At 42.0% G+C, this 60,948-nt stretch overlaps 1 protein-coding gene across 1 annotated transcript; it reads right to left on the reverse strand.

The window, feature by feature from the left end:
• Window positions 1–17,832: 17,832 nt before the first annotated feature.
• On the reverse strand, window positions 17,833–58,132 carry LOC122542277 (WW domain-binding protein 2-like). Its single transcript, XM_043679851.2, has 8 exons — window positions 58,030–58,132; window positions 38,443–38,551; window positions 37,188–37,323; window positions 28,042–28,134; window positions 26,136–26,324; window positions 25,105–25,203; window positions 24,295–24,371; window positions 17,833–22,218 (listed from the first exon to the last, which is right to left on the reverse strand). Exons 1-8 carry the CDS (start codon window positions 58,086–58,088, stop codon window positions 22,171–22,173), a joined length of 810 nt encoding a protein of 269 aa, XP_043535786.1. The 5' UTR covers window positions 58,089–58,132; the 3' UTR covers window positions 17,833–22,170.
• Between the last annotated feature and the right edge of the window lie 2,816 nt (window positions 58,133–60,948).

Below are 60,948 nucleotides of genomic sequence, written 5' to 3' on the forward strand. Positions count from 1 at the left end.
CAGTCTCCACCCTGGCTTTTTCTGTCGTTGTCATGAGTCCAAGTGGTTTGCAGCAATTCCCCTATGTCTAAGCTTTGACCAGTCCACGGCCATTGTTCCGACATATGCGGCCCCCCACAGACCCAGCAATTGCTAACATTTAAAACAGTGGCTATTCTAGAGGTGAGATCAATAAACAGGTTTTGTGTAACATCAGGGAGTTCAATTTTTCCTTCTACCTCTGCGTATACAGATGGCACTTTAGGGAGCACGACCGTTCCCTGACGGTCTTGCTCTTTCCCCAACCCCCGATCAGTGATCTGTATCTTGGTCTCCTTGACTCTGTCAACCTGCTCCCTGAGCAACACGGAGGATAGGTCCCACCTCCCAGTTTTGCTAATACACACCCAGCGGTCATTTATAGGGCATCCATGGATTTTGCCACCGTATCCTTTATTATATACCTGATAATAGGGTCTCCCATCCTCCCAACATTCATGGCGTGCACTCACATCGTAACACCTATCGTCCACATAGGAATGGGACACAAATGATCCCGAATAGATTCGAATCCCAAGTCTTACTGTAGTTCGACATTTGTCACATCTCCCCTCACCCTCCCCCACATACAGGAGTAAACTGATCAATATCCCCACCAATACAGTCCAAGTAGAGTTCATTATTGCTGTCTTTTCAGTTTTACCGACAACGGCTTGTCCCCTTGCTCGCATGTCCAGGTGCTTTCTTCTTCAGGCGGAACAGGCCCCTTTATCCTTGAAGCGTGGACCCACCCTTTTTCTTTCGTCCGAACAGCTGCTTCAGTTGTTAACAGAACCAGGAACGGTCCTTCCCACCGCGGCTGGAGCTTTTCGGCCTTCCAGGTCTTAACAAGTATCCAATCTCCGGGCTCCACCTTATGCAGGAGGAAGTCAAGCGGCGGAGTCTGAGCCAGGAGACCTTTCCTCCGGAGTTCTGCAAAAGAACGGGATAAGGCCAGTAAATAGGTTCGGATAAATACATCCCCCCCTTGTAGAGTGGGACATCCATCAACCTTACTCCAATACGGTAATCCGAACAGCATTTCATAGGGGGAAACCCCGACATCTCGGCGAGGTGCCGTACGTATCCTCATTAGGGCAATGGGCAGGCACTTTGGCCAGGGTAACTTAGTTTCTAACATCAGCTTAGTCAATTGGGTCTTGAGCGTGCCATTCATTCTCTCAACTCGACCCGAACTCTGAGGATGCCAGGGTGCGTGAAATTTCCATTGGATACCCAGGGCAGTACAGATCAAATGGTGTAGCTTAGAAATAAAATGCGTCCCGCAGTCGGAGTCGATAGATTCCATTATGCCATATCTCGGGATTATGTTCTCTAACAACAGTCGGGCCACGGTTGGTGCATCGTCTTTGGCAGTTGGGAAAGCCTCTACCCAGTGAGTGAAATGGTCTACTATTACTAGCAGATATTTCCATCTCTGTACTGGGGGTAATTCTGTAAAGTTGACTTGGATCCTCTGAAATGGCCTAATCGCTAGGGGCTGACCACCAGCTGGCATAGAACGCATGGCTTTCTGATTAATACGTCGGCAAGTGGGGCATCCGACTACCTCTTGTTGGGCTAATGTGTATATCCCCCTGCATACATAGTCTCTCAGGATTGTATCACACATGGCTTGCACCCCCCAGTGGGTCTGATGGTGTAATCGGTGCAGAATACCTCGGGTGATCTGTTTGTTCAGTACTTGTCTCCCATCAGGAACCGTCCACTTCCCATTAGTATCTAGCCGGGCACCCAATTGATCCATTTTATCAATCTCCCCCTGGGTGAAGACGGGTTGTTTAGCGAGCCCTTCCCTCAACGGTATTAACGTTAACAATTGGACGGATTTTTCGACCGCTGCCCGCTTGGCTTCCTCGTCTGCCAGCCGCTTTCCCACCGCTTCCGGTGTCGACCCCTTCTGGTGACCGGGTACATGGACTACTGCAAGTTCCGTAGGTAACGCCAGGGCTTCCAACGTTAGGCTGATCATTTGTTCGTGAGCTAATTCTTTTCCCCAGGAAGTTATCAATCCTCGCTCTTTCCAGATTTTCCCGAAAGTATGAACGACTCCGTATGCATACTTTGAGTCAGTATATATGGTTCCCACTTTCCCTTCCAACAACTTCAGGGCCCTCTGGAGGGCGTACAACTCACAGGATTGGGCTGACCACTTCCCGGGCAGTCGTCCGGACTCAATCGCCCGTTTCATTGCACCATCTATGACAGCATAGCCACTGTATCGTACTCCACTGATGCACCGGGAGGACCCGTCGATATACAGTTCCTGTCCCTCACCCAGCGGGGCTTCTTGCAGGTCCTCTCGGCTCTTGGTCTGCAAGTCCACAAATTCCACACAATCATGCTCCTGTTCCCTGTCTGCAGGACGTCCGTACAGAAACTGGGCTGGGTTGCAACTGAGATCTTTTGCAAAATTGAGATCGTTCCCGGTCATCAAAATCGTCTCATACTTCAGGATGCGAGAGTCTGTTAACCAGCGGTGAGCCTTTTGAGCCAGTATGGTACTAACCGAATGTGGGGAGTATACTGTGATCCTTCCTCCAAAGGTAAGTTTTCGGGCCTCTTCTACTAACATTGCCGTAGCTGCAACTGCCTGTATACAGGTCGGCCATCCACATGACACAGGGTCTAACATTTTTGACAAAAATGCAACCGGCTGACTTTTCCCTGCCCGCAGCTGAGTAAGCACACCCTGGGCAATTCCGTCGGCGCTATTAACATATAACTGGAACGGTTCCTTCAGGGTGGGTAAAGCCAATACCGGAGCTCGAATCAGTTTATTTTTAATAATATTAAATCGCTGCTCCTCCTCATCTGACCAGTCCACCTTTTGTCCTTCTTGTCCCAGTTTGTCGTACAAAAATTTTACTAAAGTGGTGTAACTTTCAATCCATATCCAGCAATACCCTACTAGTCCCAGGAATTGTCTGACTTCCTTCTTCGTCCTGGGTATTGGCATACCCGTAATCCCTGATATTCGTTCTGGCGTGATACGGCGGTGCCCCTTACTGACTTGATGGCCCAGATATCTTACTTCTCGCTCCACAAACTGGAGTTTTGTCCTGGAGACGCGTAGACCCTGTTTCCCCAGGAAGTTCAGCAGGGCAACGGTGTCTGCTCGTACCTCCTCTTCTCTTGGTCCTGAGAGTAAGAGATCATCGACATATTGGAGCAATTGATTCTCTGCGTTACACCGAAATCCTCCTAAGATCTGCTCCAGTATTTGTCCAAACAAATTGGGTGACTCCGTGAATCCCTGCGGCAAGACCGTCCATCTTAACTGTCGCTTTCGTCCTGTGAAGGGATTCTCCCATTCAAAGGCAAAAAGGTTCCGACTTTCTTCGTCAAGGGGGCAACTCCAGAAAGCATCCTTCAGATCTATTACGCTGAACCATTCATGTTCGGGGGGAATTTTACTCATTAACGTGTAGGGATTAGGTACCACCGGGTATCTAGCCTGGACTACTTCATTCAACCCCCGCAAGTCTTGCACCAGCCTATATGTCCCGTCCGGCTTCCTCACAGGGAGTATTGGAGTATTGAAAGGGGACATGCATTCCTCCAGTAGTCCATCTGTGATTAATCTTTCTATCACATGTTGTAACCCCTCCCGTCCTTCCATAGCAATCGGGTATTGTTTCCTTCTTACCGGGCCTCTTCCTGGTAACATGGTGATTTGGAGAGGTTTGATGTTTAGACCCCCTCTGTTCCCCTCTCGGTACCATACTTCCGGGTCTATTTGTTGATCATCTTCTTCGGTGAGGGCGAACAACCTTACCACCATTTCCCCGTTATTTGGTACCGTTCCGATCCCTAGTTTGACCTGCAAGTCTCTTCCTAACAAATTAAACCCCGCCGATGGCAGTAGAAGGAGGTCTCGTTTAGTAGTTCTGTTTTCATACCCAATTTCCACGTCCTCCACCACTGGGACTTGTAATTTCTGTCCTCCAATTCCAGATACCCCCATAACTTTTCCTCCTGCTCGGGTGCCGGGGGGTATTTGGATTATACTTGATCTTTCGGCTCCCGAGTCCACCATAAATGTGATCTCCGATCCTTGGGGCCCTACTTTCAAGTTTACCAGGGGTTCCTGTCGATAGTCCTTTTGCCCCAAGGGTAGGAACCCCCGACCTCCCTAATCTTCCTCCATCAGGGCGTACGACCACATCTCCTGCTTGTAGCAGGAGCATTCCCGTTTAAAATGTCCCTCTTCATTACAATAGTAACATCTGAGTGTCCTCTTCGTTTCCCTGTCGCGGTCTCGCGTTCCTCCACTCTTCCTTTGTTCCGGCCATGGTTCTCTTTTCCTCTGCTCTTGCCACGACTCTCCCCTTTCCTGTTTCTGCCACGGCTCTCCCTTTTCCCTCCTTCCAGCTGTCATTTGTTGCACCGTTTGCATCATTATCTTTGTCGCCTTCCTTTGCTTCTCATCGTCCCTTCTCACAAACACCTTTTGCGCCTCCCGTAGTAGTTCACTTAAAGATTTACTATCCCAATCATCCATTTTCTCTAACTTCTTTCGTATGTCCGGCCAGGCTTTTGATACAAACTCTACCCGTATGAGTTGTTGCCCCACGTCCGTCTCAGGGTCCACCCCAGCAAACTGCTGCAAATTCTTCCTAATCCTGTCTAGGAAGTCCGTAGGGGTTTCCTCCGGGTTTTGATGATTACCAAAGGCCTTGGTAAAATTGTGCCCCTTCGGGGCTGCGTGTCTTATTCCTTTTATCCAATATTCCCGCATGTCTCTCATGTTGCGCTGTCCTTCCTCCGTGTTCTTATCCCACTCGGGGTCGGTGAGGGGAAACTTCTGCTCCCCTCCTCCTCCTCTCTCTCTCTCCCAGACCAAGAGCGCAGCTTGTCGTATCATCTGACGCTCCTGGCTAGAGAACAATGTTTTCATGATGGAACACATCTCTTCCCACGTGTAAGTATTCGGACCCAGGAACTGATCCAATTGTTCAGCAAGTCCCATGGGGTCCTCTAGTAGACCCTTCATTTCCCTACTCGTCAAGGGAACGTTCACATATCCCGTCCTTCCCTCCTCACCCCCCTTGGGCACTTCCCGGAGTGGATTCATTCTTGCAATCGAGACAGGGTTTTGTCTGTGACCCCTTCCAGCTTGAGATCTGGTCTGTACCCCTGAGGTAGTTTGTGATTCCTCCCCATTTTCTTCCCCTTCCCCTGAATCGTCGTCACCCGAAGGAACATTTTGTGGGGCAGACGGGGTCACGTAGGGCGGCGGTAAGTGATCTAAAGGGTCCCATTCTTTCTGCCCTTTCGAGTCTTTATTAGTTACCTGCATTTGGCAAGATATCGTAACCGGTAGCCAACAAAGGGCATAATCACTTTCTTCCAGATTAACATCAGGTTTTGAATTGACATATAAAATGAGGGCTTGCCGGACCCAGTCTTCGTCAGTACCGAATCTAGGCCACCACACTGAGTCGCCCTGAATAGGTTTCTGGGACCACTTTCGACAGTATTTTACCATCTTCCTTTTAGATTTTCCCTTTCTTCCACCCTGATCCCAATTATTTAGCATTCTCCCTAACGGACTATCGTCAGGTACCCCGGGGTATGTGTCATTGTCCCTGTTTAAGCCTACCTTTCCCTTAATCGCCTTAGATCCCTTATTTCCCATTTCCGAGGACTTCGTATTTTTCCCGTGATAATCTATCACAATGTAGCCAATTCCCGGACCTTCAGTCCCGTGATCGCCCAGGTTCCTTTGCAGGCACCCCCGGTCTTTGGATTCCTGTGTCCTACGTCTCTGTGACACAAATCACAGGCACCCCGTAGGTACACGTTCCTCCTCAAACACGGTCTTTGCAAAATCCCTCACAGGCGAGCCCCGGTCTCTAGATTCCTGAGTCCCACGTCTCTGTAGAAAAAAAAATCCACAGGCACCCCGTAGGTCCCCAGTCCTCCGGAAACACGGTCCCCGCAAGTTTTTTCTTACTTGGGTTCGGTGCACCGAAATTACTCGATCGTTAACCGTCCCCACTGCCTCGGATACACCCCTCCTTTGTTTTCCTGAGCCTCCCAGATATCACTCGCTCAAGCCGCGCGGGGCGACAAGCAAGGAATCATGGACTGCCGAACTAGGCAGGGTGCACCTTCTCCGATATCCTTCCTCAACTCCCCTTGCGGCCGGAGTGTTGATCCCGGACGAGCCCCCAAGTTGTTAGAAACGAAAATCGCTTCTCAATAATCGCTCTAGACAAATTCAGGAAAACAAAGTTTTATTAACAAGTCAAGTCTGCAGAGTTGGGCACCCTTGAAGAAAAGGCGCGCTGAGGCTTACAAAGTCTCCCATTATATATAGTACAAGTCCCTCCTCTCCTTGGCTCTAACAAGCCATGAGGTTCACATTCTTAAAAACATCATTATTCTTATCACAAAGTCTGCAACAATTGTCTCCAGAGTCTCTAAAGTTGTTGTTTTTCTCACCCTGTAGTCTTATCAGTCAAAGACTTATTCTTAGCAGATGTCTCTCGAGTCGTTTCCCTATCCTGGAGTCTTATCAGTCAAGGACTCATCCTTCCCTGCCTGTGTTAATGGTTTCATCAATCAAGGGCCTGTTTGTTTTTACTCTGCTCACAAATTGTCAGCATTCTGCACAATTTAAACTAGCCTGTTTGTTTTTACTCTGCTCACAAATTGTCAGCATTCTGCACAATTTAAACTATTCTACTTTTGATTATATAAAATGTAAACAAAAGTTTTGTCTTTTATTATAGATCAGTCTGTGGTCCAGGCACATCTTAAAGTTTAAACCGAAATTACCTCTCACACACAATGAACAACAAGAGACAATAGCAAGATGTTCTTTTGTTAGAGATAGTCATTACCTGGCAACTGTGTTGCATGAATGTTAATTCCTGATGAAGAGCTTATGTTGAAATGTCGATTCTCTTACTTTTCGGATGCTGCCTGACTGTCTGCACTTTTCCAGCGCCACACTCTTACGACTCTGATCTCCAACATCTGCAGTGCTCACGTTTGCCCTGTTAATTGCCACTTGTCAGCCCAAACCTTGATGTTGTCCAGATCTTGTTGCATTTGAAAATGGACTGCTTCTGTATCTGAGAAATTGTGATGACAATGAACATTTAGCAGTCATCAGCAAAGATCCCACTTCCAATGGAGGGAAGGTCATTGAAGGAACAATTGAAGACGGTTGTGCTTTGGACACTACCCTGAGGAGTTCCTGCAGAGATGTCATAGAATTATAGAATCCCTACAGTGTGGAAACAGGCCCCTTGGCCCAACAAGTCCACACCAACTCTCCGAAGAGTAACCCACCCAGACCCGTTCCTAATACATTTACCTCTGACTAATGCACCTAATCCTGAACACTATGGGCAATTTAGCATGGCCAATTCGCTTAACCTGCACATCTTTGGCCTTTGGGAGGGAACCAGAGCACCCACAGGAAACCCAGGCAGACACGGGGAGAATGGACAAACTCCACACAAACAGTTGCCTCAGGCTGGGACCAAACCCAGGTCCCTGGCACCGTGAGGCAGCAGTGCTAACCACTGAGCCACCATGCTACCAGTACTGAGCTTTCAGAACCAGCAGGATAATACTAGACAGGAACACCTGAAATATTGAGTGGAGGGGTTCTACTACACAGAGATAGGCCCAAACTGGTCCATGCCAATGAAAATGTCCATTAATGCTAGTCCCATTTCCCCGCACTTCGCCCATATCCTTCTAGACCTTTCCTATCCATTTATTTGTCCAAATGCCTTTCAAGTATTGTTAATGTACCCATTTCAAACACTTCCACTGGCAGCTCATTCCATATGCGTACTACCCTAAAAAAGTTGCCTCTCAGGTTCCCTTGTATTATTTCCCCTCTAACCTTCAACTGGGCAAGTTGTTGGAAGGAATCCTGAGGGACAGGATGTACATATATTTGGAAAGGCAAGGACTGATTCGGGATAGTCAACATGGCTTTGTGCGTGGGAAATTACGTCTCACAAACTTGATTGAGTTTTTTGAAGAAGTAACAAAGAGGATTGATGAGGGCAGAATAGTAGACATGACCTGTATGGACTTCAGTAAGGCATTCGACAAGGGTCCCCATGGGAGACTGGTTAGCAAGATTAGATCCCACGGAATACGGGGAGAACTGGCTCAAAGGTAGAAGACAGAGGGTGGTGGTGGAGGGTTGTTTTTCAGACTGGAGGCCTGTGACCATTGGTGTGCCACAAGGATTGGTGCTGGGTCCACTACTTTTCATCATTCATATAAATGATTTGGATATGAGCATAAGAGGTGTAGTTAGTAAGTTTGCAGATGACACCAAAATTGCAGGTGTAGTGGACAGCGAAGAAGGTTATCTCAGATTATAACGGGATCTTGACCAGATGGGCCAATGGGCTGAGAAGTGGCAGATGGAGTTTAATTCAGATAAATGCGAGGTGCTGCATTTTGGGAAAGCAAATCTTAGCAGAACTTATACGTTTAATGGTAAGGTCCTAGAGAGTGTTACTGAACAAACAGACCTTAGAGTGCAGGTTCATAGCTCCTTGAGAGTGGAGTCGCAGGTAGATAGGATAGCGAAGAAGGCGTTTGGTATGCTTTCCTTTATTGGTCAGAGTATTGAGTACAGGCTTTGGGAGGTCATGGTGAGGCTGTACAGAACATTGGTTTGGCCACTGTTGGAATATTGCGTGCAATTCTGGTCTCCTTCCTATCGGAAAGATGCTGTGAAACTTGAAAGGGTTCAGAAAAGATTTACAAGGATGTTGCCAGGGTTGGAGGATTTGAGCTATAGGCAGAGGCTGAATAGGCTGGGGCTGTTTTCCCTGGAGCGTCGGAGGCTGAGCGGTGACCTTATAGAGGTTTACAAAATTATGAGGGGCATGGATATGATAGACAAAATCTTTTCCCTGGGGTGTGGGAGTCCAGATCTACAGGGCATAGGTTTAGTGTGAGAGGGAAAAGGTATAAAAGAGACTTAAGGGGCAACTTTTTCACACAGAGGGTGGTATGTGTATAGAATGAGCTGCCAGAGGAAGTGGTGGAGGCTGGTACAGTTGCAACATTTAAAAGGCATCTGGGTGGGTACATGAATAGGAAGGGTTTGGAGGGATATGAGCCAGGTGCTGGCAGGTGGGACTAGATTGGCTTGGGATATCTGGTCGGCATGGACGGGTTGGACCGAAGGGTCTGTTTCTATGCTGTACATCTCTATGACTGTGACTCTATGATACCCTCCAGTCCTTCATTCTTCAATTCTGGGAAAAAGACTGAGTGCATTCATCCTATCCATGCCTCTCATGATGTTACACACTTATCTCAGATCCACCCCTCAGTCTCCAATGCTCGAAAGAAAATATGTCCTAGCTTGCCCAATGTCTCCCCATTACACAGACTGTTGAGTCCTGGCAACATCCTTGTAAATTTCTTCTGCACTCTTTCCAGTTCAATAACATCCTTCCTATAGCAAGGTGACCAAAACTGAACACAGTACTCCAAGTGCGGCCTCACCAACGTCCTCTATAACTACAACATAACTTGCCAACATCTTTACTCAAATTCCCTGACTGATGAAGGCCAGTGTGCCAAAAGCCTTCTTCACCGCCTGTCTACCTGTGATTCCACTTTCAGAGAACCGTGTACCTGAACTCTAAGGTCCCTCTGTTCCACTACACTCCTTAAGGCCCTACCATTCACCATGAAACTCCTACCTTGATCTGACTTTCCAAAATGCAAGCCCTCACATTTATTTATATTAAACTCCATTTGCCATTTCTTGGCCCACTTCCCCAGCTGATCAAGGTCCTGCTGCAATTTCTGAAAACCTTCCTCACTGTCCACAATACCTCCTATTCTAATGTCATCAGCAAATTTACTAATCATGCCTTGTACATTCTTATCCAAATCATTGATATAGATAACAAACAGCAATGGGCCCAGCACTGACCCCTGAGACACTCCACTAGTCACAGGCCTCCAGTACGACAAACATCCTTCCACTATTACCCTCTGCTTCCTCCCATCAAGCCAATTGTGTATCCAATTTGCCAGATCCCCCTGGTTTCCATGGCCTACTTCTAGCCTACCATGTGGAACCTTATCAAAGGCCTTACTGAAATCTATAAAGACTATGTCTACCAGCCTGCCCTCATCAACCTTCCTGGGTCACTTCATCAAAGAACTCGAACAAATTTGTGAGGCATTATCTCCCACGCAACAAAACCATGCTGACTATTCCTAATCAAACCCTGTCTTTCCAAATGCATGTATAGCTTATCTCAGAATCATCTCAAGTAACGTAAGTCTATAGTTCCCAGGTTTTTCTTTGCAGCCCTTCTTGAATAAGGGCACAACATTCACTACCCTCCAGTCTTCCAGGACCTCACCCATGGCTAACGATGATACAAAAATATCAGCCAGAACCCCTGTAATTTCTTCTCTAGCCTCTTGCAATGATATATCTGGTCAGGACCAGGAGAATAATCCACCTTCATATAATCTAATATATCCAACACCTCCTCTACTGTCCTGCAGCTGAAACATAAACCCAGATCTGTTCCTTGGAGAAGCTGGGATTTGTTTTCCTTACAATAGAGTAAGTTCAGTGGAGGTGCTCAAAATCAGGAGCACGATTGTGAGAATCAATAAGGAGAAGCTGTTTCCGGTGGCAAGAGGTAAATGGAGGTCACAGATTTGCAAAGGAACTACTGGTGACACAAGAAAACAGGTCAAAGTCTGGGAATTCTGCATGTGAGGAACTCATCTCCTGACTCTGCAAAGCCTGTCTGTCATCCACAAGGCACAAATCAGGACTGTGAGAGAATTCTCCCAACTCACCTGTATGAATGGAAGGTCCAACAACTGGGCGGCACGGTGGCACAGTGGTTAGCACTGCTGCCTCACAACGCCAGAGACCCGGGTTCAATTCCCGCCTCAGGCAACTGACTGTGTGGAGTTTGCACATTCTCCCTGTGTCTGCGTGGTTTCCTCCGGGAGCTCCAGTTTCCTCCCATAGTCACAAAGATGTGCACGTCAGGTGAATTGGCCATGCTAAATTGCCCGTAGTGTTAGGTAAGGGGTAAATGTAGGGGTATGGGTGGGTTGTGCTTTGGCGGGTCGGTGTGGACTTGTTGGGCCGAAGGGCCTGTTTCCACACTGTAATGTAATCTAATCTAAACTGCTAATATGCTTGACATTGCTCCTTGAAGGTAACAGGACAGTTCATTAAGGTGTTAGAGACATATGGGATACTTGCCTTTATTAGTTGAGGCATTTAACACAAGAGTAAGGACGTTATGATGGAGGTATACATAACGTTAATTAGGCCACAACTGAAGTACAATGTGCAGTTCTGGTTGCCACATGTCAGGAAGGATATGATTACACTGGAGAGGAGGTAAGGGAGATTCACCTGGATGCTGCCCGGGCTGGAGTGGTTCAGCTTTGAAGAGAGACTGGATAGACTGGGGTTGTTTTCTTAGACAAGGAAGGCTGAGGGGAGACCTGACTGAGGTATACAAAGTTATGAGGGACATAGGTAGGGCAGATATGAAGAAACATTTCCTTTTAGTAGAGAGGTCAATATCCAGGGTACAAAAGATATAAGATAAAGGTAAGAGGTTTGGAGGAGATTTAAGGAAGAACTTTTATCACCAGAGGTTTGTAAGTATCTACAACTCATTGCCTCAAAACGTATTAGAGATGGGAACCACCCATCATTTGAAAAATACATAGATCAGTATTTGAAACTCCACAGCACACAAAGCAGCCAGTCAAATGGGAAAATGGGACGAGAGTAGATAGGTATCTGATCACCAACGAGGGCACAATCATCTGCAAGGCCTCTTTCCAATGTTATAAAACTCTACGACTCTAAGACAATCCTGGACAAAGCAGCCTTCTTGATTGGCACCCCATCTACCATGTTCAACAGTCATTGCCTTCACCATCAACACAGTCACGGCAATGTGTACCATCCACAAGATGTACAGCAACAATTCAGTCAGGTTCCTTCGACGGTACCTTAGAAACTGGTCATCTCTCCAACTTAGAACAGCAAAGCCAGCAGATACATCAGAACACCACTACCTGCAAGTTCCCATCCAAGCCACACATCACCATAACTTAGAACTATTCCTTCACTGTTGCTAGATTAAAATTCTGGATCTTCTTTCCCTAGAATACTGTGGGTGTATCTAACCTTCCAAGGATGGCAGTGGCTAAATAAGGCAGCTCACTATCTTGTTCGCAAGGCCAATTAGGGATGGTCAATAAATACTGGCTCAAACAACGGTGTCCACATCCAATTAGAGTCATAGTCATAGGGTTGTACAGCATGGAAATAGACCCTTTGGTCCAACTCCCCACTGACCAGGTACATTAATACATTTTTGGGAAAGTTAGTGGTCAGGCCTTCTGTTTTTAGGTTTTAAATTCTCCTACCGTAAATACTACTTAAAACCTGCCTCTTCAACTAGCTTTTCTTTATTTATCTCCCTGTGTGACTTGTTGTCACACTTTGCCTCATTCACTCAGGTGGAGCGCCTAGGGAAGTTTCATTTCGTCAAAGGCACTACATAAATGCAATTTGTCATAGAATAACAAATCTGGGTGACTGCTCAGCGCAGCATGCAAAATAATACTAAAAGCAGTACCTATTTATAAACTCTACAGGCACTTTTGAAGGAAGAATTGAATGATTTTCTCTAAAACTTACACATTCTGAGATTCATGTCTTAGGTTACCACAAGAGGGTGTTGTGTTATGCGACATGTCACTCTTAATTTGTCTAGAAGGTGTATCACTCCCAATCAGTGAAGATTATTTTACATCATTAGAACCATTGTACCTTAACCTTAATAGTAACTTAAAACAAACATTTTGGGTTCAGCTGGAGGCAGGATACAATGGCCTCTGGAAAGCCCATAAAATAAAGGTTTCCCTGCATTCTCTTGAATCAAAAAGGGCTTGCCTCAGGGATTGGATGCCTAGGAGCTGATCACAGCTTTCAGGGGTAGAAGCACCAAGAGTGGTGGTGGTGAGAAGGGCTCTGCCTGTGAGATCCTTTATGCACGCCCGGACTCTCAGCCGCACCGCACGCTGCCCTCGAAGCGGCTGCGGGGGGGACGAGACTGTCATACACCTCCTTCTGGAATGTGCCTACGCAGAAGAAGTCTGGAGAGGAATGCAGTGGTGTTTGTCGAGGTTCGTCCCAAGCAGCGCCGTGACACGGGACTCCGTGCTCTACGGTCTGTTCCCCGGGACGCACACCAAGACGAACATCAACTGTGCCTGGAGGATCATCAACTCGATGAAAGAGGCTCTCTGGGCGGTCTGAAACCTGATGATCTTCCAGCTGAAGGAGTTGACCCTGACTGAGTGTTGCGGTCTGGCACATTCCAAGGTCCAGGACTACGTGTTGAGGGACGCGCTGAAGCTTGGGGCAGCTTCCGCCAAGGCGAGGTGGGGAAAGACCACCGTCTAACATCTGCCTGCCTAAGAACAGGGGGCCCACGCAGTAAGGGGGCTCCGCTGACGCCTCAGCTAAATATACGCATAGTAAACATACAGACCTGTATATATGAATGATTAATTCCGATCTCTGTGTGCAAAGAAATAGAATGTAAACGTATGTATGGCATGACCAATTGTACAGATCATCAAAATATTTTATGAATAAAGTATATTTTTGAAATAAAAAAACAACCTTGGCAGGAGTTCTCAGGAGATCAGAAATGCCACAGCCAGAGGTGTGAAGCGCATCTAATCACAGGAGTGACATTTACATCCCTGTAGCTGTTGGGTTTTCCAAAGCTTGCATTGGCTGTATCCCCCAACTGCTGTCCATCTCTGATAAAACCTAATGAAGAGGCAACACCCCAAAAACTAGTGCTTGCCAATAAACCTGTTGGACGATAACCTGGTGTTGTGTGATTTTTCAACTTTGTCCACCCCAGTACCTCCAAATCTGTTCAAACCAGAAGTGAGCACTGTTGTGTATTCACTCACTGTTTTGTTGCATAGTTTATATCAGATTTAACTACAGTCGCTCAGTGGTTAGCACTGGTGCTTCACAGTGCCAGGGACCTGGGTTCAATTCCAGCCTCGGGTGAATGTCTGTGTGGAGTTTGTGTGTTCTGCCTGTGTCTGTGTGGGTTTCCTCTGGGTGTTCTGGTTTCCTCCTACAATCTAAGGATGTGAATTGGCTATGCTAAATTGCCCATAGTAGTTGGGGTGTGTAGGTTAAGGGAATGGGAATGGGTCTGGGTGACATACTCTTTGGAGGGTTAGTGTGGACTTGTAGGGCCAAGCAGCCTGTTTCCACACTGTAGGGATTCCACGTTCATTGGACTAGATTTATTTTCACATACACAAAAATTTTACAAGTCGTCATTTACAGTACCATCTTAGGTAAAAATGTACCTTGGTACAGAATCATACACAGTGCTTTAAAACATCTCTACAATTTCAGAATTTCAACACAACTACTCCCAGTTTAAACTTCTCAGGTCTTTCTGAAAGTTTCTGTTCACTTTCGTTCTCAGAGGTTGTAAATAGCTTTAATTAATCAAGAACAGTGAGCATAGATCAGTCCACAGACTAATATAGGCAAATTCAGATTAATTAAACAATTGAACACTCCAAAGCCATTGGAGTAAGGATTCAAATTTTTATAACTTTTACCTACCAATTGAACCAAGCCCACCCATATTTCTGAATTAAAATGATTCCTTTTGTATCCAAACTAGTCACAGTATTTTTTTTTACATTAACACTTTGATGTTTTAATTTGTCTGGAAGCTGACAACACAGGTTGCTTACCTTTGATCTAACCAATTGAAATGTCCTAATCTAAAGCAAATGTAGAAATTGCAAAGGCACTCGTCATAATTTTGAAGTCTTCCTTGGACTTGGGGGTGGTGCCAGAGAAGTGAAGAATTGCAGAGGTGCTGTAAAAATGAGTACTGCATCTATAGATATGTCAGTTTCACCTCAGAGGTGGAAAAGCTTCCAGGAATGGTAATTCAGGACAAGATGAAATTGTCACTTGGTCAAATGCATGTAAATTAAGAATCAGCATGGATTGGTTAAGGGTCAATAAACAGAGAAAATAAGTGCAGGAGTAGGCTATTCAGCCCTTCAAGCCAACACCACCATTCAATATGATCATGGTTGATCATAGGAGTTTCAGTATCCCACTCTTGTTTTCTCGCCATACCCCTTGATCCCTTTAGTTGCAAGGGCCTACTTCCAAAAGGTTTGTGTTGAAGTGTTACACAACAGATTTGAGAGCTAATTCATGGAATAAAAGGGACAGTCCCAGAATGGAAATATAATGGGTTGAGTGACATGAATGTAGTGGTCAACATGTTTTTGATACTGGAGGAAGGCTTAAAGTGGAGTTCCCCAGTTATTGTTATTACTCCCTTTGCTTTTCCTGAAATATATTTATCTTGGACTTTCATGCACATGGCACAATTCCAAAATTTCTACCATGAAGGATAAATGTAGAACTCCAAAGGGAAATAAACAGATTGATGGGATGGATAATTCACACATGAAATTTAATACAGAGAAGTGTGAAATGATTTATTTTGGTAGAAAGAATGCAAAGAGAATATTAAAGGATACAGTTCTGAAGAGGTAGAGGAGAACAGGGACCTGGGTGAATATGCACATCATTTAAGGTAGCAAGAAAGAAATTAAGTGCAGTTAATTAAGCGTACAGGATTCTTGGCTTTATCAATAGGGAACTTCCTTGCTCTTGTCGTATTATGTTAGACTACTACAGAATACTGTTCTGGCCTCAACTGGGATATTGTCTCTATGGCGAAGCACCACATTTCAGGAAAGATGTAAAGGAATTAGAGAGTGTTGACAAGATTCACGAAGTCAAGGTGAAGATGCTCAGTTACAAAAGATTGATTGGAGAATTTGGTATAGTTGTCTTTGAAGAAATCTTTGATAGAGCTACTCAAAATCATGAAGGTAGGTCCAGTCAAGAAGAAAAGGGTGTCGTTTTAAAGCATTAGGCAAAAGAATCAAAGGAGAAACGAAGAAAAGCATTTCATATGTCAAATGGTTAGGTTTGGCATTCTGAGGGTGTGTTGAAGGTAGGTTAAATGGAGTCATTTAAGAGAGAATTGGATTATTATGTGAAAAAGAAGAATATTACAGGGGGCAAAATGGCCTCCTTCAACATTGGAACCTTTGTATGTAATGAGAAAATTCCAAAGATTCACAACCTCAAGTGAATACATTTGCTTGGTCTCTTTCCTGAACTTATAACCCTTTAACCCGACATACATACAATGGTTATGGGCAGCACAGTGGCTCAGTCATTAGTTCTGCTGCCTCACAGTGTCAGGGATCCAGGTTCGATTCCATCCTTCAGCAGTGGTGTGTAGAGTTTGCACATTCGCCAGATGTCTGCGTGGGCTTCCATCCACAATCCAAAGATGTGCAGGTTAGGTGATTAGCTAAAGGAAGTGTAGTGGGACAAGGATTGGGGTTGGTAGGGTGGGTCAGTCAGTGTGGACTCAATGGACAAACTATAGGGATTTTATGAACACTGAAGGAGGCCATTTGGGCTTGTGCACTGGTGTTTACTCTCTTAAAAAGTAACAAAGTCACCTAATGCTACTCTTCTCTCCACTCCTATAACATTCTTCCTTTCCAGATAATAATCCGACTCCCTCTCAAATGAATCCATTTAACATACACCCTCAGGATGCCAATCCCAATCACTTGTTGACGCGAGAAAATGCTTTCCCTCACGTCTCTTATTCTGGATGACTTGAACATGGTTGTTGAATAGACTCATTATCAAGATTGGCAGACTCTTGAATAATTACTGAATCACAGATAGGATATTAGTGTGGGTTAAACATAGCCATGAACTTGACTTATGCAGCAAGCTCAAGAGACCACGTGGCCTACATTTTAAAAACGTTTGTTGGCTTCCATCACAGAAAGCAATCCCATAAAGTTACTGTTACCTTCCTAGACGTTCTTGGATCTAATTGGCCACCCCATATCATCATTGGGTGGTGGTATGGAAGTCAACATTTTAATTGTAACCCTTTAGGGCAACCGAAATGCTGATTTCTCCATCTCCTGATGCTGCCTGGCTTGCTGTGCTCTTCCAGCCTCCCTATGGTCCACCTTGGATTCCAACATCTGCAGTTCTTTTTGTCTCTAACCCATATAATCATGGCACCCTGGTTTATGTTTTTACCCATTATCCATTTATACAATGAGAAGCTACCAGGGAAGTGTATGAGAACCAGAAAGCCAACATTCTGAAATACAGTCAAGGAGTTCTCCTGAAAGTGATGGGCCAGATATAGATGCACTAATCTGACACTAATCCTTTCCTGCTACAAGTGAAAAGGTACAGCTGACTCTTCATTAGCTTGTCCCTTACATTTTGTTATTACAAGAGGTCAGTTCTTCAGTTAATATGCTGCATATCTTTGGAATTACCTGCCTGAACCATCTTGCATCACAAAACCTCCTCACTTTCTAAAAAACTTCCTTTAGTCACTTACTATTTCAATCTCTTTCTTCCCAGGGTTATCACTTGTCTGCATAATATTTCTGAAGATTTTAGTCAGTCAGTGAGGAATACCATCAAATCAACATTGGTGTTGGTTAAATTTTAATAGGGCACCAGTCTCAGATCAAAACCAGAAAAACAGTAATTACAGAACAGATTGTGTTGCATTTCCAGTTAACAGGGATGAGCCACTTATTTAAACAACTCAGCCAGTCATTTCCCACAAAAAGAAATTGCACAAATTCATTACACAAGTGCCTTTATTTAGGTGCATTTATTAACAAGTTGTAAAGCTTTACTGAAGCATACATACAGACTTGTACACAATTAACACATTCATTTTAGAAATCTAGTAGTTATAATTCTTCAGTTAAAAAAGTATAGGGTTAAACAAAAAAATGCAGTTTATTATGCTACCAGAAACTAATTTAATTGGCCCATTTTTAATCCAGTTCAAATAAGTAAGTTTGTTTTACAACTGCGCTCGATTTGTTTCAATCACAACTTGCACTTAATGCAAGGGGGTGTATATAAACATCTGTCTTTCCATTCTAAATAATTAGAGCCAATTAATTTTGTTCTCATCAGCCCCAAAATTAATTCCTGTAAACACAGTTTTGTTAAAGACTCAAATCAGCAGGATGAAAAATAGATCAGCTTTTCCACCAAAGCAGCTGTCTACAGAAATTCAGTACTTCAAAAAAAAAGTACAGAGAAGGGAGAGTACAGAATATTGTACAAATTTATTTCTCATTTGCAAACATTATTGAATTTTCTAATTCTTTTTCCTATAGCTAAGGATTATTAACTATTTTACATTATATTTTACACCTCCATTTTAACATTCTCAAATAATGTTTCTTCTACAGTTGATAAAATATCATGAGTGATGCAAGTTTGCTCATCCTAACCCTAGCTGTGCAAACCTCCACCCACCCTCCCTCCCCACTGGAACAAAATGTAGAAAACCAAGTGTACTGTGGGATAAATAGATTATTGGCAGCAATCAACTTCTAGAAGAGCTACTGGAATTTCCCCCCACTCCAATCTTTCAAGGGCAGTTTATTTTGTTTACACACTGAGAATTTTAAATAGTCCCCCAGAAAGCCCCATTTCGTGCTGAAGTGGCAACAAACAGTCGAAACAAGTCTTCATTGAAGAGATACATTTCTTTTCTGTTGGCAAGGTTGGGGAGGGGGGGAAAGCAGGGAAGAAGGAGGGGGTGGGTCTGTCCTTAAATTTGCAGGATTAGTGTTCCTCTTCCATTGAGGCTTCAGCTTGGAGGACAGACCTCAGTATTGTGTTAGCAATCAGAAAAATAAGCTCAAAAGCCAGTGTATATAAGACACAAAGCAAAGCATTTTCAACATGCATTATCCAAATTTCCTGTTATACTGTTACTTGCAATGCATACAAGAGAAATCAGTGAAATACAAAATTTAAAGCATTTCTCTCTTTAATGGGATGAACGTCACTGAAGTCTACAAACTTGTGAACACATCAAACTCCTCAAATTCACACACTTAAGACAATGTGTAACCTTTCATTCTTAATTGCCTTAATTAATTGCTATGGCTGAAAATAAAGCAGAGTCCTTCTACAAGTCCTGCTTAAAGAACTGCACATGCACATGCCGGAATTCGCTAAATAGTCCAACTAGCTGAATTTACACATCATTAATGCCTCTCACTATTACAATGGGAATTTTGGAAAAATAAGATTTATTCTATCCATGGAAATGCTTTACACATCCACATTAGTTAAGAGGATGCAGTCACGGAAGGTTGGTATGTGTTCTGGTGTGAAGGGTAAGAAGAGCTATCATCTTCATACAGGAGACATCTGATCATTTTAATAAAACAAAAAAAAACATTAAAACACCAAAGCAAAACGTCACTACTAAAAAAGGATCCCTCATTAAATGTTTAAATACAGGGAGAGACCAAAAGAAAACCAACCAATATAAAACCAATGTTCTCAGCACCTGACTTTTGACAATCAGTGCATCAGATACTCTCTCAACATTATAGGTGTTTATCCAACAAACTTTTAAACACATCGAATTGCTTTTTCACAAATGACATTAGTATCATACAGTGCATGCTATACACAACAGTCGAGTAGCCCATGGAATGAATGCAATATAGAGTCAGACTTCGCTCCACTGACTCAGTGCTTTGTCAGTGAAATAGATTTGATTAATTTTAATGATCTGAAAGTATTTACATTTATGATTTCCCTCCAGTATCCGATTTTTCAAAACAGATGCAATGAAGAAACATTTAGCAAGTTATCAGCATTTGCAGCTCAGTAAAAGCCTTGTGCAAGGGCCATTTGTTTTACAGCTACAACCTGTTACATAATTTATTGTAGTGAAAGATAAAAGTTGCAATAAAATTAATTGCCTTTAATCACATTGTGGCACAGTGACAATCATCCCAAGAGCATATTTTAATTCAATAAATCCTCCATTAATTTCACTGGCTTCCTTTCTTATAGTGCATGAACGACTGGCAGTCTATAGAAATCCAAAAAAAAAAAAGGCATTTGGCTACAAAGTAGGATTCTGTGAAGTGGAATTAAACATAGCTGGAAAATGAGTGAAGAATCAAAGATGGCTAGCTAAATGGAATAGCAGTTGATTTGTTGCCATTTCTGGCCTGTAACTGGCCAATGTCAACAAACTAGATTTCTCCTATCATTTGGAGGCCTCATTATTAAGTAAGTTAAACAAAATCTTTTTTTGCTCAAACTGATAAACCAAGGAGTGATGCTCAGGCAGCCCTACAATCTGAAGGAGTTAAGCATTCGAGTGATTATCAGCTTGTACTCTTAAACAGTCTTAACTTCCACAGTCCAGTCAACTGTTGCGAAAGAGAATCGTAAAAGGTTGAAGCAGAAGAAAAGCTTAGGTTACCGAGTAGAGCAGATAAGACAGAATGAAACAAAAAAGGTAGCAACTGCATCACTCCTGGATCGGACTCAGCACGGGAGTTAATTTATTCACCACATCATGGTTGCCCTGGTTCAGTGGAACTGGAATATCAATAAGTGTACACATATTTCTTTTAGAACAAGTTATATTGTTGTACAGTTGACACATTTGATGCCAATAAGTAGGAGAAACTACAAGTTAGGGTTTAGATTGCTCCTAAAAATGGGCAAATGCTCTTTCTAGCTCTTTGCAAGTCACAGTATGTTCTGAACAATCCAAACAATCACAGCATCCTCAAAAAAACACACAAATAAAAAGAAGCCACTACATGCCAAAGAGCTTTTAAAAAGATGAATACAAGGTCCAGTCAATGAAAGAGCATGTTCCCAGCAACCAAAGGAGAAGCTTAATACTTGGGAGTATAAATGAAACACCAGTCTTCAAATTATAAATCACAGGAACTGTGGCAAAACATCAGCAACAACATTTTTAGATTGTGATTTCATATCTTGTGGTTGAAGGCAGCATTTAGAACTGTTTTTAAAACACTGAGTAGAGGATTAATGATTAAAAAATTCAAAGTGGGTTGTGCTGGAGGTCATCCAAAAAGAGTCAAACAGCATAGTGTATTGGTTTAAGTATATTTACAGTGCATCATTCTTTAGCTAAATAACCAAATCACAATACTATAACTCTAATACGTAGGTTTCAAATGCTTATGATCAAATATCTTTGATCTTGCAACAACATTTGTATTGCACAGCTTCAGGCCAAAGTCGTATCAAGTTAATACAAAACCCATTGTAGTGGATCAAGCCCAGATCAGATTACTGTGTCTAGAAACATGTGTATCTGAATTTTTCCCCATCCCCTTTAAATAATATTTTTAAAAAAGGTGACCTCAAGTAGCTCATTCAAATGATAAAGGGGATGAACTTTGTCTAACCACCAAACCTACAAAGCATTCCTCAGCAACATTCCTAAAAAGGTTAGTCTAAGTTATTTTCTTATAGAAGAGATATTTTGTATAGAGATTAAAAACAGATTCTAATCATTCCAACCTTTCCATACCAAAAAATTCTAAAGACTAGAAATGCTGCTGCCTGATTACATGTCAAACAGCATCATAACAAAATGACTATTTTTACAGTGGTATTTAAAATAGCAAAATGATTTTGCAGGAATCGGTTCATTCACTTGCATCACAAAGTAATTCCTTTAATTAAACTTAGTATATTTTCAATACTATACTGTCATTACAAGTTGCATTTTTACACTGTTTAAAGAATGAAATTCATCAACACTTGCTAACTGCTGGCTTTAGATAGCCACAGAACACCAGCAATATCCCAAAACTGCAAACTGGTCACGTTAGGTGAATATTTTTGCTTTTAAAAGGCAACAGGAATTCTAAGTTTTCCCAGTGAAAAGGATCCTGTAGGACTTCATGCAAAATCATTCCCAATGCCTGTCTAAGAACAAAGATATCAAAAGGGAACGCGCAGTCCAAGGTGCAATCTGCTGCTGGATGGTGGAATGAGGCGAGGAAACAGCTTGTTTAGAATAGAAATGCAGCTTCTAACAACAGAGTTTAAGAAAGTGTACATTTCACAAACAATTGGAAGAATCAGCACTTTGAACAGATTCAATTGTTCTTCTTCCCCTCTGCTGGGGTGTATGGTGGGGGCTGATCCTACAACAGAAAACACTTGTTTTATATTGGAATTTGAATATATAAGCAAAACACAGGCAATGTTCTTGGATTGATAAAGTAGCAATATCTGGTAAAAAGATTTTAAAGTGACAATAGTTAGTGTCAAGCCAGTAATTCCCAATGTTCGATACTTTTTTTTTGGGGGGGGGGGGGGGGTTGTGCAGATTGGTGGGTGGTGGTGGAACTGCAGAGACAAGTGAAGAAAAACATGTTCTAATTTTAAAAAAAAAAGGCAAGGGTCCTATTCCAGGAATAAATATCATTCCAACACTGAGCTTGAGAGTTAAACGAAAAAAAGGGAAGATGTGTGCATGGGCTCCTTATGGCTCCAGGTACATACAAACATAATTGTCTGAGGTCTACTAGGAATCAAGTTGTCCATGTCCATGTCAAAAGTCACACTTATGATTGCACTCACATTTGGTAAGATTGTGGCATTTGGCTCAGGAACTGAAACAGCCTGTGCTTTGCTCCTAACTTGTATATTTAGATTATGTATATGAACAGACAGTACAGTATCTGCACTTTCAAATGTTTAAAGTACACATTGGCTCCTGAGAGGGCAAGATTGGGAAATTAACAATTGTAACAAAGGAAATGGCAGACACTTTGAACTAACACTTTTTAAATTGGTCTTCATTCTAGAAGACAAAAAGCATCCCAAGAACAATAGAAAATCAGGAGGAAGAATGTGGAAACAAAAAAAAAGTTGCTATATAAACTCAGGGTCAAAAGTCCACAGGGTCTGAAAGCTAGCATTCCAAGATCTTAAAAAGGAAGTGACTGCAGAGATTGTGGATTTACTGGTTGTAATCATGCAAAATGCTCCTCATTCTCAAAGTTTTACAAAACAAGAATATTTTTGATAGGGGGAAGCGAGTAAATTAGAAAAAAAAGTGATTTGGTTGAAAATCTAGGGATCTGATTAGTAGATGACAAAAACTGGAGTTGGGAATAGTGAGGAAGGTTGTCAAAGGATACAGGAGGGAAAAGTGAGGACTGCAGATGCTAGAGATCAACAGTGTGGTGCTGGAAATGCACAGGTCAGGCAACATCTGAGGAGCAGGAAAATCAAAGTTTACACATAAGCTATATCAAAGGATACAGCAGGACAAAAATCAGTTGGAAAATTATGCTGTAAAATAGCAGATAGAATTTAAACTGGACAAGTATGAGGTGATGCAATTTGGGAGGTCAAATGCAGAGGCAAGGGTACAATGAATGACAGGGGATTTAGCAGCATTGATTTACAAAGCGACCTTGAGGTGCAAGTCCATATTTCTCTGAAAGTAGGAGCACAAGCAGATAGGTGGTAAAGGAGAAGTCTGGCACACTTGCATTCATTGGTCAGGACACAGAGTATAAAAGTTAGCAAGTCATGGTGCAGCTGTATAAAACTTTAGTTGGGCCACATTTGGCTTAGTGTGGGCAACTCTGGTTGCCACATGATAGGAAGGTTGTGGAGTTTTGGAGGGGGTGCAAAGAGGTTTACCAAGGTGTTCCCTGGATTGGAGTGTATTAACTATAAGGGGAGGTTGGACAAACCTTAATTGCTTTCACTAGTGTGGGAGACAGCAGGACAACCTGAAAATAGTCTATAAAATTATGTCAGGCATGGACTGGGTGGATAATCGAAGGTGCATTTTTCCCAGGGTGGTAAAATAAATTCTCGAGAGAAGAAAGGGAAAGTTTAAAAAAGGAGATGTGCATTGGAAGTAGGTGCCTGGAAACTTTTGAAGTGCTAGAAGCAGATGGGATAGTAATGTTTAAGAGGCTTTAGATGGACACAAACGTGCAGAGAATAGAGGGACATGGATCATGTGCAGGCAGATGGGATTAGTTTAGATTAGCACCGTAGTTGGCACAGACATTTAGGGACAAAAGGGCCTGTTCCTGTGCAGTGTTCTATGTTCTTCATGAATGCAACAAGGGCAGATAAACAGGGAGCTAGAAGATGTAGAGTATTTGGATTTCCCAAAGTTGTTAAATGGAGACTCAAAAGAACCAAGTCATAGAAATGAGTCAACCTTTAAAATAGCGGCAGTGAACTCTCACCATTGGCATGTAGACACTGTGAGGATTGGACGGATTGTAGTAAGCACTAGAAGCTGCTTCTGCTGCTTTAGCTCCACCTGAAAATGCCACAAAGTTTAAACCAACATTTTGCTTCAAACATTCCCATACCAGCCATTCAATCCTATTCTTCCCCTCTACCTAAAGAAACATTCCTAAATTCTCTCTTCCCAAAATATCATTCCTGACCTTTTTCCCTCAAATACTACAATCTGAATCTGCAGCATTTAAGTGATTAGTTCATGGCTTATGGCAGGCAGCAGATACAATAATTTCCATAAAATGGAAGATTGATAGCAATGAAACTGATGGAAGAATCAGAACACTCCAGACACCAAGTTGTTTACATTCACCTCAACGGTCACACACCCAGGCTTTCGACATATATCACCTTGCACTTCAACAGCAAGATTACACAGAATTCACTATTGATTTCTTCAACATCACCTTCAGAACACTGATTTTTTTATCACCTTAAAAGAACCCAATTAGCTTAAATCAGGTTGCGTACATTTAGCTTTCCTGTCAATTAACCTATGTTATTCACTTCAATTACTCAGTGGTAAAAAGTCCCACATTCTCACCACAGAGAGGCGGCTTCGGAGTGTTCTGCTACTTTTCTTGGGTGACTTTCTTATATTTTTGTATCTTACTTTTTGGATTGTGCCAAAGAAAATATAGGCCCTGAAAATATAGAAACTCCCTGAGCTTCAGTAGTAGTTAATAATGCACATTACGTAAATAAACTACAGACCTTGTTCTGAAAAGATCTGATATATGCAACGTACATACCAGGCAATCCAGGGTCAACCACACTGACTGGAGGTGGTCCAGGATAGGGAGGTGGTGGTGGCATATACATGTCCATTGCAGGAGCAGATGGATAGGCACCTGAAAATGCACAACAGATATACAGATGACAAATCCATTTTTATTTCACTTGACTGGTTTCTATGGCAGCAACTGTTATTAATACAAAGTGGGTAAAAAGTTTATTTGAATAGATTATGCTGGCATCAGCTGGAATGCCTGGGGAGACCATGCAATAAAACTGACACCATGCAGCGGAGGTCACTGCTTGCATTTTTGCTTTATCCATTTTCCTCAAATTGATTCAGCAATTCCTAAACCGAACCTCATTATCAATGTATTACAAGAATAGAGCTAGAAACATTTCGGTAAAAGAATGTTAAGACAGTTAGTGAAAATCCATTGCCAATGCAATCCCATTACTTAGATATAAATTTTAGAAATAAACAATTTTCTGGAGGCCAGAACTTTAAGACAGTGTGGTTTGGAATGTTAGGTGGTTGCAGAACTGGCTTTGGAGGGAGACAGTATAAACAGATAATGTAGATTCACCAGATGGAAGTTAGATCTTTTCTTTCAGAATATAACATTTTGGGTTAATGTAGGGGTAACTTGAGACATGACAAGGAAGTTGTCATATTCCTGGGAGAAATGTCATTTTAAACCTATAGTTTCCCAAAGTTCTCCATTCATGGCTTTCCTTAGCCCACAACACAATGATAATTAGAGATGGGCAAGAGTAACATCCACTTCCCATGAAAGACCAAATAAAAGGACTAGTTCTGTTGTTGACTAACTGACAGATTAACTCCCATATTCAACTCCTCCAATATGGAGGTAATATGCAACATCAGAATGGGAATTGGCCCCCTGGTATTTTACATATCACGACTCCTATGCTCCTCTGTCAATTATTTGTCACTGCTCCTGCTTCTAGAACTGAATAGGAAGCTCATTATATCTTAGTGTTTACCACCACAGTTTATTACAAGTTAGGAACTTCCTTTCTTTACCTGGTGGAGGACCATACTGGTATCCCATTGGTGCAGGTGGAGGCCCATAGCCCCCATTCATAGGAGGTGGCTGATAGGGGTATGGACCATTTGCTGGGTATGGGCCATTTGCAGGGGCAAATCCAAAAGCCATATCAGCCATTGGTGCATATCCATAAGCAGCATTCCGTACTGGAGTACCTCTGGAAGCTAACGGGAAAGAATAAGGCAGAATTAGATTTTGCAATGACAACCCGCATGTTAGACGTAATGTAAAGTAACTACTGGGATCTGAACAGCAAGGGTATGACTTGTAAAAACAGGTTATCAGTGTATTACAATACTGATATGTATACACAATGGAAAATCTCTTATGCAGAGAGCATTTTCAAAACTGATCAGTTGAACGAAGAATACTGCTTGCAGTTCCTTTATATTGAATGATTGGACTGAAGACTCACTTCCTAACATTTCACCACTGCTATCAGTAGTACATCTGTACCAATATATTATGGGAACGTTAGACCCAAAGGCTAAGTTTCGTGTGAGGTTTGTATTAAATTCATTACACCAGCACAGTTTAAAATACTCTACTGACAACCTACATGCATAAGGGCAAAATCTGTAATTGCACTACCATGCATCTCGGTTCAGGTCAATGTAGCGTGAAAATTGCACAGATTCAGTTAAGGCGACAACTGCACTGCATATCGAGCTTGAGGTTAAATAAGCAGAGTTCTTAAGCACAATTGAGAACATTAGACTTGGGAGCAAGAAGCAGCTATACCACCCTCAAACCAATTCCACCATTCATTACAATCATTTTAGATCTTCCTACCTCAACTTTTCTACCTGAAACACATATCTGAAGACTCCCTTAGGATGCAAGTACCTAGCCACCTCAGTCCTGAATACACTACAACTAAACATCCACAGTCCTCTGCAGTAGAGAATTCCAGACATTAACAAATCTTTCAGCAAACAAAAAAAAAGGTTTTGTTTTACTTCAGTCCCAAAATGCTGACCATTTAATCCTCAGTCAGGGGAAATAGTCTCTCAAACATCCTGTCAAATTCTAATAAATTCTAGGCATTTCAAGATGATCATTTCTCATTATTTCTAACTCCAGAGAACACAGGCCCATTTTACTTAATCGTGCCCAAGCCTCTTAAAGGAATCAATCTTGTGGACTTGCATTATATCAGCTTCAAGGGAAGTATATCCTTCCTTGGACCTGGAGAAACAAAAGATAAATAGTTTTCTTTTTCATCTCTTGGGAATCAAGGGGTTTTGGGACAGGGCAGGAGTAGAGTTGGAGTAGAAGATCAACCATGATCATATTAAAAAGAGCAAAGCCAGATCGACAGGGTTACACTTGGGTGCACTTATAATACTTCCATGCAAAGGAGAATGCCACCATTTTCATTGTTGGAGCAGAACTAGGGGATTTTATTGCGCATCTGGATCTGTGGTAGATAGCATGTCATATATCCATATACCATGCAAATACCAATACTGAAACCTGATGCTAACCTCCCTTTCTACAGGTCTCAATTCTACCAGGACAGATAACAAGTAAATGCCCACAGACAATTTTTATTATAACCATTTTATGAACCAGTACAAACAAGTTGACAAGTAAAACAGCTTTTACTTGGAATCCAAGGTCAGTAGTTAAGACTTTAAAAAAGTACTTAAAATTCTATATATTAAAAGTGTCTAAAGTTTCCTGGTTAATAAAATCAATATCTTTGGTGACCTGCCTGCACCCAATTTGCAGAACTGTTTCCATTCAAGGACCTAGGATCATATATTTGGAAATTAGTGGCTAGAAGAGACTTCCATCCAAGTGAAGACCACCACATGATTCCAAATTACACCTTTGTTTTAAAATGAACAGGATTCAGTGCAGCCATCTCTAACCTACCTTGTTGAGCAACTTTGAACATCAGTTGTCCAAATTCGATGGCTCCACCGCTGTTAAAAACCAATTTGAATGAGGCCTGTCCTTCCCATCCACCTGGAAACCAAACAAATTATGACAAGGACGAATAATTAACTTGATCTATAGGTCAGAATAAAACTTAAAAACAAGAATTAGGTTTGTGTTGCATTTAAACATAGAAAACATGAGCACAAGGGGGTCATTCAGCCTGTCTGTCATGATATTGACTGGTGCAGCAGACTTGATCATCTAACTTAGTACCTTGTTTCTGCTTTCTCCCCAAAACCTATTATCTCTTTAGCCCCAGACCTATGTCTAACTCCTTGTTATCATTCAAGGTTTTAGCCTTTAGCCACTGTCAGAGAATCAGCAACAGGTGACCAGGATATCAGTGTCTTGTTGCACCTCCCCTTTCTGAACCTATCGCTGTTCAGATAATATTGTGCCTTCCTGTTTTTGCTGTCAAATTGGATAACCTCACATTTATCCATTATACTTTATCTGCCACGCATTTGCCCACTCACTCAACTTGTCCAAATTACACAGATCCATCTCCATCCTCCTCACAGCTCACTATCCAACCCAGTACATTTAGTTCCCTCATTGGAATCATTTATATATTGTGAATAGCTGGCTTCCGAGCACCAATTTCTGCAGTTTACCACTAGTCACTGCCTGCCACTTGGGGAAAATAAAATCCTGGCTATTCTTACTCATGGTTTCCTGTCTACCAGTCTGATCTGTGTCAGTACACTACCCCATTCCTGTATTTTGATTTTATACACTAATCTCCTACGCAGGACCTTATCACAAGTCCAAGTAAACCACATCCACTGACTCTTTATCAACTGGACAGATTACATCCTTGAAAGAAGTCTAATAGATTTGTCAAGCATGATTTCCCGGTTGTCAACTCATGCTGACTGTCCAATTTAAAAGTGCCTTGCTCTTAAATCCTTTATTAAGTCTGCTGCATAAGATAAAGATGCGTGGCGTCACAGATAATGTATTAGCATGGATGGAGGATCGGTTAACATGAAGCAAAGACTGGGGATAAATGAGTGTTTTTGCATTAGCCTCAAATCCAAAATTTACAGAATCTTGAAAGATGATCACCAATGCTTCCATTATTTCTAGGGCCTCTTCCTTAAGTATTCTAGAAAATAGATCATCAGGACTAGGGCATTTATTGGACTTTAATCCCAGTTTTCCCAACACCAATTCCTTATTATTTCCTTCAGTTTCATCCTCTCATTCGACCTGTGTTCCCCAACATTTGAGACTTTTAGGTCTTCCTTTGTGAAGGCAAGAACTAAGCTATGTTAGCAAGTTTTGAGAAGATATGTAGCTCAGGTCAAGGTTCTGGATGTAGGTTTGCTCGCTGAGCTGGAAGATTAGTTTTCAGACATTTCGTCACCATACTAGGTAACATCAGTGAGTTTCTGGTGAAGCATTGGTGTTAGTGACCCACTTTCTATTTATGTGCTTAGGTTTCCTTGGGTTGGTGATGGCATTTCCTGTTTTTTTCCCCCCTCAGGAGGGCAGTAAAAGTATCCTTACATACGGATGAGGAAGGACACCACTTCGACTGGGTCAACACATCATCCTAGGTCAAGTCAAACAGAGATACGCACGAGAATTCCTAGAAGCACGGTATTCCAACTGGAACTCTAACAAACATGTTAACTTGGACCCCATTTACCACCCTTTAAGAAAAAGAGCAAGTGACACCAACCCAAAGAAACCTAAAACACAAATAGAAAGCAGGTCACTAACACCAGTGCTTCACCAGAGGCTCACTGATGATCTTACCTATTATGGTGACAAAACGTCTGAAAATGAACCTTTCAGCTCAGCAAGCAAACTTGCATCCACAACTAAATTATGTATTAATTGGTATAAATTAAATCAAGATGGAGGACAGGAAAGGAAAAACAATTATGCCTGTAAGAGCTGCTCCTTTGAGGTATTTTAGGTGTTGGAGGCGATTTCCTCAAATTCCAGGAGCAGCAATTACTGTTTTATATGCTGCTACATTGTTTTGGAACTTGAGGTAAAGATATCAAAACAATGGCACTTTAAAAGGAGGAAAACAGACAAAAGATAGTGACCACATGGTCAGAGAAAGAAACCTACACAGTTGTCTGACATAGCAGTGAATCTGCACGTTACTTTACTGTTTGAGTTAGAGTTCAAGTATCTCTGGACATCGGAACGTGTCTAGGAAAAAGTTAACAAACAGCAAAATTCACAGTTGACCTTGGAGGAACCTGTGTGGGTGAGCCCATAGCACAGGAACAGAGAAGTGCATAGTTTAAGTGTAATCTTGCTGTAAATCTGCAATAGCAAGCTCTTTCTTGATTATGTGTTTTATTGAGATCTGTCTCAATTAGATTTTAAAAATTGAAACCATAAAGCACTAAGTTAGTCTGGTGCAGAGTTTTTTTTTAAAAAGAGCAATAAGAAAGTGCTAATTTCTGGGTCTGTACATTGTGAAGGAGCAAAGAATGCCTTTAGTAGAGAGTGACGTGTTCTTCCTATCAGATGTGGGAGTTTAGGGAGAGTTTCTATGGTAATGATGACTATGTCTGCAGGACATTCAATTGATTATGACAACTATCAGATTGCATGGATCGGTTGCAGTGGCAGTTAAAGGAATTTACAGGAGCTAGGGGCTGTGATGGATAGCAACTTTAGGGAAGGGACAAAAGCCACAGATACACTCAGGTAGATGGGAGAGGGAGGCAGGTAGTGCATGAGTCTGCTGTGACTGTTCCCAGCTCAATCAAGTATGCGGTTTTGGAAAATGTAGATGATGATGCACTCTCCGGGGAATGCAGCATGATCAGCCAAGTTTCTGGTACCAAGACTGGCTCTAACGTAATGAGAGCTATGTTAGGTTCTAAGCGATCGATTGTGACAGGGGACTCTCTAGTCAAGGCACAGACAGACATTTCTGCAGCCATAGCAAAAAATCAGAATGGTCTATTGCCTGTCTGGTGCCAGGATCAAGAAAATCTCAGAGGATGCAGAATGCTCTGCAAAGGGAAGCACAAGGAGATCCTTGTACACATTGGAACTAATGACATAGGAAGGAAAAAGGACGAGATTCTGAAGGGAGAATATATAAAGTCAGGCAGCAATTTCAAAAAGGAGGTCCTCAATGGTAGTAATATCTGGATTACTCCCAATGCTACGAGCTAGTGAGGGTAAGATTAGGAGAATAGAGCAGATGAATGTGTGGCTGAGGAGCTGGTAGAGGGGAGAAGGGTTCACATTTTTGGATCACTGGAATCTCTTCTGGGGTAGAAGTGACCTGTTCAAGGAGGATGGATTGCACCTCAATTGGAAGGGGATTAAGATACTGACAGGGAGATTTGAGAAACCTGCTTGGGAGGATTTAAACTATTGATTTGTTACATGATGATTAGGGGGTTAGATAGGGTTGACAGTGTGAACCTTTTCCCGCGTATGGAGTCGGGTATTACAAGGGGGCATAGCTTTAAATTAAGGGGGGGTAGATATAGGACTGAAGTTAGGGGTAGGTTCTTCACTCAGCGAGTCGTAAGTTCATGGAATGCCCTGCCAGTAGCAGTGGTGGACTCTCCCTCTTTATGGGCATTTAAGCGGGCATTGGATAGGTATATGGAGGATAGTGGGTTAGTATAGGTTAGGTGGGCTTGGATCGGCGCAACATCGAGGGCCAAAAGGCCTGTACTGCGCTGTATTCTTCTATGTTCTATGTTCTTTCAGGACAGGGCCAGGAGAGGGGTGGGGGGGGGGGGGGGGGGGGGGTACTCAAAGAAATAGTGAGGGTAGAGATCAGAGAGATGGGAAAAGGAGTGGGTCAAACAGTCAGGATAGGCAGGAACAAAGCAGAGAACAAAAGGTAGGACTAATAAATTAAGCTAAATTTGTTTCAAAGCAAGAGGCCTAACAGGGAAGGCGGATGAACTCAGAGCATGGTTAGGAACACAGGACTGAGATATCATAGTAATAACAGACATGGCTCAGGAATGGTCAGGACTGGCAGCTTAATGTTCCAGGATACTAATGCTATAAAAAGCAAAGATAGAAAGGGGTACAAGAGAGGAGGGGGAGTGATGTTTTTAATAAGGGATAGCATTACAGCTGTACTTAGGGAGGATATTTCCAGAAATACATCTACGGAAGTTATTTGGGTGGAACGGAGAAATAAGAAAGGGATAACCACCTTATTGGGATTGTATTATAGATTTCCCTCCAATAGTCAGCAGGAAATTGAGAAACAAATTTGAAAGGAGACTCCAGTTATCTGTAAGAATAATAGGGTTATTATGGTGGGAATTTTAACTTTCCAAACACAGACTGGGACTACCTTAGTGTTAAGGGCTTAGTTGGAGAGGAAGTTGTTAAATGTGTACAAGAACATTTTCTGATTCAGTATATGGATATACCTAGTACAGAAGGTGCAAAACCTGACCGATTGTTAGGAAATAAGGCAGGACACGTGATTGAAGTGTCAGTGGGGGAGCACTTTGGGACCAGTGACCATAATTGTATTAGCTTTAAATTAGCGATGGAAAAGGATAGACCGGCTCTAAAAGTTGAAGTTCTAAATTGGAATTAGGCAAGAATTTTCAAAAGTTGATTGGGGGCAGATGCTCACAGGTAAAGGGATGGCTGGAAAATAGGAAGCCTTCAAAAATAAGATAGTGGGAGTCCAGTGACAGTATATTCCTGTTAGCACGAAAGGCAAGGCTGGTAGGTATAGGGAATACTGGATGACTAGAGAAATTGAGGTTTTAGTTAAGAAAAAGGAAGCATATGTCAGACAAACAGCAGAGGTAAAATTAATCCTTTGAAGAGTATAAGTAGGAGTATACTTGAGGGAAAATCAGGAGGACAAAAAAAAAGACATGAGATAGCTTTGGCAAACAGGGTTAAGGAAAATCCAACGGGATTTTCCAAATACATTAAGGACAGAAAGGGTAACGGGAGAGAATAGGGCCATTCGAAGATCAGCAAGGCAGCCTATGTGCAGGAGATGGGGGAAGACACTAAACGAGTATTTTGCATCAGTGTTTACAGTGGAGAAGGACATGGAGAATACAGAATGTGGGGAAATAGATAGCGACATCTTGAAAAACTTCCATATTAGAGGCAGTGGTGCTGGATGTCTTAAAATGCATAAAGGTGGATAAATCCCCAGGACCTGATCAGATGTACCCTAGAACTCGGTGGGAAGCTAGGGAAGTGATTGCTGGGCGCCTTGCGAGATATTTGTATCATTGATAGTCACGGGGGAGGTGCCAGAAGACTGGAGGTTTGCTAACACGGTGCCGCTATTTAAGAAAGGTGGTAAGGAAAAGCAAGGGAACTATAACCCAGTGAGCCTGACATCGGTGTGGGCAAATTGTTGGAGAGAATCTTGAGATACAGGATTTGCATGTATTTGAAAAGGCAAGGACTGATTAGGGATGGTCAACATGGCTTTGAGCGTGCAAAATCATATCTCATGAACTTGATTAAGTTTTTAGAAGTAATAACAGAGGACTGATGAGGGCAGAACAGTGGGTGTGATCTATATGGACTTCAGTAAGGTGTTTGACAAGGTTCCTCATTATAGACTGGTTAGCAAGGTTAGATCTCATGGAATACAGGAAGAATTAGCCATTTGGATACAGATCTGGCTCAAAAAAGGTAGAAGACAGAGGGTGGTGGAGCAGGGTGGCCTTTCAGACTGGAAGCCTGTAACCAGTGGTGTGCCACAAGAATCAGGGCAGGGTCCAATGCTTTTCATCATTTACATAAGTGATTTGGATGTGAACGAGAGGTAGAGAGTTAGTAAGTTTGCAGATGACACCAAAATTGGAGGTGTCGTGGACAACAAAGAAGGTTACCTCAGAGTACAACGGGATCTTGACCAGATGGGCCAACAGGCAGAAGAGTGGCAGATGGAGTTTAATTTAGATAAATGGGAGGTGCTAAATTTTGGAAAGGCAAATCAGAGCAGGATGTATACACTTAATGGTAAGGTCCTGGGGAGTGCTGCTGAACAAAGACCTTGGAATCCAGGTTCATAGTTCCTTGAAACTGGAGTCGCAGGTAGATAGGATAATGAAGGTGGCATTTAGTATGTTGTTTTCCTTTATCTCTCAGCCCCCAGCTCACAAACCTCATTCCTAATAAAAGGCTTATGCCCGAAAACGTCAATTCTCCTGCTCCTCGAATGCTGCCGGACCTGATGTACTTTTCCAGCACCACACTCTCGCCCCCCACCCCCCCATGCATTCCTTAATTGGTCAGTGTATCGAGTATTGGAGTTGGAATGTCATGTTGCGGCTGTACAAGACGTAGGAATATTGCATGCAATTCTGGTCTCTCTCCTATCAGAAGGATGTTGTGAAACTTGAAAGGGTGCAGAAAAGATTTACAAGGATGTTGCCAGGGTTGGAGGACTTGAGCTATAGGGAGAGGCTGAATAAGCTGGGAGCGTTTTCTCTGAAGCATCAGATGCTGAGGAGTGGCCTTAGAGGTCTTTAAAATCTTTAGGTTAGGCATGGACAAGTTGGACCAAAGGGTCTGTTTCCATGCTGTACATCTCTGTAATCTGTTTCCCATTATTACTCCCCCATTTCTGACCCTAAAGGAACTTAAATTTGTCTTCACTAATCTTTTCTCTTCACATAACTATCGACGTTTTTGCAATCAGTTTGATATTCCCTGCAAGCTTACTCTTGTATTCTATTTTCCCGCTCTTAAAGTCAATCTTTGTTTTCCTTTGCCAAAATCTAAACTGTTCACAATCTTCAGATTGGTTGCATTTTTTGGCCAATTTTATGTCCCTTTCTTGGAACTAATAAGACCCCTATTTCCCTTGTTAGCCACAGTTAGGCCACCTTTCCAGTTTTATTTTTGCGCCAGATATCAATGTCACCTGAATCACTTTGAAACGTCAAAATGAAAATGGGACCACAATGCCTAACGACACCCCACTGAAAATCAGCTAACTCAGTACACAAACCCGAGTTTGACAACCTGAACTCAAACTCTGCTAACCTTATTTTTACTTGCACTTTAAAGACCCATAGCAGCGTATATAATAGTCCAAAAATAAATAGTCAGCACAATTTTTCTCAGATCAGGGGAGGTGATGGTCTCATGGTATTATTGCTAGACTTTTAATCCAGGGACCCAGATAAATGTTCTGGGGACCCAGGTTCAAATCCCACGGCAGATGGTGGAATTCAAATTCAGTAAACATCCGGGAGTCCAGTGATGACCATTAAACCATTGTAAATTGTTGTAAAAGTTCATCTGGTTCACCAATGCCCTTTTAGGGAAGGAAACCGCCATCTTTACCTGATCCGGCCTACATGCGACTCCAGACCCACAGCAATGTCCTCTGGGCAATTAGGGATGGGGATGCCTACCTCCCATGAGTGAATAAAAACAATTGCCAATAATCCCACACTATTCCCAGCAATACACAAAATATGAAACAAATAAAATTGCATTAAGTTCCATTCGTCTATTATGTGCTCATTGACCTACACTGGTTCCAGTGTAGTATTAGTCCAGCAACTCAACTTTAAAAACGGTCATTTCCAAATACCTGTTTTGCACCTGAACTGCCTAACTTCTTCCTAAAATTAAAGAGATCTCCACACCTCTCCAAATGTGGCCTCTTGTTTATTCTCAATTTTCTCAAACTTCATTGCTCTAATTTGCAAAATTAACTTGATAAATCTGTTTTCTTTCTCTTCTCCTTTAAGACTCATTTTATATTTAATATTTCAGGGAATGTGGCCAGCATTTGTTGTCCATTTCTATTTCCACCTTTACCTCAATATTTGGCTCAGCCATCTCAAAGGGCAGTTATGATACAACCACATTGCTATGGGTCTCACGTCACATGTAGGCTGGACTGGATAAGAGTGACAGCTTTCCTTCCTTAAATAAGGAGTGACAAAAGAAGCAGATGAGGTTTGAGAACAATTGATCATTGCTCATCTTCATCGAGACTTGCTTTCAGTTTTAAATTTCATCAATAAATGTAAATTCCACCAGCTGCCATTATCCCCAATGCATTAGCCTGGCCCTCTGGATTCCAAAATCAGTGATATTACCAGTATGCCACCATCTCCCCCAACATTAAAATGCACCACCTTGGTCATTGGTCTTAATTTTTTTTATGTTACTCAATATCACTCTTTGTGAAGCACCTTAGAATGTTTCACTGTGCTGTATAAACACAAGTTGCTATTTTAATATCATAATGCCTTAATACCATATCCATGGAATCACTGGAAGAGTTTCTAATGCAAAAGAGTCATTTTTCTAAACCCTGGATGAATCACAACTTTTTAAAAACACCAGAAAAATCTACTGTCCTTCCACCATTCTCAGCTGACAGATTGCTTGGAACCTTGGCTTTTTGGTTTGTTCTTACATTGGAGTTTTAAACTCTACATGCTCACAATATGACCAATAACTTACACCTCTGCAACATCACCTATTTTCTTCCAAATGCATGATCACTCCAACTAGGTTTCCAGTTAGTCTCATATGCTTCTCCAAAGAAAAAAAGAAACCCCCAAGTTATTCAATTGTCTTCTCTTGCTCATACCAAGCATGGCATTAGTACACTCACCTTAACCCTTGATAAGGTGCATATTACAGGAGGACATAGAATTTACAGCACAGAAAGAGATAATTTGACTCAACTAGTGTTTACACTCTAAGCCTTCTTCCCAGCCCTGAGACTATGGCAGCTTCACCTTTTTATTTTTACTTCATCCAACCCTTTCTGCATATCTTTTCTCAATCGTATTTATTGATGTCATTTTCCTCAATTTGATAACAAGTTTGCCATTTGAAAGGCACTGGATAAATCCAATAAAGAATCCAGAAAGAAATTCTTTGTGACTTTTTTTTGGTGGAACACATTTCCTTTTAGTTTTGTTTGCAAGATGGATGCAAAGGGGAGTTTATCATTCCAGTCAATGTGGCAAAGAAGGGCAAGTGACAGAAAATCAGTTAAGACTTTGATTTAATTAGGATGCCTTTGACATCAATGCCCTGCCATTCCTTTCTCTCAATCCTTCCCCAATGTGAACTTTTACTTCTTGGATTATCTTACATACCTCCAGGTTCGGCCCGAATAGTTCCCTTGATATAATTCGCAGAGAAAACAGGTTGCTCAATAGAACAGTCTTTCACAAGGTAGAAAGGCATCATGAATGATTGCATGAAGTTAGTCCCTTTTGACAGAAAGATCATCTGAAATAAAAACACCACACATCCAGAATCAATGTTGTGTTCCATCACCTTGTCCCCATTACACAGTGAAAGCATGGAGACTCAAAAAAAAACAACAAAAAACAACAAAAAAAACCCAGATCCAATTTTCTCTTCCCATTTCCTGGAGGCCCAGGTGCTAAGGATGTTGATTGCTGTCCAGTACTAGAGTACCCATCCTTCAAGTGTAGGCCTCAGTAACTACCCACACTTAGGCAGTTTTTCATCTTAGCATAAAGTACTGGCGAATTACTCAATCATATGGATGCAGACCATCTCAGGCTAGCTGGATACTGTCCCCTTCCCCATATTACACTTATCTAGGCCTTTCTTTAAAAAAAAAAAGGAACTCATTTGTGGGATGTGAGCATTGCGAGCTGGTCATCAGTTATTGCCAACCCTGGTGGAGCTGCCTTCTTGAACTGCTGCTGTGGGTGGGTCCAGGATTTTGACCCCACGACAGTGAAGGAATGATGATATATTTCCAGACAGGATGGTGAGTGGCTTGGAGGGGAACTTGAAGATGGTGTCATTCCCATGTATCTATCCTTTCCCTTCCAGATGGAAGTGGTCATGGATTTGGAAGGTGCTGGCTGAGGAGGTTTGGTGAATTTCTGCAGTACATCTTGTAGATAGCACACACTGCTGTTACTGAACATCGGTAGTGGAGGGAGTGGATGCAATGCCAACCGAGCAGACTGCTTTGTCCTGGATAGTGTCAAGTTCCTTAAGTGTTGTTAGAGTTGCACTCATCCAGGTAAGTAGGGAATATTCAATCATACTCCTGACTTGTGCCTTGGTGACAGCGGACAGGCTTTGGGGAGTCAGGAGGCAATTTATTCACTGCAGTATTCCTAGTCACTTGCCTCTTGTGTAGCCACTCATTTATCTCAGAGAAAACGAAATGGTGTATGAACCTGGTCTGATTTTTTTTTTCCCCAAGTTGCACTTCAAGCACATTATTCCTGAAATGAGTGATGGTGGCTACAGCTGCCAACTGCACTGGTGACATTTGTTTAGAGCACAACAGAAATAAATTTGTTGCTGTGAAGAAAAACAGTAATTCAGTATGAAGACAACTATTAGTGAAAAAGAACTTACCCTGTATGGGGTCAAGTACAACGTTCCCTTCTTGGTGCCCTTAAAGAAATCAGACTTAACGGTCATGTCACTGAATGAGAGCTCCACATCTTTGCACTCTTTTAAAATGCTGCAGAACAGAAAAGAGCAAATTATATTTATTTATTATATTGGACTATGGATGCAACATATATGTTAAACTAAAGATATTTTCCATCCCACCCCCACAAACTTAACTGACCTATTTTCAACCTGATATTGCCTCTTTCAATAGTGCTTTTAGTAACATCTACTGGGAAATGCAAGATGGATTTTCCTGACTGGATAGCACCTTGTCCTGGAGAAACCCTGCCTCAACTCGAACCAGTTAGGTTTTCTCCTCAAATAACTGAATGGGCATGATGATTAGAGACAGCTATGAAACACGGTTTGATCATTCTGTGCCAAGTGGCTCAGTGGTTAGCACTGCTGCCTCACAGCATCAGGGTCCCAGGTTTAATTTCAGCCTCAGGCGACTGTCTGTGTGGAGTTTGCACGTTCTCCCTGGGTCTGCGTGGGTTTGCTCCAGGTGCTCCTGTTTCCTCCCACAGTCCAAAAATGTGCTGGTCAGGTGAATTGGCCATGCACTGATGCCCCTCACCTGTGCAGGAAAGCCAAGTAAGCAGGTCTGTAATGCATAAATAAAATATCCTGTGTGGATTGACGGTACCATCGTGTAGTCTTTGCAATATTATCCAGTCCATAGTGTCATGTGCATCAGTCAGAGGGAAATGGGTCTGTGTGGGTTACTCTTCGGAGGGGCAGTGTGGATTTGTTGGACCGAAGGGCCTGTTTCCACACGGTATTGAATCTTAAAAATAAACACCAGCAAAAGCGCCATGGTTGGCATCAGAACCCTAGTCAACAAATACAAATTGCTTAAACTCAATGCTAGATATAACAGAGGGGCTGCTGGTACTCAGTGATAACTTGACAAAAAGCCTCCGAGAATGAAAGGGATTGGCTAAAAGATACCCCTTTTGATTCCAATGATTATCTTGAAAACATGGCTCAATTGTAACCCTACTTAGCCCCACAGATATTATATTATACATTGAGACAAGTGGTCCCAGTTCCCAATAGTTGATTCAGAAAATTATCTCCCTGACCTGCAATAAATCTGAAGAGCAACATCAGATTCCACAAAAGAAGGTCAAATTGCTTGAAGGTCAATTATTTGACCAAGAAATGTCAAATATCATACAATAAGCTCATTGTTTAGGAGAAAAGTGGCCACAATTGTTTACTGCTGGATCTACCCCTCAATTGGATAAATGTCTCCAAGAATTTTTTTTCCATGAAATATTTTAAATTGACTATTGCATTCAAGGTTCTATTAATAAATGTCACATGAATTAAACATTCATAAATTGATCACACTCTACCACTGCAAATACTGCTGTCAGTTTTCACCATCCTATACAGCTTTTGTTCCTATCTTCACTAATGCTCCACTGATGAAAATTAAACCAATATAAGGAATGCAAAAGATTGGCAACTGTGGTGGCATTGTGTAGGGGCAGTGGGAGAGGAGAAAGAGACTGGCAAAGAGAGAGAGCACTGAATTTAGCATCACCTTTTCTGCTGATTCTGGTGAATCCAGTTGCAAGTCATAAGTAGGGGCTAGTTTCATCCTTCATAATCAATGAAAATTGAAACTACTACCGCACATTAATACCATGTTGCAATTGTAGCTAAAATCCATAAGCAACGGCAATTTGTTTACCAGAGTGATCAATTTAAAAATAATACCAAATGATATCAATCTAAAAATAACTTGATTACTTGCTATATACCTGCACACCAACCTTCAGTGATTCATAAACTAAGACATCCACATCTCTCTGCACCTCAAAACACTACAAATTCTCAATGACCAAATTTTACACATTCCCACATTATACTCTATTTGCCAGATCTTTGGCCACTCACCAAAGAGATTTGGGTAGGTTTCACCTCTTCACAATTCACTTTCCTACCTACCTTCACGTCAACAGCAAATTTACTTATCATACCTTTACAATCCAAATCATTTATAATCAATTGTAAAGAGTTGAAGCCCCAGCATGAACCCTTGTTACAGACCAGTTCTGACCCAAAGAGATAGTGAGAAAAGAGAAGTCTGAGGCTGGTATTGTAGATAAGGGTAGCAAGTGAAATAATCAAGGCAGGCAGAGAACAAGGTAGGAATAATAAATTAAACTGCATTTATTTCAAGGTAAGAAGTCTGATAGGTGAGGCAGATGAACTCAGGGCATGGAGGAGAACATGGTACTGGGATATCACAGTATAGAAACATGGCTCAGGGAGTGACAGGACTAGCAGCTTAATGTTCTAGGGTATAGATGCAATAGGAAGGATAGAAAGAGGGGGACAAGAGAAGAGGGCGAGTGGCATTTTGGTTAAGGATAACATTTGGTGAAGGATAACATCCTCTTAGGGAGGATATTCATAGAAGAATGTCCAGTGAAATTGTATGGATGAAACTGAGAAATAAGAACAGGATGTTTACTTTATTGAGATTGTACTATAGGCACCCCCCCCACAAGAGATGATCAAGAAATTGAGAATCAAGTAAGTAAGGAGATCACGTATCTAAGAATAATATGGTTGTAATGGTTAGGGCATTTTAATTTTCCAAATAAAGACTGGAACTGCCATAGAGTTCAGGGCTAGGGTGTAGAGGAATTTGTTGTGTCCAAGAACATTTTGTTATTCAATATAATACATGTATCCACGATAGGAGTAAATCTAAACCCTCTCTTGGGAAGTAAGGCAGGGCAAGTGACTGAGGTGTCAGGGAAAGCACCTTGGGGATAATTTTATTAGTTTTAAAATAGTTTTGGAAAAAGGATAGAACAGATCAAAAAGTTAAAAGTTCAAACACTAAGCAAGTCCGAGTTAGACAGTACTAGATAAGATTTAGATTAGATTACTTTACAGTGTGGAAACAGGCTCTTCGGCCCAACAAGTCCGCACCGACCCGCCGAAGCGCAAACCACCCATACCCCTACATTTACCCCTTACCTAACACTACGGACAATTTAACATGGCCAATTCACCTGACCTGCACATCTTTGGACTGTGGGAGGAAACCGGAGCACCCGGAGGAAACCCACGCAGACACGGGAGAATGTGCAAACTCCACACAGTCAGTCAGTCGCCTGAGGCGGGAATTGAACCCGGGTCTCTGGCGCTGCAAGGCAGCAGTGCTAACCACTGTGCCACCATGCCGCCCATTGTCAGAAGTTGTTCAGAGACAGTATGTTCTTGTTAGTGCGAAGGGCAAGGCTAGTAGGTATAGAGAATATTGGATGACTAGAAATATTGAGGCTCTAGTCAAGGGGAAAAAAAAAGGAGGCATATGTCAGGTATAGACAGCTGAGATGGAGCGAATCCCTATTGGAGTATTAGGTCAGTAGGAGTATATTCAAGAGGGAAATCAGCAAGGCAAAAAACGGGACATAAAATAGCTTAGGCAAACAGGGTTAAGAAGAATCCAAATATCTTTGACAAATACATTAAAAGGATAAGAGTAACTAGGGAGAAAATCGGGCCCCTTACAGATCAAGAGTAACTAGGGAGAGAATCGGGCCCCTATGTTGTGATCCACAGAAGATGGAGATACTAAATGAATATTTCATATCAATATTTACTGTGGAGAAGGACATGGAAGATAGGGAACATGGGAAAATAAATAAGATGGCTTTTTTTTTAAAAAATTGATCATGGCTGCTGAAGGTCTTAAAATGCATGGAGGTAGATTAATCCCTGGGACCTGATCTGGTGTATCCCAGAACTTTGGGGGAAGCGAGGTAAGAGATTGCTGGGCCCCTTGCAGAGGTATTTAAAATGAACATCGACAGCCACGACAGGCGAGGGTCCAGAAGACTAGAGGATAGCTAAGGTTGTGCCATTATTTAACAAAAGGTGGCAAGGAAAAGTCAGGGAACTATAGACTGCTGAGCCTGACATCATTGGCAGTTGAGTTGGAAGGGATTCTGAGGGTCAGGAAATACATACGTTTGGAAAGCAAAAGACTGATTAGGATAGTTGACATGACTTTGTGTGTGGAAAACCAGATCTCATTAAGTTGACAGAGCTTATTGATGAAGGCAGAGCAGGAAAGAGTGTCTATATGGACTTCAGCAAGGTATTTGACAAGGTTCCTCGTGTTAGACTGGTTAGCATGGGTAGAGCACACGGAATCCAGAGGAACTAGTCTAATTGGATGCAAAATTGGTTTGAAGGTAAGAGACAGAGGGTGGTGGTAAAGGGCTGTTTTTCAGAGGAGACGCCTGTTACCAGTGGTGTGCTGCATGTATCAGTGCTGGGTCCACTGCTTTTTGTCATTTATATAAATGATTTGGGTGGGAGGACAGGAGGTCTGGTCACTAAGTTTTCATATTACACCAAAATAAGTGGTGTAAAGTACAACAGAACCTTGACCAGAGGGTCAAATTGCTGAGGAGTGGTAGATTGCATTTGTTGCATTTTGATAATGCAAATCAGGGCAGGACTTTTACAGTTAATGCTAGGGCCCTGCAGAATGTTGCCAAACAAAGACACCTTGGGGTGCAGGTGCATAGTTCCTTGAAAGTGAAAGTTGCAGATAGGCAGGATGGTTAAGACAGCATTTGGTACACTTGCCTTCATTGGTCAATGCATCGAGTATAGGAGTTGGGATGTTATGTTCCAGTTGTACAGGACATCGGTGAGGCCACTTTAGAATACTACATTCAATTCTGGTCTCCCTGCCATAGGAAAGATGCTATTAAAATTTGAAAGGGTTCAGAAAAGATTTATAATGATGTTGCTGGGATTAGAAGGTTTGAGCTGTTAGGAGTCTTGCTCCCTGGAGCATCAGAGGCTAAGGGGTGACCTTATTGAGGTTTTCAAAGTTTGAGAGAAGATTTGTAGCTCGGGTGCTCGTTGTTGTGGTTCTGTTCGCCAAGCTGGGAATTTGTGTTGCAGACGTTTCGTCCCCTGTTTAGGTGACATCCTCAGTGCTCAGGAGCCTCCTGTGAAGCACTTCTGTGATCTTTCCTCCGGCATTTATAGTGGTTTGAATTTGCCGCTTCCGGTTGTCAGTTCCAGCTGTCCGTTGCAGTGGTCGGTATATTGGGTCTAGATCGATGTGCTTATTGATTGAATCTGTGGATGAGTGCCATGCCTCTAGGAATTCCCTGGCTGTTTTGTTTGGCTTGTCCTATAATAGTAGTGTTGTCCCAGTCAAACTCATGTTGCTTGTCATCTGTGTGTGGCTACTAAGGATAGCTGGTCGTGTCTTTTCGTGGCTAGTTGGTGTTCATGGATGCGGATCATTAGCTGCCTTCCTGTTTGTCCTATGTAGTATTTTGTACAGTCCTTGCATGGGATTTTGTACACTACATTTGTTTTGCTCATGCTGGATATCGGGTCCTTCGTCCTGGTGAGTTGTTGTCAGAGAGTGGCTGTTGGTTTGTGTGCTGTTATGAGTCCTAGTGGTCGTAGTAGTCTGGCTGTCAGTTCAGAAATGCTCTTGATGTATGGTAGTGTGGCTAGTCCTTTGGGTTGTGGCATGTCCTCATTCCATTGTCTTTCCCTTAAGCATCTGTTGATGAAATTGCAGGGGTATCCGTTTTTGGAGAATACATTGTATAGGTGTTCTTCTTCCTCTTTTTGCAGTTCTGGTGTACTGCAGTGTGTTGTGGCTCTTTTGAATAGTGTCTTGATGCAACTTCTTGTGTGTGTGTGTGTTGGGGTGGTTGCTTTCGTAGTTTAGGACTTGGTCTGTGTGTGTGGCTTTCCTGTATACCTTTGTGGTGAATTCTCCATTAAGTATTGAGGTTTATAAAATCATAGGGGCATGGATAGGGTGAATAGCCAAAGTCTTTTCCCCAGGGCAGGGAAGTGCAAAACTAGAGGGGATAGGTTTAAGATGAGAGGGAAAGATATAAAAAGGACCCAAGAGGCAACTTTTTCATGCAGAGGGTAGAGCATGTATGGAATGAGATGCCAAAGGAGGGGGTGGAGGCTGGTACAGTTACATTTAAAGGCATCTGGATGGATACATAATTAGGAAAAGGTTAAGGAGGATATGGGCTGAAAGCTGGCAAATGATACTGGATTAATTTAGAATATCTGGTCAGCATGGATGAGTTGGACTGAAGGGTCTGTTTCTATGCTGTATAACTGACTCTCAGGATGATAGGAGTGCCCAAAAGTCACTGCCCATTGATTGGATTTTTAGCTCAACATGGTGCATTGTAATTATCTCCATATGAACTCCACTGCTTTGTAAATCCAGACAGAATTAGATAGCCATTCCAATATATATTTGAAGGAATGGACTTGGCTCAAAAATGTTACAATTTTTTTCCAATCACATCTAAATTCTTAAAAACAGCCTGTTGAATTCCTCCAACTTCTTGAATATGTTTTATGGGTGGAACTGTTTGCGTTATATTTTAACTAGGAGGACCAAAGACCCAATTTCAATCTGAATGAATTCACAGGATTGATAATTTGTGTTGTGTCAGTCAAGTCCCTGCAGTTCATAGTTCAGCTTGTTCAGTTTTGATATTATGCCTGGTTTCCTTACAATGTCAAGCAACCACACATTGTCTAACAGCCCAGTGGACATTTCATTATTTTTTTCTCAAATCAAGCAGTGATTTCAAAACATCAGATCTATAAATCTTTGCAGAACCTTCTCTCAAACGTATCAGCTTGGAAGATTAGTTCACTGCAGGTAGTATCACATTCAAATGAAGGATTTAAATAAATAGACTGAATGCCTGTTTCTCAAATTTGTTTACAACCTATTTGTGCAATGAAAGCTGATAAATATACTTGCTAATGGATTTTATGGTGGTAATTGATAGAGGGGAAATCAGAATCATATCTGTAAAATACATCCAAGCCTGCATTTGAACCAAGCATGGGTGCTGCACCATCAGTTGTGACTGTTTCTTGACTGGAATGCTTTTCACAAGCACAGATCTTTTGAATTTGTTGCAGATATTCTCATCTTTTGTTCTCTTTAGGGGTGAAAGGTAAGTTTTTTTCAGTTGGTACATTAAGTACCATGCACACAAAACCAATTGGCAGTCACCAATGGATTCATTGGACTGCAGTGAGAAGCATTCAATCCTTCTGTTCTTGCTATTGTTGCTAAAAACTTTATTCAAACAAGGGTTCTACTTGGTTTGCTACTATGGAAGCACCAAGGAACATGCTCTGGATGGCCATTATTATTTCTTCCTTAATTTTGAATGAAAAGTTGGCAGTTAGTTATTGGTTCTTTATTGGAGGAAGGTAGCAGACATGCTATTTTGCTCCTGTGCAAGTCTTACCTCTTGTAATTGGAAAAAAAAAGGCAGTTTTGAAATCTCAATGGTCCTTCAGCTTGTCAACCTTTTGACCAAACATATTGCTAAAGGGAAAACTATCCTTGAATTTACTGCAAGTCATCATACTAAATTCCCCTTTTCCCTCATCAAAATATTTTAAGACAAAGCAGCAAACATCTTTTACAGTTCAACCAAATTAATTTTCTTATAGTGAGAGAAAATTACACTTGTTTTTCTTCACATTGTCCAGTTTCACTACTCATCATTTTTGCTGGCCAGGGATTTTTGTTTGCTGAGATAAATGATACCACTCACCAGATGGCTACAACTAAGATCACAGCTTATATTAGAGACATGACACATGATGAACAAACCAGTTTATCAACTTTTTAAATAATTAGTTGAACAGAAACAAATTCTGCAGTTTCAACCAATTAAGTTTTAAATATGGGTTTGGAAAATGCTTTCCCTGCACTCATCACTGTGGTTCATGACATTATCCTGCCCTGGTGACACTGCAGGTAGGCCTCTGGATTCACACATTTGGCATGCTGTTTGCTGCTTTCAAGTGTGAAGGCACAGGAGGTCACACCTATCATTGCAATTTGTTTTCAGGACCACGGGTCGGCTTCCATCACTCAGATTTTGGATGTACGACATCCCAGCATTCCCTGCAATTTTTCCTCATCCCACATGGACTTGAGTTCTGAGCATGGCAGCAGCTTCTGGAAACAAAGTTGTCTATCGACATGATGATCAAAGTGCACACACAGCTTAGAAGGAACTTGTGAAGTGTATAAGGGACTGAAACGGAGATCAGCCATCAAATGCTCTTCAATTGACCTGTCATACGCTATCTACGGTTTGGAGACCATGGACTTAGATGACACGACAGAAATCCACATTTCCATATTTACCAGGAGACAAAGATAAGTGATATTTTAAGCAGTATAGATTAAAAGTCAAAATTGAGTGATATTGAAAAGGTTAACTGAATGAGAAATTGGATTTCAATGTTGGCAAATATGAAATCACTAACTGGATGCATTAAGAACAGAACAGGGCATTTGCTAATCAGTGAAAAGCTAGAAATAGAAGAAATCCAAAGAGATTTGGGGCTCAGATCAGAGATCATCCAAAGTCAGTGATTGCTGCAAAAGTATTCATAAAGGTTAATGTCACGCTGGCCATTACATCCAAAGGACAAGAATACAGGGAGTAAAAGTCACACCTTAGACGTACAAAGCTCTGTTAAGTCTACAGATGGAGTTACTGTGAGCAAACGTGGGTACCACCCCCTCGGAAGAGTGCAACAGATTTACCAGAACGATATCTCTACTCCAACAGTCAGATTACAAGGTAAGATTAACAAACTAAATTTCTAGTCACTTCAGTCTAAAAGTTAAGGGTGATTTATTTGAAGTTTTTAAAATGTTAAGGGGTAGGGCCAATAGAAAGGTAGATGGAGTAAACTAATCTCTTTTGAGAGCCAAGGACTTGGGGGAGGGGATGATGATGGGTGTGGTGCACAGCACAGCCTAAACATTACAGCCAGACTCTTCAGCTGTGAATTCACAGAACATTGACAAGTTTGGAACTCCCCTCCACAAATACGTAGTGCAAGATCTACTGTTACATTTCTACCCGAAATTGATAGCCATTAGGTATTCAAGAATATGGGAAAAAGGTAAGAAGTAGGTCACAGATCAACCATGATCATATTAAATGACAGGTCGAGCTCAAGGTGACACTACTGTTTATATGATCCAGGAACACCGCTCACCTTTCGTTATTTCCTCCTAACGTCTGTTTTTCACAAGTGAGCGAACATCACAGCTGTGGATGAATCTGTGCACAAGATAGCAACTGGAAAACTGGAATCTTGTGTGATTATTCACTCCTCCTTTCAAGCTGATTGCAAGGCTTACTCTGAATAGTTAAGCAACAATTCCCTATGTCTCTGATTACAACATTAATATGCAAGCAGTCTTTGAACATTTGGTTGAATTTAAAAATGGAGCAACTGAAATTTCTCAATTGAATACTTCAACCATGAGTTTTCATTAATTTAAATCATTGCTGTCTAAATTTTTGGCACATATTTACACCAGACACATGCTTGCTTTAGTTTAACTGTGGCTGTCAGATGTTAATATATGCTGTAACATTTTGTGTAAAAGTTAGGAAATTAGCATTTGTCACATTTTTCATTTGAACCTCATCTTTTGATGAGTATAATGACTTCCTTTTTTCATCAAAAATGTTTATACGCAAGGTAACCAAGAATATTTACATAGTTGTTGAACCCTTTGAATTTTTGCAAATGAATTTTTACTTATCTGTAATACACCAACTGCACATAAGCTACGAATCGACATATCATCTGACTGCACAGAATCGAGAGACCAGTAAGCAGATTACTCAAAGTAAAGATCATTGTAAATCCTTAATATATACATCTGCAGCAAGGTCAGCTTCCAGAAAAAGGAGGATCAAATACCCGGATGTCAGAGAGTCAGAGATGTACAGCACGGAAACAGACCATTCGGTCCAACCTGTCCACGTCGACCAGATATCCCAACCCAATCTAGTCCCACCTGCCAGCACCTGGCCCATATCCCTCCAAACCCTTCCTATTCATATACCCATCCAGATGCCTCGCAAATGTTGCAATTGTACCAGCCTCCACCACATCCTCTGGCAGCTCATTCCATACATGTACCACCCTCTGCGTGAAAAGGTTGCCCCATAGATCTCTTTTATATCTTTCCCCTCTCACCCTAAACCAATGCCCTCTAGTTCTGGACTCCCCAACCCCAGGGAAAAGGCTTTGTCTATTTATCCTATCCACACCCCATAATTTTGTAAACCTCTACAAGGTCACCCCTCAGCCTCCGATGCTCCAGGAAAAACAGCCCCAGTCTGTTCAGCCTCTCCCTGTAGCTCAGATCCTCCAACCCTGGCAACATCCTTGTAAATCTTTTCTGAACCCTTTCAAGTTTCACATCTTTCCGATAGGAAGGAGACCAGAATTGCATGCAATATTCCAACAGTGGCCTAACCAATGTCCTGTACAGCCACAACATGACCTCCCAACTCCTGTACTCAATACTCTGACCAATAAAGGAAAGCATACCAAACACCTTCTTCACTATCCTATCTACCTGCGACTCCACTTTCAAGGAGCTATGAACCTGCTCTCCAAGGTCTCTTTGTTCAGCAACACTCCCTAGGACCTTACCATTAAGTGTATAAGTCCTGCTAAGATTTGCTTTCCCAAAATGCAGCACCTTGTATTTATCGGAATTAAACTCCATCTGCCATTTCTCAGCCCATTGGCCCATCTGGTCCAGATCCTGTTGTAATCTGAGGTAACCCTCTTCGCTGTCCACTACATCTCCAATTTTGGTGTCATTTGCAAACTTACTAACTGTACCTCTTATGCTCGCATCCAAATCATTTATGTAAATGACAAAAAGTAGAGGACCCAAGTTATTTTCTATTCAAAAGATGCTCTTACACACCTCTGGAGCAGATCAAACTTGAACCTCACATCCTAGATCAAATATAGGGACAGTATCACTGCACCTCAAAAGCCAGAGATTCTCAAGGTAGATATTCTCTAATCATTCTGCTTAGACTTTATTATACACCTCTGAAGCAGATAAGAGGTTGAATCTGATTCTCCTCACCCAGACATAGGAACATTACCACTGCACCATAAAAAGCCTAAATTTTCTCAGCAGTATCCTTGGCCCAATCATCATAATCTGCAGCTGTGCCAATGACCAGACCTCCAGAGGGAAAGAATTCAGGTAGCTTGTGTTCAGATATATAAAAAAAATTATACAACATTCAGGCCTGGGGTTGTACAATGGCAAGGACAACAAATGCAATGCAATGATCAATTCTAACAATAGAGAATACAACCATCTTCCTTTGAACTAAGTATATACATGTGTGTGCATCGACAAATCAGCCTCTGATTAGCACCAACCCATTCCCCCAAATACTCACCCCCACTGACATCGTGTAGCAGTACCAACCACGTAAAAGCTGCAAAAAGAGCCATCAAGGCTCCTTCAAGAGCATTTTCTAAATGCATTGCCTTCACCAGCTAGAAGGCAGAGAATATACAAAGACAGCTGCCTGCAAGTTCCACTCCAAACCATGTACCATCCTGACTTAAAAATGATATCACTGTGCATGTCACTCACTCAATCCTGGAAATCCCTCCACAACTGCACTATGTCACATAAACTAAGAAGGTGGTAAGGAAAAGCCAGGCAACTATAGACTGATGAGCAATTTGTTGGGAGAGGATTTGGAGGGATAAGATTTACATTTATTTGGCAAGGCAAGAACTAATTAAGGATAGTCAACATAGCTTTGTGAATGGGAAATTGTCAAAACACTAATAAGTTAGTGGGATACAAAGTGACAAAGAAGATTGAAGGCAGGAAGATATGGTCATTGTCCAAATGAACTTCTGCAAAGTGGTCGACAAGGTTCTGCATGGTAGACTGATTAGTAAGGTTAGATTACATGGAATCCAAGGAGAGCTAGCCATTTGGATAAAAATGTTTTAATACTGGCTTGAAGGTACGAGACAGAGGGTGGTGGTGAGGGCTGTTTCTCAGAGTGGAGGCTGTGACCAGTGATGTGCCACAAGGATCGGTGCTGGGTCCTCTGCTTATAAATGATTTGGATGTGAATATAGGAGGTATAGTTAATACGTTTGCAGATACCAAAATTGGTGTAGTGGACAGTGAAAGTTATCTCAGAATAAAACAGGACCTTTATCAGATGGGCAGATGGAGTTTAATTTTTGATAAATGTGGGGTACTGCATTTTGGCAAGGCAAATCAGGGCAGGACTTATACACTTCATGGTAAGGTTCTAGGGAGGGTTGACAAACAGAGACCTTGGAATGCAGGTTCACAGTTCCTTGAAGGTGAAATCACAGGTAAACAAGCTAGTGAAGGTGGTGTTAGGTACGTTTGCCTTTATTGGGCAATGCATTGGGTATAGAAGTTGAGGAGATGTCATGTGGCAGCTAGTACAGGACACTGTTTAGGCCACTTTTGGATTACAGCATTCAGTTCTGGTTTTCCTGCTGTAAACTTGAAAGGGTGCAGAAAACAATTACAACAATGTTGCCGGGGTTAGAGACTGGAGCTGAGGGCAAGGCTGAGCAGGCTGGGGCTATTTTCTTTGGAGCAGTAGAGGCTGAGGGGTGACCTTAGAGGTTTATAAAATCATGAGGGGCATGAATATAGAGTTTAGCCAAGGTCTTTTTTTTTTCCCCAGGATAGGAGAATCCAGAACTACAGAATATTGGTTTAGGTTGAGAGGGGATAGGTATAGACAAAGGGACCCAAGGTCCAACGTTTTCTCCAAAAAAGTGAGAGCTGCAAAAGGAAGTGGAGGAGGTTGGTATAATTACAACAGTTGAAAGACATCTAGAATGAGGATATGAATAGGAAGGGTTTAGAGGGACAGAGTTAAATTAATCTAGTCCTATTTGACCTATCACTAAGTTGATTATAATTAGATTCCTTACAGTATAGAAAACAGGCCCCCCCTCGGTCCAACAAGTCTACATTGACCCTCCAAAGAGTATCCCACCCAGATCCATTCCTATACCCTATATTTACCCCTGACTAATGCATCTAACTCTGTGGCCATGCTAAATTGTCCAATTCACCTGACCTGCACATCTTTGGATTGACAGGAAACCGGACCATCTGGTGAAAAACCATGCAGATGCAGGGAGAACATGCAAACTCCAGACATACAGACACCCGAGGCGGGAATCGAACCCGGGTCCCTGGTGCGGTCAGGCAGCAGTGCTAAATCACTGAGCCACCATGCTGCCCTTCGTTCAAGGTGGCTACTCACCATCAACTTCAAAGACAATTATGGGCAATAAATGATAGCATTCTCATTAATGCTCACATCTCATTAACAAATGAAAGGAAATTCACAGGAAATGGTTCAATAAAAAACTAGAAATTTTAAGATAAGTGCACCCCTTATAATGCACAAACAACATGACTTTCTTCTGGCTTCTAAAACAACAGCACAGGTTTAGTGCTGATTTATAGAAGGTTTTTCTATGGAATATATTCCACAATACAACTCCATAGATGAGTTACCCAGAACCCACAAAAGGTAGATTAGTTAGTAGAATTATCCTAGATACTAATCTAAATAACATCACAACTAAAAATAAAAATGACAGGTGCAACTATAATAACATCACCACCACCTTTGTGGATTTTGGTAGACAAGTCACTAAAAGCTACTTGACGGGCAAAAAAAACCCAAAATGACTTCAGGGCTTCATCACAATTTCAAATATAACAAGGACATCATTCTATAATTATAGATAATGTCACATTCAGTACTGATTTCTGGACATTCCCAAATGTGAGGCAATGATTTAACCAGTTGAACACTGAAAACGAAAGTACTTAATTGCGGGAGATTGGAAAAGTTTATATTTCCTGGAAACAGATGGAATGATCAAATTTTTGTATGTAAATAATGAAATAAATTTCTGGAAACGCTTAGCAAGTCAGACAACGATTGTGCGAGGTAAGTTAATGCTTCAAACCTTTCATTAAAGCCGGAAGATAGTAGAGAATAACAAGCTTTAAATTGTTAAAGTAATATTCAGGATTGACAGCACATTTAGGAAACAAATTCTGACTGATGAAAATCTAGATCATGAGGATTTAATCTTTTTAGCTAAGCCAGCTAAAAGGAAATCCAGGGGTAAAAATAGCACACAAGTTGAGAATTTGGAATACATTGACAGTGCATTTATATCTTTTCTGGGTCAATATTAGTGTTTAAAAAAAAAGAGAAATTCACTTGTGAAGGAATTGTAAGAACAATAGAAAGGTGCTGAAATTGGGATTAAAATACAGAGCTGCAAAATCAAAATGACAGAAGCCAAAACAGACCATATTTAATTTCTCCCAAATTCTTCAGAAAGAGTTATGCAGCCTTTGGGATTGCATTAATGAATAGAGTACTCAGTGAAGGGGAAAATTACCTGCTCTAAAACACCTGCTCTAAACCTGCCCCAAACTCTTAAGTGTCACCTACTCCGCTGCAATCAAAGTATAATACACAAACAGTACAAGTTCCACTGTGTATAAAGATCATGTACCCTGCTCAAAGGACAGTGAAAAATGGATCAAAGCTTTCCTCTTCTTATAATCAACTCATGTAAATAATTATAAATAGATCTAATCAGCTGAGAAATGAATTTGTAGATGAGGAAGCTCATTAGACTTCCCAGTAGCAATCCTTGGAGGTGGTTTGGGAAGATCAGTTGAAAGGTCTCCCAACAATTGACGTTCAAAATCTCAAATCACAACACAAGCTATTCAGCCTCTTAGGCTTGCTCCATTCTCAAGTAGACCATAATGCATCTTTATCTTAACTCCATTTCCCCAGCCTTTTCTTGATAACCTTGCAACCCTTACCTGATAAAAATACGTTGGTAAATTAAAACAAGTGATGGCAGATGCTGGAAAATCTGAAAAACAAAAAAGTTGCTGGAGAAACTCAGCAGGTCTAGCAGCATTTGTAGAGAAATCAAAGTTAAAATGTTATGAGACCAGTGACCCTTAGTCAGAACTGACAGCATCTGGAAAAAGAAAAAAGTGGACTTTATCTTGATGACAAATGGTCAGTGAAATGAGAGCTGATAGGTGAAGATCTAGCCCACAGAGCAAAAGAAAAAGGAAGTCAGTGAAGAAGAAGAAATGCTAGATGGGTGACAACAGGGATGATGAGTGATAAAAATGAGTTGGCTGTGCTGAAAGCACCCAGTGTCATGACTGGACACAGGGCATGGTGGTGAACAAAATACATGGAAAGAATTGTTCAGGCTCTAAAATGATTGAACTTGATATTGTGTGTTGAAGGCTGCAAGGTCCTCAAATGGAAAATTAATCCTGTCCTTGCGCTAAGCCTTGCTGGAGTACTGCAACATTTATTCTGATTTCTCTCCAAAAATATGCTGATGTTAGACTCGAGCATTCAGCATCCATTACTTCATAAGAACGCGAGTTCAAGATCTCCATTATCCTTTGCAATGAAAAAATGAGTTTTGATTTCACATCCAAATGGCAAAGTTCAAAATGTCAACAGGAAACAATTTAACCTACCAAACTCCTTGAAAGATTTTCATTAACTCACTTCATAGCCATCTTAACTTAATAGAATACAAAGCATAATCTATCCTAATAGCTTAGTGTTCCACTTCTTTCTGGGGAATTGGAGCAATAGTTTTCCTGATGTAGGTACCCAAACCAAGTGTAGCATTTCAGATAAAGTTTATGAATTGAAACATTTTGTACTCTTAAGACAAAAGCCTAAGACAAAAACAACATTTCACTAATATGGATATATTACCTTTCAACTTGAAACTTAGTTTTAGTGATTTGAATGACTCAGTGATGCATGACGGAGTAAAAAAAAAGGTGGCTGGCTCATTGGTCTAAGGTTATAACTCTTGCTTTTTTTGGAGGGGGGGGGGGTTGAATTTGAGAGAGATACCAGTAAAATGGCATTAAAGAAATGATCAGCCATTATCTAAAATGGTGTGACAGGCTCAATCAGCTGAAAGGCCCACTCTTGAGTTTTACATTCTCAGGATGTGTTTTGGGTAACTAAATCCCTTTACTTCTCGTTGGTCCCCATGAAGAAAACATACTCATTTGTCTTTCCCAGTACTTGACATGTAGTAAATGTCGGAAGGTGTGTCCAGCAGGCTAAGATAAAAGGTAGGGAGGAGGGACGTTGGAAATGCGATAGGTGGAAGGAGGTCAAGGTGAGGGTGATAGGCCGGAGAGGTCAGGAAGAAGATTGCAGGTTAGGAAGGCGGTGCTGAGTTCGAGGGATTTGACTGAGACAAGATGGGGGGAGGGGAAATGAGGAAACTCAGATTTCCCCAGTTTCCTCATTTCCCCTCCCACCCCCACCTTGTCTCAGTCAAATCCCTCGAACTCAGCACCGCCTTCCTAGCCTGCAATCTTCTTCCTGACCCCTCCGCCCCCACCCCACTCCGGCCTATCACCCTCACCTTGACCTCCTTCCAACGTCCCTCCCCCAAACCTTTTATCTTAGCCTGCTGGACACACTTTCCTCATTCCTGAAGGGCTTATGCCCGAAACGGCAATTCTCCTGCTCCTTGGATGCTGCCTGACCTGCTGCGCTTTTCCAGCAACACATTTGCAGCTCTGATCTTCAGCATTTGCAGTCCTCAAATGACATTTAATACATGGAGGAGAAAGTGATTTACCATATTCTGCTCTTTTGTAATTTAGTTTCATCTGAAAACATGGATTCAGTCATTCAATTCACTAATACAAGAAATGAAAACATCACTTCTAGGATCAAATGACAAACATAATTATACACGATTGCTCCAATAAGGTGCATTCCCATTGCTGCCCTTTTCAAGAAGAACTGAAACCTGTCCCGCCACCCCCAGACTTATGTAATCAAGGCATCTAAAGACAACTATGTACATTGTAGAGAAAATAATGCAAAATCAGAAACAGGATCACAAAATAAGACATTGTTGTGGACAAAAATATCAATAACATAAAAACACTTTACTAGCCACCAACTGCATCTACTTATATGGGGAACTGTAATTTACAAGCTATATCACCAGACACTGTCAAAAAGCATAATGAATAGCATAGAATATGGAATGATAAAAATAACAGTAACTGGAAGAAGCTAGCACAAGACCAAAGTGAACACTGTCACACTCAAGCAAGTTTGTTAAGGCAAACGTCATACAGGACTTGGAATGTTAATTCTATTTCTCTTCCCACAGATGCTGCTAGGCCTGCTGAGTTTCTCCAAAAACCTTGGTTTGTTTAGGTAAGTTTGTGTACTTTGGATAATTGGTATCGGAGGCAATGTCAAAGGCAGAACATAGGAACACAGAGCAGGCTTAAACAATGTGTCCCCTCAAACCTGTTCTGCTTTTTAGCACAATTATGATGTGTTACAAACATTGTAACCAGAAATCCACATTCCTGCTAACCCTGATAAGCAAGGGAGTGGAAGGTTATCAAGAATCCTTCCTTTAAAAATTCAAAATGCAAACTCCAATGATTCACTACAAATGGAAGAAAACAAAAATAACCTCATCTATTTTAAGCAGGCGACCCCTTATTTTTAAAGTGAAGTCAGACAGACATAAGCAAAAGTAAGGAATATAGCTCGCAAGATTCTATTTTCCTCCAAGACTCAGAAATTGAAACAATGAAAAGATCTGTAGGAGAAAATAGAGATCTTTGAAACGTGAATACAGTAGAGCCCGTACCCAAGGGGGTTATGTTCCAAGACCTACCGAAGAAGCCTGAATCCGCAGATAGGTGCAAACCAAAATCATTTAAATGAGAAATGTACCTTGCAGACAGCCTCCTGGTCACTGGTTCTGGAATGTTTCCATTTAAATGTTCGGGCTGCAGTAAACCACAGGTCAGTGAAACCATGGTAAGTGGACCCCCAAAACTCTGTAGAGTCGTAAGGTCATAGAATCATACAGCGCATGCTGACCAAGTATGCCAAACTAAACGCGTCCCATTTGCCGGCACTTGGCCCATATCCCTCTAAATCTTGCCTAATCATTTATCTGAGAGTGTGTGGTCCTGGCAAAGCATAGCAGGTCAGGCAGCATCTAAGGAGCAGGATGCTGCCTGACCTGCTGTGCTTTTCCAGTACCACACTCCCAACTATGCTTGCCAGCATCTGCAATCCTCACTTTCTCCTCTTCATTTACTTGTCCAAATGCCTTTTAAAGATGTAATTGTACCCACCTCTCCCACTTTCTCTTTCAGCTCATTCCATGAATCTTGTGTGAAAATGTTGCACCTCAGAGCCCTTTTAAAATGTTTCCCCTCTCACCTTAAACCTATATCCTCTAGTTTTGGAATCCCATACCCAGAGGAAAGACCTTGGTTACTCATGTTATCTATGTCCCTCATTATTTTAATTTTATAAACCTCTCATAAATGTCACCCCCTCAACCTCCTATGCTCAAGGGAGGGAAGTCTGAACCTAGGGTTTGAGTTAGGTGTAGTTGGATGATGGGTATCAAGGTGGTTGCAGACAAGCTACAAGTCAATCTGCAAGAATGATGCACGATAGATCAAGATAGCACCTGGCAGGAGTGACTCTAAAAATCATGTTTAAGGTTTACATCTTTTTAAAAATTGGATTTTAAAAATATTATTCATTCACATAATGCAGAACCACTAGTCAGACCAGCATTAAATAATCCACCTCTGTTGCCCTAGAGATTGAGTTGCCTTCTTGAAGATCACCGTTATTGGAGTGTTACGAAAGTTCCAGGATTTTTCCCAGATTTCTGATCTGAAATGCACAGCTGAAAGAGTGCCTGAAATAGAGTGGGCAATAACTTTCAAAAAGGACATCAGACAAACATCTGAAGGAGATAAATTTCTGTAAGACTGTGGAGAAGTGGCAGTATGCAGTTTAAAAACAAAATGACATATGACAATTGAAACAACCTCCCACAACAAAGCCAAAAGCATACGGTTTTCAGTCTACAACATGGTAAATATTGCACTAACTTTAACATCTACATAGTACGTACACAATATTACGCGGCATAACATTGCATAGTACTGCAAGCAGTATGGCAGAAATGAAACAAAACAAAAGTTCAATTTGGACAGCCCCCAGAAACAAACCAGCAGACCGATGACAGCATCACATGATGTTTACATCCCAAAACAGGCGGGACATATAACTGATTGACAGGCGCATCCGCCAATAACATATACGCTGTGTCCGAAAGTAGCCAACCGTTGTCTTGGGGGCGGGCCTAAGGAATTGATTGACAAGCCAGGCTCTGGGAAGTGGAACCTCACACCAACACCGCACCCCTCGACCAGTTCAAACCGAGAAGGCGACAACGTTCGCGCACAGTCGGGTTTAAGCCCATCACGAAACCTAGACTAAAAACACTCGCGAATATAAAACGCGATTTTTAAAGTAAGTTGGTCGCAGACGTTGACCGAGTAAAGGGGAACGGATCGGATGTCTGAAGAACGACCAGGCCGCGAGCGTCTTTTATTTTCGAAACTCCTTCACCAACCATCCAGGTTAACAGGAGGGAGGAATAAGGTTGGGGGGGGGGGAGAAAAAGAGGAAAACAACAGGTCCTCACCTCTCGCCATTATTGACAACAATACCACCGTTCTGCGAATGATTCCTGTTGAGCGCCATCTTTGTCCCCAAGTCTTCGCTGAGGAGGGGAATGGGCGGGTGCAGGACGCAGTGACGTCGCGCGTTATGAAGGCACGTACGGAGGCGGGGCGGTCTCCATGGTGATCCGTGACTCTCAATGGGGCGCGCGGCCTGGCCGATCCGTGTCCATGGTAACCAGTGACTCACAATGGGGACAGCTGATCACGGACTTTGGAGTCTTGTGGCTGTCACCTGATCATATGTGGCTATTGCCCGAGACCGGAAGAAGTGGGAGTGGGGAAACAAGAGGTTCCTCTGCTTTACCATTGAATAAAATTATGTTTGATTTGACTGTGGCTCTGAGTCGACTATCCTATATCTGTACCACATGAGCATTTATAATCAAAAATTTATCTCAACTGTGTCTTGAGTAGTCATAAAGTTAAAGATCACACGACACCAGGTTATAGTCCAACAGGTTTAATTGGAAACACTAGCTTTCGGAGCTTCGCTCCTTCATCAGATTCTCCGAAAGCTGGTGTGCTTCCTCCTCGGATGCTGCCTGAATTGCTGTGCTCTTCCAGCACCACTGATCCAGAATCTGGTTTCCAGCATCTGCAGTCATTGTTTTTACCTCGTGCTTCCAATTAAACCTGTTGGACTATAACTTGTGTGATTTTTAACTTTGTACACCCCAGTCCAACACCGGCATCTCCAAATCTTGAGTAGTCATGATTTGGAGGTGCCAGTGTTGGACTGGGGTGTACAAAGTTAAAAAGCATACAGGTTATAGTCCAACAGGTTTAATTGGAAGCACTAGCTTTCAGAGCGCCGCTCCTTCATCAGGTGGTTGTGGAGGACACAATTGAAAGGCACTGAATTTATAGCAAAAGTTTACAGTGTGATGTAACTGAAATTATACATTGAAAAATACCTTGATTGTCTGTTGAGTCTTTCATCTGTTCGAATACCATGATGGTTTCACTTTCATGTGTAAATCACAAAACTTGTTTTTAAAAAAGTTGCATTCTCAGGTTAACTGTAACAATTGGTGTTAGCGAGACAATATGTTGAAGGTAAAAACAATGACTGCAGATACTGGAAATCAGAGTCTACATTAGAGTGGTGCTGGAAGAGCACAGCAGCTCAGGCAGCATCCGAGGGGCAGTAAAATCGACGTTTCGGGCAAAAGCCCTTCATCAGGAAATATGTTGAAGGTGTTAGCCCCCTGTGTTCTCTGTCTATGCGTTGATGTTTAGATTGATTCTAATCTAAAAAGTGAGATAACACAGTTTTACATGAATTCATGCAGTTTTTGAGCAAAATTTGCAGATTTCATGCAATGTAACTCTGCAAGTACAAATTCACCCTACAAAATATATGTATATGTGTGCATGTGGGTCTTTGTTTGTTTGTCTGTCTGGGTTGGGGTTTGTGAGTGTGAGAGAAAGTGTATGTGTGTGTGTATGTGAGTGTAGAGTGTCTTAAGTCTGTGAGGGGGTGCATGTGTGAGTGTGGGAATGTATGTGTGTGTCTGGGGTGGAGGGTTGTGAGTGTCTGTGAGAGAGTGTATATGTGTGCGCGTGAATGTAGAGTGGTCTAAGTCTCTGAGAGGATGCATGTGGGTGTGTGTATGACTGTAAGGGTGTGTGTGAGTGTCTGTGTGCGTGTCTATGTATATGTGTGTCCGTGTATATAGGGGTGCCTGTGTGTGTGTGTCAGAGTGTCTGTGTGTGTGCATAGTGCAATAGTGGTCACCTGTAGTGTGACATGAACCCAAGGTCCTGGTTGAGGCCCTCCCTATGGGTACGGAACTTAGCTATCAGCCTCTGCTCGGCCACTTTTCGCTACTGCCTGTCCCGAAGACTGCCTTGGAGAATGGTCACCCAAAGGTCCGAGGTCGATTGTCCTGGACCACTGAAGTGTTCCCCAACTGGGAGGGAACACTTTTGTCTGTTGATTTTTGTCTGGTGCCCATTCATCTGTTGCCGTAGCCTTTGCTCGGTTTCCCCAATGTACCATGCCTCAGGGCAGCCTTGCCTGCAACGTATAAGGTAGACAACGTTGGCTGAGTCACGTGAGTACCTGCCATGTACATGGTGGGAGGTGTCCCCACATGTAATGGTGGTATCGATATCCACACTCTGACACGTCCTCCAGCGCCTACCGTGACAGGGTTATATGGAATTGTTCTGAAAGCTGGGCAGCTTGCTACAAACAATGATCTGTCTGAGGTTTGGTGTTGTTTAAAGGCGAGCAGTGGAAGTGTGGGGAAGGTCTTGGCGAGTGCTCATCCTCATTGATAATGTGTTGCAGGTCACAAAGAACATAGCGTAGTTTTTCAACTCCTGGGAAGTACAACGAAAGGTACCCTGTCGGTTGCAGCAAGTGTCTGTCTCCTGAGGAGGTCATTACAGTTCCTTGCTGTGGCACGTTGGAACTGGCGGTCGATGAGTTGAGCATTGATCCCCGTTCTTATGAGGGCATCCCTAAGTCTTGAGTATAATCAGTAAGCCAGCCTCCAAACTCCAGTCTAACACCAGCATCTCCAAATGATGTCCACAGATCTCTGTACGATTAAATGTGAAAGACTTGATTTGAAATTCCTCTTAAACTTCTTTAGCATCTTTACTCGGGTTGCCACAATGTAGTTTGAATTGAATTGAATTGAATTTATCGTTACGTGTACCGATGCATAGTGAAAAGCTTTGTCTTGTGAGCAATACAGGCAGATCACAGAGTTAAGTAGCATAGATTAGTAAATAATAGGTAAACAGCAGGAAAAACAAAAATGCAGGTACAGGCGAATGTTAAGAGTTTGTGAGTCCATTCGGTATTCTAACAACAGTAGGGTAGAAACTTTCAAAACCGGCTGCTGCGTGTTCAGGCTTCTGTACCT

This window comes from Chiloscyllium plagiosum, unplaced genomic scaffold, assembly GCF_037043375.1.
Source record: "Chiloscyllium plagiosum isolate Xiang-an unplaced genomic scaffold, Cpla_swu_hap1 HiC_scaffold_33, whole genome shotgun sequence".
Lineage (NCBI taxonomy): Eukaryota > Metazoa > Chordata > Chondrichthyes > Orectolobiformes > Hemiscylliidae > Chiloscyllium > Chiloscyllium plagiosum.

Excerpts from the sequence above, each read along its gene's own strand:
- LOC122542277 (XM_043679851.2), bottom strand. The coding sequence starts at position 58,088 with ATGGCGCTCAACAGGAATCATTCGCAGAACGGTGGTATTGTTGTCAAT. Across the intron at positions 37,324-38,442 it reads TGTACTTGACCCCATACAGG|ATGATCTTTCTGTCAAAAGG; the intron begins GTAAGTTCTTTT and ends TTTTTATTTCAG. Across the intron at positions 22,219-24,294 it reads ACAGTGTCTACATGCCAATG|GATCAGCCCCCACCATACAC; the intron begins GTGAGAGTTCAC and ends TTTCTGTTGTAG.